Consider the following 72,089-nt stretch of genomic DNA (forward strand, 5'->3'; position numbering starts at 1 on the left):
ACTGTGATTTCATCTGTGATGCCTTTAGGGGCTGTAATTGCAACGCATTCTAATGTCCAACAAATGTGAGGAGTACTGTCATTCTAAAGTGATGCTTAAACATGTGTTCTTGCTGCTGCGCTTAGGTGAAGAACCCAGACTGGTAGCCCTCAAGATGTAGAGGTTTATACTTCATAGTCAGTAGGAAAATCTCTATCAGGGTTGTGTGTCTCCAGGGCAGGTATACCTATTTTAAATACTTGTTGAGGTAACTGGGTGTATCACCCCTGGGATGATACTAGTGATCAGGGCCCTCGCTCCAGGTTAGGTTCAACTAACTGCATTTGGGGGAAAGATAATGTGCATACATGGGAGTGGTAGTACTAGACCCCAACCCCCTGTGGGGGGGTGGAGACGCTATGCCATGTCACAAAGTAATTCCAACAGCTTATGTATATTTGTAAATTGGTGCATAGTATTGAGTAGTGTGTGTGTTTAATAAATGTACTCTTACTTTTATAAAGCAAAGTGCAGACTGGAAATCAATTATTGAGTGTTATTGCTACGCACCTGTAATGGCGATTACTAGCCCACACCAACTCCCTTGAGTAAGTCTCTGATTGCTCTGCAACGCTACCCTCTGAGAGTCGATTGGGTGTTTGGTTCCCCGTGAAGGACAAATATAGTCATGTTATTTGTGCAGGGCTCACAGATACTGCCTCATTTTCCAACACATAGAAATACCCATGACAAAATACTGGCACTAGCATACTTAGGCAATTCTGACAGAGAAATGTGATAAAATACTATCACTTACATATTGGAGGCAATCCTTGGAAAAAAGGCAGATAACCTGACATATTGGAGGAAGGCAATCATGACAGAATGCTGGCCCTGACACACTGAGGTAGTTTTTGACGTTAGAATCCCTAATGGCATATGGACCACATAATTGTAAAATTTTGGAACTAACATCATTTATGTAACTTTTGGTGTAAGAGAGTTGCATATAGGGCCAGACGTGATAACATGCTGGCCCTGGAAGAGTGGAGGTATTTTTTTTACATAAATGGCAACAATAGCACATTTTGTTTTAAATTGGGTCAACCCTGGGGAGCCTCAGGTTTCATTGGCTTAGAACACCATAAAGGGGTTTGAATATTTAATGAAAGCCCTTTCAGCCAATGGCTGTTTAGCAAAGTTGTTGGAACATTTTGCTTTAAAATGCACAGTTTGACCCCATAAATTTCAGGTTTTTCTCAAGTGGAGACAAACCCCTTGGAAAACATCTACTCACTTGCTTCACTAGCTACAGCATCCATTTTAGGACATCCTCATTCCTTACTCCTCATCTCTACTTCTCATTCCTACTTTTCACCCATCATCCCTACTTCTTATCCATCATCTCTACTTCTCACCCTCATCCCTGCTCCTCATCCCTGCTCCTCATCCCTGCTTCTCATTCCCACTCCTCATCCATCATCCCAAGTCCTCGTCCATCATCCTTACTCCGAATCCATCATCCGTCATCCCTACTCCTCATACCTTATCCATCATCCATACTCCTCATTCCTCAGCCCTCAGTCATACCAACAGATTTCATTTTTAGTACTATGAAACACACATTCACACTAATTGGTTGGCAACAGTCAATCAGAGTTAAGAGAGAGGACTGGATTCTATTGGTCTAGCTATTGAAAAACAGCCTTCTCATTGCATGTGCTGGATGAAGACGGAGGAGGAGAGCAAATGCAAGTGCGTGTTTGTTTCCAGTGGATTCAAGGCTGAACAGCATTTCATTTTATTAAAGTAAGTGCTTTTGTGGTTACACAGGCATTTTCAGAAAGCTTTGGTGGTTTGGAGAAAAGGGTTATACAGTTCACCCGAAAACCTTTCTTGTTTCAGTTTCATATGTAGGAAATTAAATGTTTAAAATCAACAATGGAGACAGTGCAATCCAATTAATCAGATACCTTTTCTGGTTTCCTTTTTATTTGTGACAAATAAAATGTTTTAGTCTGGGTTCCCTTTAGCTCTGAGAGCTGTTTTTTTCTTCTCTTGCAGTTTGCAGATGTCAAGCCTGGCTGAGCTTCAGTGTGTAGGAAAGCAGGAAGAGCAAGGCTTGAACAGAGAAAAGGTAAATGCAGATTTAATAAAAAATAAAAGATAGCTTGCCTTTTAAAATGTTTCAATTACAACCCCTTAATGTCAGCAGCATGCCCTGTGGGCTAAACAACTCTGATTTGCTCATAAATAACATATATTTATTTGTTTTTTTAAAGTAAAAATTGGGGTCAGGGAGAATGTTAGCCAATTAGGAAAACTCTCACCATTTTGTTTTTCTTTTACATGTTAACACACTGCATCTGAATGGTGTTTTGATTTCTTCTTCCCTAATTGCCACTTTTGTTTGCTTTTTAAGTTTAACCTGTTGAGAGACTATTTGTAATGACATGCATCATATCATTAGCAGGCATCACACATGCAAAGGATAGTAATTTTTTAAAACCTTAAATCTCCAGATTATGATATTTCCTGAGCAGATTTCAACTTTTTGCACCATACAGTTGTATGAATACTTTTAGTTGCCTGTCTATGGTTTTGTTGAAATCAGAGTTTCACATCACAGAAAGATTTGCATTTTCATTTTTTTGGTGGTATTTGTGGGATTACAACAATAGTTTTGAGCCAGCAATATTTAAATGTGTTGGTGTGTAATGGTGTCTGAGGTATATTATATATGATCTGTATTGAAACATTGGGGTGCAGCACTTGCAAATGTGCTTGCAACATATTTAAATCCTTTAATTAAAATGTTTCCAGCACACATCTGTTTACATTATCCTGACAATAAAAACAAATCCAATACTTGTCACTCAGAAGTTCAATCAATCAATCAATCAATGCATTTCTAAAGCATGCTACATACCCGTGAGGGTCTCAAAGCGCTGGGAGGGGGGCTGCTACTGATTGAAGAGCCAGGTCTTGAGGAGTCTTCTGAAGGCCAGCAGGTCCTGAGTCTGTCGTAGGCTGGTGGGGAGAGCTTTCCAGGTCTTGGCGGCGAGGTAGGAGAAGGATCTGCCGCCGGCAGTGGTCTTTCGGATACGGGGAACTGTGGCGAGGGCGAGGTTGGCTGAGCGGAGGCTTCGGGTGGGGGTGTGGAAGCTGAGTCGGTTGTTGAGGTATGTAGGTCCGGTGTTGTGTAGTGCCTTGTGCGCGTGGATGAGGAGCTTGAAGGTGATCCTCTTGTTGACGGGGAGCCAGTGCAGGCTTCTCAGGTGGGGTGTGATGTGGCTGCATCGGGGACGTCGAGGATCAGTCGTGCCCAGGCGTTCTGGATTCGTTGCAGTTGTTTCAGGAGCTTGGTTGTTGTTCCTGAGTAGAGGGCGTTCCCGTAGTCGAGCCTGCTGGTGACGAGGGCCTGGGTGACGGTTTTTCTCGTGTCGGGAGGGATCCATTTGAAGTACCCCTGCGGAGCATTCGGAAGGTGTTGAAGCAGGACGCGGAGACAGCGTTGACTTGCCTGGTCATGGAGAGGGTGAAGTTGAGGATGACCCCCAGGTTGCGTGCGTGGTCTGTGGGTTCCGGGGTTGTGCCTAGCGATGTGGGCCACCAGGAGTCGTCCCAGGCTGATGGGGTGGGTCCGAGGACGAGGACCTCCGTCTTGTCTGAATTCAGCTTCAGTCTGCTGTCCTTCATCCAGTCGGCTATGGCCTTCATTCCTATGTGGAGGTTGGCTTTGGCGCTGTCGGGGTCTTCGGTGAGGGATATGATCAGCCGGCGTAGAGATGACGTTGAGGTTGTGTTGTCGTGCGACGTGGGCGAGCGGTGCCATGTAGATGTGGAACAGTGTCGGGCTGAGGGAGGATCCCTTTGGGATGCCGCAGATGATCTCTGTGGTTTTCGAGCGGAAGGGTGGGAGGCAGAAGCTCTGGGTTCTGCTGGAGAGGAAGGATGTGGTCCAGGCCAGGGCCTTCTCTTGGATTCCGGATTCGTGGAGGCGTGCTGATAGGGTGCGGGGGCAGACTGTGTCAAAGGCTGCTGATAGGTCCAGGAGGATGAGGGCGGCTGTTTCTCCTTTGCCCATCAGGATCCTGATGTCGTCAGTGGCGGCGATGAGGACGGTCTCGGTGCTGTGGTTGGGATTGGGAAGGGTCCAAGATGTTGTTGTCTGCGAGGTAGCGGGTTAGCTGTTTGTTGACAATCTTCTCTGTCACTTTTGCCGGGAACGGGAGCAGGGAGATGGGCCGGAAGTTCTTGAGGTGCTTGGGGTCCGCCTTGGGCTTCTTCAGAAGAGCGTTGATCTCGGCGTGCCTCCAGCTTTCCGGGAAGGTTGCCGTCTCGAAGGAACTGTTGATTGTATTCCGGAGGTGGGGCGCGATGTTTGTGCTGGCTTTGTTGAAGACACGGTGAGGGCAGGGGTCGGATGGGGATCTGTAGTGGATGGAGTTCATGGTTTTGATGGTGTCTTCGTCGCTGACGTTGGACCAGGCGGTCATGCGACTGGTGCGGGTGGTGGTCGCAGGGGTGGTGGACTCGGTGGTGGGTGCGGGGTTGTCGGAGTTGAAGCTGTCGTGGATGTCGGTGATCTTGCTGTGAAAGAAGGTGGCCAGGGAGTCGCACAGGTCCTGTGATGGTGGGTTGTCGTTGGTGTTGGATCTGGGGTTGGAGAGTTCTTTCACGATGCTGAAGAGCTCTTTGGTGTTGTGTGCGTTGTTGTCTAGGCGGTCCTTTTGGCGGTCCTGACGAGTTGGTGGTGTCTGCGGGTGGCGCTCTTGTGGGCTGTGTGGCTGTCTGGTGTTCGGTCGTGGAGCCATTTCTTTTCCAGCTTCCGACAGGTGCTCTTGGAGATCTGGAGGTCTTCGGTGAACCAGGCGGCTTTCTTGTTGGTGTGGTTGGTTGTGGAGGTCCTGAGAGGGGCGAGGGTGTTGGCGCAGTCGTTGATCCACTGTTTGAGGTTGGTTGCGGCAGTGTCGGGGTCGGTGGGGTCGGCGGGTGGTCTCAGAGCGAGGGTGGTAGTCAGTTGGTCCTTGGTGACCTTGCCCCAGCAGCGGTGTGGCAACTGTGGGGTGCGGTGGTGTGTGGTGGTTTTCCTGAAGGTGAAGTGGACGCATCTGTGGTCGGTCCAGTGGGGTTCAGTGGTGTGGTTGAAGGAGACGTGGGGGATTGTGGAGAAGATGGGGTCCAGCGTGTGTCCAGCGGCGTGGGTGGGTGTCGTCACGAGCTGTTTGAGTCCGAGGTTGACGATCAGGGCGGTGGAGTTTGCGTCGTTGTTGTTCTCGAAGTGGAAGTTCAGGTCCCCGAGGAGGATGTAGTCCGTGGAGGCGAGAGCGTGGGTGCGGACGAGGTCGGCGATGATGTTGCCAAACTGTGGTCGTGGTCCGGGTGGTCTGTAGATGAGTGTTCCTCTGAGGGTGGTGTTGGGGTCAGTGTGGATCTGGAAGTGCATGTGCTCGGCGGTCGTGAGGGTGTTGTCAGTGTTGGTCGTGACTAAGGGTGGGCGTAGTTCGCCTAGTAGCGCTACGCGAAGCTACGCGAAGTGCACTTCGCACTACGCGAACTTCACGTAGCACTACGCGAGCTGCGTAGTAGCATGTTCGCACTGTGCAAGATGCGTTTTCAATGATTGCACAGTGCGGACAAGCATCCGGCACTGTGCAATCATTGAAAACGGCATCTTGCACAGTGCGAGCTGTAGTTTTCTGCTGCTCGAGTAGATTATTACTCGAGCTGCAGCTTTCTCAACGCGAACTGGTAGTTTCTCATTGAGAGCGGTCGCGAGCATGCACAACCACTCATAATGAGAAACCTTACCTCCCTGCGTTGAGAATCTCGCCGGGATGTAATTTTGCTTGCTCGCGGTCGCGAACATGACGTTCAGGACCGCGAACAAGCAAAAAAAGAGCGCTGCACTACGCTACGCTGCACTACGCATGTTCGCACTGTGCTACGTGCAGCTCGCGTAGTGCGAAGTTGCGCAAACTTCGCAAACTCCGCGAGCGTAGCGTAGTGCTTCGCCCAGGCCTAGTCGTGACTCTGAGGGTGTCCTTGTGGATGATGGCAATTCCCCCTCCAACTCCGTTGGTGCGGTCTCTGCAGGAGATCTTGTAGCCCTGTGGGATGGCTATGGCGATGTCTGGTGCTAAGGTGGCGTTCAGCCAGGTGTCTGTCAGGAAGGCGACGTCGGGGCGGTAGAGTCTAGGAGGTCCCAGAGTTCGATGCGTGCTTGCGAGTGGAGCGGGTGTTGAGGAGGATGCAGCGGAGGTGCTTGGGTTCTCTGGTTGGTGGTTTGGTTGGCTGGATGCTGGTGAATCTGCAGTTCTGGCAGATGAAGGGCCCTGGGGGGCGCTTTGGGGTGGCCCGTTAGCAGGGGCGGTCTTGTCCGGTGTTGAGTGCATGGAGGGTGCTGGAGTTGTAGAGCAGTCTGGCGTTGCGGGTGGCGAGGGGTCCAGGGGTTCTGGCGCTGGGCGCGGTCCAGGCGCGGACGGGCGCAGACAGGCTTGCCATTGGCGCGCCTTCGACGCGTCAGCCGCACACCCGCTGCGCGGCCTCCATATGAGGGGAAGAGGGAGGGCGGAGCAGCTGGGAGGCAGGAGCAGGGCGGCGAATGGGAGCAGCGGGGGTGGGGTAGCAGGGACGCAGCAGCGAGGAGTGGCCCGGGGGCAATGCGGGGCACAGGGGGCACGGAAGGCGAAAAAGGACACAATCAAGGTACAGAATAAAATAAGGCACGGAAGGCAAAAAATGACACAATCAAGGCACAGAATAAAATAAGGCAAGGACACAAATCACAGATGAGAGCAAGGACACAAACCAAGGCAGGAAACAGGAGGCACATGCCGCACCAGGTAGCAGCAGGGGCAAGGCGACAACGGGGGCACAGGAGCCTGAGAACAGGGTCAAAGAAGTTGTTGTCATGATGATCTCCAGTGCTTATTATCACTCAGTGAAGCATTGGCAATGCCCTCAAGTAGTGTAATGAAGAACCACCTTTTACTTTAGGACTGTGAACTCCTCTCATCATCAGTGAACCCCAATGCTGCAGTGCACCACATCCTTTTGTTTCTTTACTGTGAACCACACACTGTTGTGCCAATTCAATATGCTCATGGTGTATATTATCTGTTGTTATTCTAGTACTGGGTCCAAGGACTGCAATCTTGCGCCTTCTTTGATAAACTATAGGGCCCCTAGAATTAGGCATGATGCTCTGAACACACATTATCTTGTTTTCTTCTGTAGTACTAATGACTACAGTTCAAGACACAGTGCTTAATTATAGACATATAATATACCGCAGCTCTGTCTGACAGTCTAAATAATCTAAGGAGTAAAATGCCCAGACACAATTTACACTACACATCCACTCACTCAGCTCTGTTTATATAGTTCTAACAGCAGTAAAAAACTATACTTCTGATTGCCCATAATGGTTTGATATATATGCAGCAGCCCTCAACTATTTCAGCAAACACAATTGTTCTACACAGAAATAAAAATACTCTTTCTCTGACAGCAATAACTAGACAGATCTTAAACTGTCATAGGCACACCAGAGCCATCAGGACATCCAGGTCCTGATTTGATTTTAAGATTAAAGTCCTGATTACGATGTGAGTCGGAAAGCTTCTGACCGCAGGTTGGAGGCTTTCTGACTCATGTCATTCCGGCTGGATTCTGACATGCCCAAGGCATCAACCAGTCGGAGGCCCCACCGTAATCCCTGAGGACAGTGTTTCCGGCGTCTGGAATGCAATGTCGATTTCTGATAGGATTTCAATGTTGGGCTTTCAGACATGGAAAGCCTTCAAAAAGTGATTTTGGGGGCCCTTAGTATGGCCCCCTTCTCTCCATGATCGTCAGTTGGGGGCCATGGGGGCACCTATGATGCCCCCTTGTTAATCCCTGCAGCGTGTGCCATGCGGTGCAGTGATTAACAGAGTCTCCCATTTCTCTATGTCGACTTACGGCCGCAGAACAAGCTCCCATAGAGAAATGGGAGTATGCGACCGCACCATGTGCGGATGCATTTTAATTCTGCAGGCCGGACCGCCGATTGTAAGTTGATAGGTCCGGAATCCGCGATGATGCCGGTCGGACGCAACTTGGACCAACATCATAATCAGGGCTAAAGTATGATATAACTCAACCCGAATATAATTGGCCTGGTGCTTCTGCACAAGTATTTTTAAGGTCCAGATTCATGGGACCTAATATTATCAGCCCAAAAATTGCTTTGAGGTTACGCTGCATTAGTAACCTGGCCCTGTCCTTGGCGACTGCCTAACCTCTTTTTGTCAAAACGCAAAAGATGATAGACGGAATGTTGCACAATGGCAAAACATTCACCCCCAGTCACAGATCTGGGTTTAATCGCTTGTTATTTTGCACACCAAGCCACCCCAATTCATACATGGCCATATGCAAATCAGTCTTGACCCTGTGCCTCATGGGAACAGTCCAGTCCGAACTGTCAAGCCATGTCTTCCCTGGACCGGAATCAAGCAACCTAGGACCGGTTTCTGGCTATCAGAGTTCATCTGACAGGATAGCTCGACTCCAGTGGCTTAGTGAGCACGGGACCCACGTCTGGGCATATTCTTCCCACATAGGGTGTGAGGTTCCGTGAATTCTGAACCCGTTTCATAAAGCTTGTGGTTTCGTTACGAATTTAATAGTAGCGAACCGTAACTAGTGAGTGCGGCAAGTACGAGTGTTTTCGTCATGTTAGATCAATGGATTCACTGTGTATTTAGGGATTTTGTTCCGAACCCTCGGGTTCCATTTTGTGTATGGCAGCCATTTTGTGGTTGCCCTCACATAGGCCGATGATTACGGCCGAACGAGTCTTTAGGACACGTACACGTTAGCTTGAGTTTGTGCTGACTCCTAGATGACCTGAGTGAACTGACCTCGTTGCCTGAAGCTGACCTTGCTAAGCCAGTTCCTTGTCCGGTAGCTGATCAAGATTAAGGATCAGAGCACAGGAGATTGTAAAGTTTGGTATGCACGCACACACCCCTTATCCTACTTCTCATCTGTTTCTGTTCCTTCTTTTATGGCTTCTTTATGATATGGGTTGTGGTCTTTTATTATGGGTTTGTCTGGCCTGTTCGAGAAAGAATGTTGGGCTTTCCCATGTAATTGATGGTGGGCTGGACGACTGAAAAGTGGGTTTGTCGTCATGTGATACCTCTTGTAATGATGCTTATGATTGGACAAATTGTAACTAGTGGGAGTTTGTCCGGAATGTGATTTTTTAGCATAAAAGACGATGTCTCGCAATATGAAAATTGAGCAGTCTCTGACGAACCTACTCGTGTCGTACTTCGTAGACTTCTGTTCCTGGTTCCAGCCAATAAATTTGATCTTTGACGTCACCGAGAAGTATCCTGTGTCTCTGTATTCTAAGACAGGTGAACCCGAAGACTTTGGGCGTGCCCCTGGCGCCGCTGGGTTCTAAAACCCGGTTCTTCAGTTGGCGCCCAACATTGGGCGACTTCAGTGGTACCGGTCCAAGCCAGAAGATCGTGAGGAGCTTCGTGAGGAAATTCTGGAAGACGGCCCCCACTCCATCGACCCCGGCATGTCGAATGTAGACTGAAGGTTTTTGCTGCGAGGCTTCCCGCTTTCCGATGGCTACGAAGGACTGCTGCCCTGACTGTCGCCCTGTCTTGGACCCCCCTTGTGACGATTTGTAGAGCGAGATGATAGACGGGTCTTCTGGTGACATGATTGATACCTCAGTCAAGTATAAGTGGGTCGCTCCCAGTCCTTAGTTTTTGGTTTCCCTTAGTTTTGATTTGGTACTTGCAAGCGCCAAAGCCGAGGGACTGGTATATTTGCGAGACTATCGTTTTTGGTAATCCCTTGAAGTTTGAAGCAAGATTAGTGAGCGAAGATGCCTGGTCTTAGCAAAAGTAGAAAGATATTTAGTTGTAGTTGTAATAGGGATTCCCGATTGGAGGACTCGTGTCCGATATCTCCGGTTGGAACTCCGACTTATGAGCTCAATTCTAAACATGGCGTCGGCCCCATTACGTATAATGAACTGTGGGTTCGTTATACTAGGAAAGATGGTGTCTTACGATGACCCCAACATGGTAGCTATGCCACTGAAATTTTAGATAATTTGGAAACTGTACTATTTAGGAAGAAAGCCCGGCCGGCTATGTTTGACTCTTTCCGCCTCTGGCGTAAGGAAGCCAAACAGAGAGAAATTAAACAAGCGAAAAGAGATAGGAGAGAAAAGGGTATGTCAATAATGTGAGCTGCTAGGCAGTTTAAAGATAATGAAGAAGATCAAGCGATTGAGAAGTTGCATAGGCAACATAATATGGCTATCGATAAATGTTATCCGGCTTTACCACCTCCTCTACAAGGTGCAACAAAGGACCCTGAAAAGTATCCTTTGATGTCCCATATGTTGAGATTGCCACCCCCTTATGTGCAGAGTGCTAGGGCACTTCCGCAACCTCCTCAACCTCCAGCTGTTCAGCTCCTCTTCAGCTGGTTACTTCTCCTACGGCGCAGCCTCCTCAGGGGCCGCCGACTTTGCTATCAGCTCCGCCTCAAACTCCTTTGTCTCTTCCTGCTGTACTTGTAACTCCTTCTGCTACTGCTTCTCCGTTTGCTTCCTCTCATAATGCTTTATCTCCTGTCCTTATGACAGCTTCTCCTTCTGTTCGACAGAGAATGACTGATACTGTTAATGGTTTTTTGTCTCCTTTCTTTGAGTCATTGAGTGTGACCCCTGTATTTACGCGTAAACAGTTACGTAGCCAGCTTCCTAGCTCTGAAGAACGGACGGTGTTAGATCTTTTGGCTCGTAAATGGGTTTCGAATGTTTCGGGATATGATTTAGAGACAGTTATGGATGTTTTCCTACAGTGGGAACCACTGAAGCAAAGGTATGTTTTTGATGCTATGTGTGTTTTCCTCCGTGAGGAATTGGAAGATAGTGAGTTGGGTCAGATCCCACCGGAATTACTTAATGTACAGTCCGAGTTCGCGAAAGGGACGATAGTGGGTCCCGGTGTTGAAAAAGCAGTTGCGACGATACTTGCGCTTAGAAGCGAGTTTCCTTCTCAGCCACTGTTTGAGCCTGATCCTTCGGTTCCGAGAAAGGCGAGACAGTATCCAATGAGAGAAGTTCCTCCGGTATGGAAGGAGGCAGTTCAGGCTGATGCCGTTAATGGTATTCAAGCTGCACAGGCTCATTTTCAGCATGTATGGGTACATGTTCCGTGGAAGAGATCTGAAGTTCTGGCCCTTGAGCAGACTCTACCTGATCCTCGTAAAAATCCTGCAGGGTACTACAAAGAGTTATCTCATACAGCTGACGCATGCATCATGAATTTAGCCGATATAGACATGTTGTTTGGTAATGTGGTTCCTCAGCCTTTGTGGGCGAAGATTCACCATGAGGATCATGCGCAAGAGTTAGGTGATACATGGGCTAATATTACTGCTGCGGATGGTCAACAGGGTGGTGGAGCTAAACCTGAGGCTTTAGTTGTGGAACTTCCTGGTAGGATTATTAATTTCATGAAGACTTTGATGCCCGCTATGCGAGTGAATTGGGATAAGTTAGCAGCGTGTAAGCAGAAGAAAGATGAAAGTGTGTCTGCTTTCTTCACTAGGTTCGAAGAGACTTTCATCGATCATAGTGGTCAGGATAGGAGTACAGAAGGTCGCCAAAAGTTGTTCGTAGACAAGTTTGTTCATAATTCACTTCCCGAGTTTTGTAATAAGTTGAATGATTCTGAGAGCTCATGGGCTGTTTCTTCGTCGGCCCAGATATTGGCTACTGCACAGTACTACGAGAATAGGGATAATGATGAGAAAGATAAAGCAGAGAGAAAGACTAAAGATTTAAAGACGAAAGTTCTTTTGCAACAGGCGTATCCGCCTCGTTATAATCAGCGTGAATCTCAGCAGCCTCAGCAGTTTCAGAGGGTAGCACAGAAGCCCGAGTCTTTTCAGCAACGAATTCCCGTTTGGCCCTAATCAGTGTGCGTATTGTAGAGAAGAAGGGCATTTTAAGTATAGTTGTCCGATTCTGTTGCAGCCTACGAATGGTGCTTCTGGTGTGAGAGGTCGAGGTGTTCAGCAAGCACCTAGAGGTAGGGGACGTGGTGTGTTCCCCCAGAATGGAGGTTCTTTTCCTCCACAGAATACTATGAATTGCTTTGATCAACAGAATGTTGCATCTGGTAGGTCAACTCAGTATTATGCTGACGACTACTATGTTGAGGGTGAGAATGCTAAAGGTAATGACTGTTAGGACAGCCATGGACAAAGAGAGGGAGTGGTGTCAGTTCCAGTAGACCAGAGTGTACCTTATGTTGCAATAGTTACATCGGGTGTGATAGAGCCTTTTCTTTTGGATACTGGTGCAGCGAAGAGATCTATCATGCACTCTAAACTCCCTGGCGCACATTTGTCTGGCTTAACGAATGTTTCAGTAGGATTCTCTGGCGCCCCAGTTCGTAATCCGGTTTCTAGTCCTTTGTCTCTTTCCATAGGGCCTTGTGAATTGGAAGCACCCCTCATCCTAACGACAGGTTGTGGTGAGAATTTGTTGGGTTAGGATTTGTTGAAAAGATTGTATGCAACATTGCATTGTTCTCCTTCGGGAGTACAACTTACATTGGGTAAGAAAGTGATCTCTCCGATGTATCTGTCTAAAGATCGGCTTCCACTGGAATTGGGTTCTCTCCCTGATACTCTTTGGGCTACTGGTCCTAATGATGTGGGTCTTTTGGAGATTCCACCTTATGTTGTGACGCTTAAAGCACATGCTAGATTGCCACGTATTCCCCAATATAGGATTTCTAGCGATGGTGAAAGAGCGCTTTTAGCGATCATTTATGATCTGATTGAGAAAGGTGTGATAGAAGAAACGCGAGGTAATGTGTGTAATAGTCCTGTTTTGCCTGTTCTGAAGCGTTTTGATTCTTCTCAGCCACCTGTGTATAGGTTTGTGATCGATCTTCAAGAAGTGAACAAGATTGTTGTGCCACAGTTTCCTGTTGTTCCGGATATTACTGCTTTATTGACTATGATTCCTGCTTCAGCTACTTGGTTTTCGGTGATAGATCTGAAGAATGCTTTCTTCAGTATCCTGATTGCAGAGGAGAGCAGAGATATTTTTGGCTTCTCTTTAGGAGCCTGCAGCTTCCGGTTTAAGCGCGCTCCTCAAGGGTATTGTGAAAGTCCCTCCATCTATAGTCAAGCTTTGAAAATACAGCTTGATGCGATTGTCTTGCCGGATGGTGCCGCTCTTATTCAGTATGTGGATGATTTGTTAGTTGCTGCTGATGATGAGGAGATTTGTCAAAATGCTACTCTTTCTTTGTTGCGACATTTGTCTGACCTTCATAATAAAGTGTTACTTTCGAAGTTGCAGTTCTGCTGCCAAGAAGTGACCTACTTTGGTCATCTCTTGTCAAAGGAGGGAAGAAGGTTGACCCCACAACGAATTCAGGTGATTGCGCAAATGAGTGTGCCAACCACTCAGAGAGAAGCTCGAGCCTTCTTGGGTATTACTTCGTACTGTAGACAATGGATTCTGAACTTCTCGTTACTTGCGAAACCTCTGTTGGCACTTACTCTTAAGGATACTCTGAATCCTCTCCCTTGGTCTGACGAATGCCAGAAAAGTTTTTCTGAATTACATAATGCATTGTGTTCGGCTCCTGTGTTGGGTACTCCCGACTACAGTAAGCCTCTTACACTCTATGTTCATGAGAGAGAGGGTTGTGCATTGTCAGTTTTGACTCAGCAATTAGGCGGCAAGCAGCGTCCGTGTGCGTATTTCTCGTCGACTTTAGATCCGGTAGCTAGAGCGTTGCCGAGTTGTTTGAGAGCTACAGCAGCAGCAGCTGTCTCTATCGGACAGTCTGCTGGTCTGGTGATGGATAATACGTTAATTGTGATGGTTCCACATGCAGTGGATACTTTATTAAACAGAACGAAAACCCAGCACTTGGCTAGTGCTCGATTGTCCGGTTACGAGTTGACGCTTTTGGCGAGTCATGTGCATATAAAGCGATGCAACACGTTGAATCCAGCTACGTTGTTGCCAATTTCTGTAGAGACAGATGTTCAAGAACAGCATGATTGCTTTCTCAGGACAGAGGAAGAAACGAAGGGTAGAATTGATCTGAAAGATACTCCTCTTGCGAAGTCTTATGGTACCTTATGGGTGGATGGTTCATGTTTTAAGCTTCCGAATGGCGATACGACTTCAGCATATGCCGTTACGACTTTGCATACGATTGTTGAAACTGCGCATGTACCACAGAATTCAGCTCAAGCAGCAGAGTTGATTGCACTGATGAGAGCGTGTGTGTTGTCAAAGGGAAAGAGAGTGACTGTGTATACCGATAGCCAGTATGCGTTTGGTGTGGCCCATAGTTTTGGGCGTTTTGTGGAAGGAACGTGGGTTCCTTACGTCTCATGGTACAAAGATTCAGCATGGACAGTTGGTGAATGAACTTCTTGAGTCACTTACGTTGCCGACGCAAGTTGCGATCGTGAAATGCAGTGCACATAAGAAGGTTACCGATGATGTTGGTCGTGGTAATGCGTTTGCGGATGAAGTTGTGAAAAAGACAGCTAAAGATGTGATGAGTCGAATGTATGTTGCAGGTTCAGCGAGATGGGTTCCGGATAAAGGAATGTGCAAGGATACGATAGAAAGTGTGAAGTCAATTCAGGCAGAAGCTACTGAGAAAGAATTGAGTGTATGGAGAGAGAGTATGGGAATGTTGGATGCGACTGGTTGTTGGATTGAGTTGTCAGAGCATCGCCGATGGCAGAATGCTGGAATTCCTAAATGTGCAGGGAATCTGGTTAAGAATTGCATGGTTTGTCTGATGTATAATCCTGGCAAGGGATCCCCAACTCCAGCTGGTCATTTTGCGCCTCCAACATATCCGTTCGAGGTGTTGCAACTGGATTTTATCCATATGGAAAGATGTAACAACTTAAAGTATGTCCTTGTAGTTGTTTGTGCCTTTTCGAGATGGGTAAAAGCTTACCCCCTTAAAGATAATACTGCCTTGTCCACAGCCAAAGCCCTACTCAAGGAATTTTTCCCTTTATTCGGATTGCCAAGGATGGTGTGGAGTGATAACGGGAGTGAATTTGTGGGTCAAGTCATGAAGAGAGTGTGTGAAGGTTTGGGGATTAGGTAGAAATTTCATGCTGCAAATCACCCCCAATCAGCTGGCCTAGTCGAATGCTATAATGGCACTCTGAAACTGAAGTTAGCCAAGATTCAGGCGAGTTCTGGTCTCCAATGGCCCGATGCTTTTCTGTTGGCACTTTTGTCAACTAGAACTAAAGTACATTCTCGTGTGGGCCTTAGCCCTTACGAGATTGTGTTCAGTCGCCCGGCAAATGTGTGGGGACTACCGAGGCCGACAAAATTTAGCAAGATCGAATATCCTATGCTGATTGACTATTTGTATGATTTGACGGCTAAATTGCGTGTCTTACACCAACGGGTTCACTATACACTTCCACAAGCAGCCATTGACCCTGGTTCGTGGGTGTTGGTACAAAACTTTCAGCGGACAAAGAATGATCAGCCCCGCTGGACTAGACCCCACCAAGTTCTTCTGTCGATGCGTACTGCAGTGAGAGTCCACGGCAAGAAGAACTGGATCCACGGCGTACATTGTAAAAGGGTTTCTTTACCTCTGCCGTATGACCAGTGGGTCCAGGAAGGTGTTGGAGACTCAGAAACAGAGACTGTGCCAAGATTCGTCCGATTCAGTGACGCACGTTTGGTCGGGACAAGCTCTGAGCGGGAGGACGACGATATTTTGCAAGCAGCTGTTCCTCCTTCTTCAAGACTAGACACTACTGAGCCTGAGTTGTTGTTTCGTGATCAGACATTGCCTGGTAAAGGCCGCTATAATCTACGTCCGAGAAACCATGGACTAAAAAATTAATTCCTTTTTTTGCTTTTAGAAAGCTACGCTCTCTCTTCCAAAAAGCTGTTTTGACCTATTTTTTTTTTTCGAACCGCCATCCGGGTTCAGCTGTAGGGTCGCGGTATCAAGCCTTGGAGTGTCAGGCCGTGTAGACACAAAGTCAACGGTTCTGGCTTGTTCTAGGGCGTTCCCTGGGACATTCAGGCATACACCCGAGCGAAGAGAACCAACTGCCGCGAACAGCACGGTTAGAGGATGGAGTTTTTTGAGATCAAGAGAGCTGTTGTAGAAATGAACTTTAAGACGAGACTGTGTAAATTAATGCGTAGAATTTTTTTTTTGATAATGTGTCTTTTAATGCTACTTAGCATGATGATGTTTTTGGTGGGATGTGTTGTATTTTCTTTCCAAGTGACGTTTACACCCCCCACACAAACTATGTCTGTTCTTACTACTACTTCTTTGCATTCTTTTCATCCTTTGCCTGAACATGAATCTATTAGAAGATCAGAATTCGTTAATAATTCCTTTGTGCAACTCCTGCATCAGCATCAGTTGGTACTGAACACCACTAATTGTTGGGTGTGTGGGCTTATGCCTCATACTATGGATAAAGGTATCCCTTATTTGGTTCTGCCATTCAGCTATAATGGGCCAGTATGGGCATATAGGACGATGTTTATTTATGCCCATGAAGTTTATCCCCTGCGTTCTATGGAAGATAATCCGAGTAATAGTGCTCTAGTGAAGGGAGTAGTGGATATGATTAGAGGTATTAATTCCTATGAGACTATTCCCAAAGATGAGACACTAGCTTATATTGGATGGAACGTGACTGGATATGGTGTTAGTCTGGGTGAAAAGCAGCGAAGGAAAAGGTCATCTCCGATTTGGATTGTACCCCATCGTGGTCATTTTTGTCTGCATGGTAATGGCAAGAATCCGAGAGCTCAGTTAGGGAAGAGTGTTTGTACTGAGACGTATGTTTTTGCGTCCAAGACTTCCCCACCGTTTTTAGCAGCTAAGGGTACGTATTTTGTTTGCTATGATAGAGCATATACATGGTTGCCCCCTGATTTTTTGAGAACATGTTATGTTTCGTATCTGTTGCCCCCTACGTATACTGCAGCCGCAGATTACCACAGAACGAGAGTAGTTAGAGGTGTCTTCAGTAAGGAAGATACTGCAGGACAAGAAGTGGGAGACTTTCTCAAGGGTTCCTACCGTTTTGGGGACATATGGTCAACAGTAAGAACATACAGCAATTGACGAGGGTGGTTGAGTCCACCATAGTTGAGACTGCCGGTGCCCTTAGTAATTTGACTGCTGAGCTCCAATCGGATCGTCTTATGACGTTGCAGAATCGAGTTGCGTTAGACGTCATACTTGCAGATAGAGGAGGGGTATGCAAATTGATTCAATCGAGCTGCTGCATTTTCATTCCAGACAATGCTCCTACAGTGTACCAGGCCATTTCCAAGCCACATAAGATCTCCGAGTCTGTACATGTGGACGAAGGAGATTGGTCGTTGATGGGATGGTTTTGGGGATTGTTATCCACCTGGGGATGGAAGATTCTGATGATCATTGGGATGGCTCTAGCGATTCTTTTCCTGTTCTGTCTTTGTGTACAGTGTGCTCCTGCTTTATGTGACCTTTGTGCTACAACGTGTGCAAGGAGACCTGTCTCGAGAGAAATACTGGGTAATAGGATGATGCTCTAGATGATCTGATGAATATAGACCTGGGTTCAGATTGACGTGAGTTTAGGTTATTGTCTATGTAAGGGCAAAAGGAGGGTCTGAGGTTCCGTGAATTCTGAACCCGTTTCATAAAGGTCGTGGTTTCATTACGAATTTAATAGTAGCAAACTGTAACTAGTGAGTGCGGCAAGTACAAGTGTTTTCGTCATGTTAGATCGATGGATTCACTTAGGGCCCGATTTACAGAACTAACTTAAGACAAAATCCCAAACGTACTACTTTTGGTATTCACAGAAGTTAGGATATTGTCTTAAGTTTGTCTTAAGACAGACTTAAGACAAAATTCTAACTTAAGTCTGTCTTAAGTCTGTCTTAAGACACACTTAAGACAAAATCCTAACTTCTGTGAATACCAAAAGTAGTACGTTTAGGATTTTGTCTTAAGTTAGTTCTGTGAATCGGGCCCTATGTATTTAGGGATTTTGTTCCGAACCCTCGGGTTCCATTTTGTGTATGGCAGCCATTTTGTGGTTGCCCTCACATAGGCCGATGACTACGGCCGAACGAGTCTTTAGGACACGTACACGTTAGCTTGAGTTTGAGCTGACTTCTAGATGACCTGAGTGAACTGACCTCGTTGCCTGAAGCTGACCTTGCTAAGCCAGTTCCTTGTCCGGTAGCTAATCAAGATTAAGGATCAGAGCACAGGAGATTGTAAAGTTTGGTATGCACGCACACACCCCTTATCCTACTTCTCATCTGTTTCTGTTCCTTTTTTTATGGCTTCTTTATGATATGGGTTGTGGTCTTTTATTATGGGTTTGTCCGGCCTGTTCGAGAAAGAATGTTGGGCTTTCCCATGTAATTGATGGTGGGCTGGACGAATGAAAAGTGGGTTTGTCGTCATGGGATACCTCTTGTAATGATGCTCATGATTGGACAAATTGTAACTAGTGGGAGTTTGTCCGGAATGTGATTTTTAGCATAAAAGACGATGTCTCGCAATATGAAAATTGAGCAGTCTCTGAAGAACCTACTCGTGTCGTACTTCGTAGACTTCTGTTCCTGGTTGAAGCCAATAAATTTGATGTTTGACGTCACCGAGAAGTATCTCGTGTCTCTGTATTCTAAGACAGGTGAACCCGAAGACTTTGGGAGTGCCCCTGGCGCCGCTGGGTTCTAAAACCCGGTTCTTCAGGTGAACAGCAAAACACACAAGATGAGGGACGGAATGTCGCACAATGGCAAAACATTCACCCTCAGTCACAGATCTGGGATTAATCCATTGTTATTTTGCTCACCAAGCCACTCCAGTTCAGACATGGCCATATGCAAATCAGTCTTGACCCTGTGCCTCATGGGAACAGTATAGCCCAAACTGCCAAGCCAAGTCTTCCCTGGTCCGGAATCAAGCATCCTTGGACCGGTTTCTGGCTATCAGTCATCATCAGCCAGGATAGCTTGACTCCAGTGGCTTAGTGAGCACAGGACCCACGTCTGGGCATACCCTTCCCACATAGGGTGAACAGCAAAACACACAAGATGATGGACGGAATGTTGCACAATGGCAAAACATTCACCCCCAGTCACAGACTGGGTTTAATCCATCGTTATTTTCCTCACCAAGCCACCCCAGTTCAGACATGACCATATGCAAATCTGTCTTGACCCTATGCCTCGTGGGAACAGTCCAGCCCGAACTGCCAAGCCATGTCTTCCCTGGACCAAAATCAAGCATCCTAGGACCGGTTTCTGGCTATCAGCCGTCATCAGCCACGATAGTTTGACTCCAGTGGCTTAGTGAGCACGGGACCCACGTCTGGGCATACCTTCCCACATAGGGTGAACAGCAAAACACACAAGATGATGGACGGAATGTCGCACAATGGCAAAACATTCACCCCCTGTCACAGATCTGGGTTTAATCCATTGTTATTTTGCTCACCAAGCCACCCCAGTTCAGACTTGGCCATATGCAAATCAGTCTTGACCCTGTGCCTCATGGGAACAGTCCAGCCCGACCTGCCAAGCCATGTCTTCCCTGGACCGGAATCAAGCATCCTAGGACCAGTTTCTGGCTATCAACTGTCATCATGAACTCCCCTCCAGCCTCTGATTTCTTCTCCTAAGAAATTTTTCGTGATATATTCTGCGCCAGCCAGAGACGCAGCACAGCAGGCCCTGCTACATCAACGTGTCCCGGACTTGTTACTGACTTCCCGCTGCCGCAGCGTGTTCGTGATCGAGGTATCGATGTGTCCGAAGACAGCCAGGAACCCCAGGCGAATGTGGGCAGATGGAGGTATTTTACTTCAACAGGACGCGGTGTCTCCATTTGACCATCCTTCCCCATGTTTGACCCTGGGAGGAGCGGCGGTAGCAGTACAAGGGGACTAAGGGAGAAAGCCACGGACTGTGATGTGATCCAGGGGGTTCTGTCACCACTCGCCTGCAGCTTGCATGGACCTATCATCCCTACTTGCCCCCCCACGCCACCATCTCAGCAGACCAATCCAGTGCATGCTGGGATATTGAGTTCGATGGACTGAATACGAACTTCACACAGGTGTGCCAATTGCATTAGGGTGAGGAGATATGAATGCAAGCACGTACTTTACCCAGGATGGGGATTAGAGGTGAAGGACTTACCATCGTGTTGGGCGCTGAAGAAGGCTTTCACGCCGAAATGCATTCGCCGCAACTATGATTTCATCATTAAAGTATGCTGTTTACACTGAACTCCCCTCCGGCCTCTGATTTCTTCTCCTAAGAAATTTTTCGTGATATATTCTGCGCCAGCCAGAGACGCAGCACAGCAGGCCCTGCTACATCAAAGTGTCCCGGACTTGTTACTGGCTTCCCGCTGCCGCAGCGTGTTCATGATCGAGGTATCGATGTGTCCGAAGACAGCCAGGAACCCCAGGCGAATGTGGGCAGACGGGGGTATTTTACTTCAACAGGACACGGTGTCTCCATTTGACAGTTCTTCCCCATGTTTAACCCTGGGAGGAGCGGCGGTAGCAGTTCGAGGGGACTAAGGGAGACAGCCACGGACTGTGATGTGATCCAGGGGGTTCTGTCACCACTCGCCTGCAGCTTCCATGGACCTATCGTCCCCCCACGCCACCATCTCAGCAGACCAATCGAGTGCATGCTGGGAAATTGAGTTCGATGGACTGAATACGAACTTCACACAGGTGTGCCAATTGCATTAGGGGGAGGAGATATGAATGCAAGCACGTACTTTACACAGGATGGGGATTAGAGGTGAAGGACTTACCATAGTGTTGGGCGCTGAAGAAGGCTTTCACGCCGAAATGCATTCGCCGCAACTATGATTTCATCATTAAAGTATGCTGTTTACACTTTCTCCTAAGAAAATTTTCGTTTTATATATATATTTATATATCTGTGAACAAGGGCGGACGCCCGAAACGCGTAAGATCGGGTGGCCTTGAGCGCTTAATAAATCGTTTTCAAGCCCATAACGAACGTTGGAGTGGCGTGGCTTTCTTTTCCATCATTGCTGTGGCGGCTGCTGTGCTGGTTTTAAAATATATTTTTTTTTTTTCGTTTTGCGCGGGGGAAGCGCCCGGTACGCGCACCAGGTAGCACACCGGGGAGCGTAAAATGAGGGAAAAAGATGACAGAGTTTTTAAAAAATGAAGTTTTGATTTAGAAATTGGAGGTAGTTCTAAAAAGAACTTTTTTTTTTCTTCTTTTTGTTGTTTTATATTTTTTTTGTGTTTTTTGAACTTTTTGAACTTTTTTTGGCTTTTCAAAACAGTTTTATATTTTTTTTGTATTTTTTTAGGGGGAGAAACAAAAAAAGGGAATTGAAACTGGCTCAACTGGAGCAAAAAAACAAAAAACCCAAAAAATTACTTCTTTTTGGGGCATTTGTGATTATCACCTGCAAGGACGATGAGCTTAACGCTTTTTTCGCCATAGGCGATAAGCTTGCCACATGCAGAACAAGTGATTTTAAAATCAGCAAATCTCGGCTGAATGCAAGGCATCACCTCGGATGTTTCTGGTTCTGATGAGGTGGGTTGGTTTCTTTGGGAGGGGGTCCTTGATGACTGGGGGAGGTTACTGGCCAGTTCCCTGAACTCTGCACGAGAGTAGTTGTTTGGGTGCTTTCTGGTCATGTGCCGAATCATGGTATAGTTACCAAAAGAATATTTTTTGTTTGGGTTGCCCCGTGAAAGTTCATCATTGCAGATGAGGCAAGTCACCTTGGGCGCATTCACCTTTTTTTTCCCCTCTGGGATTGAAAAAAACTGCCATACAATGTGTGGTTTGGGTTTGTAAGGTGTATTTTCTTCTGGCAGCCATCTTCTTCTCCCCTCCTCCTCTTCCTCTTCCTCCTCCTCCTGTTCTTGACCACCAATATAATTTGGAGCTGGTCCTCTTGGTGGTTGTGGTGGTGGTGGTGGGGCAGATGCACCAGCTGATGCTACTACTGAAGCCATTATTTGGAGCAAAAAAGTAGAGAGAGCAACAAACAGGTCTTCCTCAGTCAAAGGACAAAGTCAGAATAAGGAAAAAAGGTGGGGTCTTTCATCATTTAGAAAAAAAAACTGTCCTGAACCAATGAGAAGTGTTATTTTCAGGTCACAAGACCAGGGGCTTCATCATTATGAAACTAAAACTGTTATGAACCAATGAAAAGTGTTATTTTCTGCTCACATGACCCGACGCGCTTACGCTACGCGCCCGGGGCGCGCCCGGGGGCGCGCAGCGTAAGCGCGTCGGAAGTTTACGTTGTGCGATCGTATTCGCTCGAGTACTTCCGGGTGCGCTTACGCCGTGCGTATCACGCGATCGCGGCTACGCGATACGTCACGATCATGTTTTCGTTTGCGATATTGGCGCTCACGGGACGCTCCCCGGAGCGCGCAAGGGGGCGCTTTTCAGAAATACGCTTTTCGGGGCGCACTCCGGGGCGCGCTCCGGGAGCGCTCCCCCCAAAAATAAAAAATAAAAAAATGGGATAATTGTAGGGACAGGTAGTCCTATTCTGAAGTGGTTTGTAAAAAAATTAACTTTATAAAAATATGTATTGTGCTACATTGGGCTTAATATATGTTAGAGCCAAAATGTAGCCCAAATGTAGCCCAAAGTAGCCCAATGTAGCCCAAAGATGGCCACCAGAGACCAAAAATTGTAAATGTAGCCCAAATTTCAACTAGATGTAGCCCAACTGTAGCCCAATGACAGAATGTACCAGAGTGTTAAAAAGAACAACTAGAGTGCTAACAGTCTTATTTATAAAGTGAAACTTATAGTTAGGAATTAGCATTAACAAAACCTATGAAATTCACTGAAAAAACCATAGGTTTCACACCAGTTATAGTTAGGAATTAGCATTTAAAAAACCTATGAAATTCACTGAAAAAACCATAGGTTTCACACCGGTTATAGTTAGGAATTAGCATTTAAAAAACCTATTAAATTCACTGAAAAAACCATAGGTTTCACACCAGTTATAGTTAGCTGGAAATTTTACTGATATAAAACCATTGAAATTCCCACGTTATAGTTAGTCGGACTCACTATAACTTGCGCGTGCAATGCACTGCTGATGACATCACATATTACATCACTCATGACATGGTGAGTGACATCACTCATGACATCACTGATGACACCATCCTTGTGACACAGTGACAGACCTCCTCTCAGTGTAAAGTAACCCTTGAGACACATATTCAAAAATAGAAACTGAAATTTTTAAAAAATGGACATACCTATATCAGTTACAACAAGCAATTCTGTACTTCCACTATCTATATACACATCCACTCATTCACCAACAGTTCTATATAGTCACTCATACATATACTCACTCATCATATGAAGAGATACACCTATACATCCTGTTACACACCGACATTCATCCAAAAGTTACTCACACACATATTCACACGTGCAAATAAACTATTGAACACCCATTTATTTGAATATAGAGTTATACACACACTTCCACCTTACTTCTATTGAAAATTACACATATTTATTCTCTTAAACAATCACTTATAGAAACACATACTTATTTAAACAGGAACTCTTACAATCTCTTACTCTCACATATACTCACTTATATACATCAATATTCATATATACTAGATTAAAACATATGTAGTTACTGATAAAGACACTAGTGAGACAGTCATTCACTCACTAACAAACACATATAGACACTCATCCACCCATACAGTCCTGTACATATGCTGTCTTCAAAACACATACAAACAAAGAGTCAGTCACTCATGCATCTATGTGCTAAGTAATACCCCCACCAAACCATATAGACACTCAAACTGATACTAATAAAAATATCAAATAACCCATATACATACGCATGTAGCTACTTATCAACACATGTAGCCACTTATACACAAAGTGAAACACTAATATATGTATTTAAATATTTAAACATAACTCACTAATATTTATTTTTCAGAAAGACACATATTCACTGGATGGTGTCATCAGTGATGTCATGAGTGATGTCACTCACCATGTCATGAGTGATGTAATATGTGATGTCATCAGCAGTGCATTGCACGCGCAAGTTATAGTGAGTCCGACTAACTATAACGTGGGAATTTCAATGGTTTTATATCAGTAAAATTTCCAGCTAACTATAACTGGTGTGAAACCTATGGTTTTTTCAGTGAATTTAATAGGTTTTTTAAATGCTAATTCCTAACTATAACCGGTGTGAAACCTATGGTTTTTTCAGTGAATATATATATATATATATATATATATATATATACATTTTTATTTTTACACCATTTCCAGAAACCCAGAACGAAGGATCACACTCACCAAAGGCGGTCGGTTTCAATTTTTTATTTTCAGTTTTTCATAGTTACTTCATTACTGGACAGCAGCACGACGGCGGAAGCGGTCAGGGGACTCGAGGGAGCACCTTTTGCGGACACTTCAAGGACTTACACATGGGCCCACAAAAACGCAAATCCCATTTTCGGCCCACCCCAGATGGTTTGAAATCCTATCACCACCCGCCTGGAATTGAAACACGGCATTCTGGGCATTGTAGTTCAAAGCAACACGAGGAACTACAATCAGGTGATGTAACAACTACATAGGGGGCGGAGCCAACCCTTTTCGAACATTAAGAGGGCGGCAGGATGTAACATGGTGCGAACTTGTGAGGTGGTGTGATTACCTTTGGGCGCTGACGAAGGCACTACAAGCCGAAATGCATACGCCAATGGAAGGTCAATAAACCTACCTCCTTGCTGTTTCCCCTAACGTGGCCTCTGCTCTCTTCTTTTTGGGGAAAAGGGTTTTTCCTGTCATGTATATATATATATATATATATATATATATATATATATATATATATATTACCTACTGGCGGTCGCCAGTAGGTATATATAGTTAGGATTTTTTCCCTATGGGATTTCTGAAAATTCTATGTCTAATAACTTTGGCGTTTGTGGACGGAATTGGCTGAAATTTTCTGGAAAATGGCACATTTTGTTTCTGAGCAGCTCCTGGAAATTTGGGGGGTGTTCGGCAAGGGGGGGCTGAGATAAAAGGGGGGTCCCAAAACGCGTTTTTCCCATGTTAATTTCCATAGGGCGGTTGGACTCACTTTTAGCTCGAACGGCTGAATGGATTTACACGAAACTTGGCAAAATTGTAGGGACTGTTAGCCCGATGTGCCTTTGCTAGGTCTCAATATATGTGCTTCAGTGGATTTTGAGAAATTAACGTTCAAAGTAAGATATATATCTGTAACAGCGCTCCGGGCAGCGCTCCAGTTCGCGTACTTATCGCGTATCGGAACTTTGCGATGCGAAGCTGATTGGTTCTCCGGTGTCTGTCAACATTCTAAACAGTCCGGAGCGGCCGCCATCTTGTCTCTCGGTAGGATCGAGAGACAAGAGGAGGCCAAAACAAAGGGGGAAATTACCATAAGGGGGCATAGTAGATCCTCGTTGACCCCCTAGGTTTTATGTGGAGGTTTTAAAAGGGGCCAGCAGGTTTTTTTTTTTTTGCGCGATGAGCGCCTAGTACGCGAACCGGAAAGCGTTCTAGGCAGCGTACTATAAGGATAATAGAATGATACACTTTTCAAAGACTGTATGTTAATTGTTTGTTGTTTTTGTTGTTTTTTTTTTGTTTTCTTTATTTTTAAAGTTTTTTTTTATTTTTATTGTTTTTCATAATTTATTAAACTTTCTAACATTTCAGTGTCTGAAATGTCATTATTTTCTTGAAATATTGTTTGCAATCTGTGAGGTTGTAAAATGTCCTCATTTTCAAGGAGGGCATCTACTGCTTGGACACATTGCAGCAGTTCATTATCCAAGCTTTCATCCATAAATTCCATGTCAATTTGTTCAATCAATTCTTGGCTGCTCTCTTGCAGGTCCATTTCAAAAGAAACTTGGTTTTCGCCTTCCATTTTGCCTGAAATTTGGATTAAAAAAATATATATTAGTAGAGATAGGGAACTGTTAGGATTAATTTTAGATAGGCAGTTTTTATCAGTGAATTTATCTTTTGGCAGTGTATAGTATCAGAGTGGAAATAGGACTATTAAAAAGTGTATGTGATTTAACCAAGACAAGCCTAACTCCATTCATAACTATAACAGAGAAGTCTATCTAAATACATTACTACTACAGAGGGATAGTGTATATCTAGCAGAAAAAGTCTACTATATTAAGTTATAGTGCACAATATATTTCATTTTTAAAAATTATAACTTACCTTCACAAAGAAGTTGAAGTTTTTGGAAGCTATTGAAATGTGATGTACAACAAGAAGTAGTAGTCAAAATGGCTGTGTTTTCTTCTCTTCCTTTATATATATTCAGGTATATAACCAATCAAATGTCAGGTAATAAAAGTAGAAAATGAAAGTAACATTTTCATTGGTTGTCAATTCCAACACTTCAGATGTGTTTTGTGAAGTAATTTACCTCACGGTACTTGGAGAGGTCTACAGGCTAAATGGCTAAATGAAATTTCAATCAAATTTGTGAGAATGAAAGGGATTGTTATGTAGTATGAGCTAATTTATATTTGGTGAGAGTGTCTCTAGTCGTTTTTCTGTAAATTACTTTCCCACCTTTTTTTTGGACCGCTTCCCGGGGAGCGGTCCGGTCCGCGAACTAGGAGCGTAACGGGAGTCCACCATTTTGTGTTTCGGTCGAATCAAGGTATAAAATGGAGGGTAAATAATGTTCTGAATGGGTAGAAGGGGGCATGGTACAAGTATTTTGCCCCCCTACGTTTTCTGAGGGTGGCTGAGGAGGACTATATGTGCGAAGAAAAAACTTTTTTTTTGAAATTTTGCGCGGTTAGCTTCCAGTTCGCGTACCGGATAGCGCTCTTTGAGCGTAGTTTGTTGAAAATTACAGAAAAAAGTTAGAAAAAAAATAATAAAAGTGTGTGATCAGATGAAGGGTAGCTCTGAGAAGAGCTTTTGGGTTTATGGTACATTTAGGTACTTATAAGTAGGTACCAATGCACAGTCTTAAATTCAGAATGAAAATTCTGTTGCCCTCATCTGAGAAGTGAACTCCATCTCCTCTGTAGATATCTTGCATGTAGTAACGCAAGTTATTGTTGTACAGAGAGCCCATTCCATGGTCTCTCATGAAAGCTGAAACAGATTTGTTTACATGCTTCCTCGCTTTCTCAATTTGTGGAGAAAATTGGTTGGACCACCTCCATTTCTGTCTTTGGCATATATTGGAATATACCAAGGCAGTTTGAGGAAAAAGTGCCATTAATTGCTCAAAGGTGTCCTTTAAAAGCATTTCCAGACCTACCCCTGTCAAAGTGCCCAAATCATTACCTCCACAGTGCACTATTAACAGGTCAGGTTTTGGCAAATGCATAAAGGTTTTCACCAATGGTATCAATTGGTGACATTTTAATCCTCTTTGGCCCAACCACTTAATTTCCACATCCTGTAAATTGAGGTTAGGTAAATTTCTGTTCTCAGCATACCTTTGAGCCCAGTGGATGTAACTATGTCCAACAATCCAGACCTTAAACATGGTGGGAGAAGGTTGTTCTGCAGTCAGATGAAGTGTGGTAATGAAAGGGCAGTTGAAACAGTAGGAGTTTGTAAAGAAAAAAAACTGTGGTTTTCAATGCTAATGAATCATTAGCAGTGATTGGTGCATTTCCATTTCTGAAAACAGAAAGTTAGGGTGCATGGATGTGTTCTTTGAAAGATGTAATTTGAATGGTCAAGGAAGAAACATTTAATGAAAGATTGCACTGGATACGCAGGTGCACTGAGAGTTCAGAGTTCAATTGAAACATTGTTGTGTGAATTTGCAAACATGGGAGGTCTTCCAGGAGGTGGTTGCTATGGAAAAAAGGCAGAGAGGGCAGAGGGGGGAAGGGTTTTGATTTGAAAAAAGTGAGGGAAGAGTTATGATTGGCTAATATGAGAGATATGTGAAATGAATATCTGTATTTCTGTGCTTTCAATAGCTGCAGCCTCTGGAGTGCATCCTTTTTCTTCTGCTGAAGACAATTTGGTGTATTTCTGAGACTGTTTTCAAAACTCAAAAAATATTTGCTAAGGTGAGAAAAGATTTATTTAATTTAGATAGAGAATAGTATGATTTAAGGAGAAAATGATGAAGAAAGCTGTGTTTTTAAAATGTGGTTTTGTCTCTAGTGATATACAAATAGAATTATTTTCTTTGAGAAATTGTAATTGCATATTCGGTGTAGCATTCTGGCATGCAGTAACACAAGGTATTGTGGTACATGGAGCCCATTCCATGGTCTCTTATGTAAGCTGAAACAGATATGTTGTTTTTAAAAACGATTTTAGAAATCAATTACATTTCTGGATATGTACTGCTAGAGCTTCATAGGTTGCTTTGGGCCATATTTATAAGGCATTTGAGTGTCTTTGATGTTATGTTTTCCTTTTTAAATGAAAAGTGTTCCTCATGGGGCAAGTGTCTTGTAAATACGCTCCCACTTGTGCTTTGCAAATTTAGATTTTGATTATGGGAGTTACATAGCCATGTTAATAATGTCCAAACAATGGTGCTAGGGCATTCCAGAAAATGCTTTCATGTGTCTCAAGGACATTTTCAGTCATTTCCTCTTGAATGCAGGTATACAATTGATTTATATGCTGTGTTTAAACACGATTTTTTGAAATCAATTACATTTCTGAATATGTACTACTAGAGCTTCATAGGTTGTTTGGGGTCATATTTATAAGGTATTTGAGTGTCTTTGATGTTATTTTTCCCTTTTTAAATGGAAAGTGTTCCTCATGGGGCAAGTGTCTTGTAAACAAAACAGGTGATGGACCGAATGTGACCCAGGGTGGTGTGGAGTGGAAAATAACGATGGATTTAGGGCCAGATCCTTGGACTGGGGTGAGTGTGTGACATTGATCCACATTCTGTCCATCACTTGTTGTGTTTGCAAGTGTCTTGTAAATACGCTCCCACTTGCGCTTGGCAAATTTAGATTTTGATTATGGGAGTTATATAGCCATGTTAATAATGTCCAAACAATGGTGCTAGGGCATTCCAGAAAACACTTTCATGTGTCTCAAGGACATTTTCAGTCATTTCTTCATGAATGCAGGTATACAATTGATTTATATGCTGTGTTTAAAAACGAATTTTGAAATCAATTAAATTTCTGAATATGTACTACTAGAGCTTCATAGGTTGTTTGGGGTCATACACCATTTTTGGGAAATTATTAACATGCCTATGTAACTCCCATAATCAAAATCTAAATTTGCCAACCGCAGGTGGGAGCGTATTTACAAGAAATTTGCACCATGAAGAACGTAAAATAGCATAATAGACACTCAAATGCCTTATAAATATGACCCAAAACAACCTATAAAGCACTAGCAGTACATATCCAGAAATGTAATGGTTTTCAAATAATGACTTACTTCATTGGTAGGCCTTCACATGTATTTTCTCCTTGGTTTTTTTCAGTGAAAATCTTATCGGCAACCATGTGTTGGCCTCACCTCAAATAAACAAAACAGGTGATGGACCGAATGTGGATCAATGACACACATTCACCCCAGTCCAAAGATCTGGGCCTAAACAAACCTTTAGATAGGCCACATCTTATCGTCATCCTGAATTAATCATTTAAAATATTAGGGAGTGATTTATGATTGTTCTATGCCTGTTTTGTACCATTGAGTGTCATTTTTGTGATGCAGTGCTGGTGCAAAAGATTTGCTATGTTAAATAATAAGTAGGGCATTAAGTTTTAGATGACTGTTATTCATTTACTGTTTGGTAATAGTGGTTAATAACATTTTTTATTATATTTTTCCACAGATTCAACTGCAGATCTTTTTTTTAATTTGTAAAATGCCAACGAAAAATCGTATTAGAAAGGCTAGAAAACGTCAAAGACAGCAGGATGATGTTTTATTGCAGCAGTCCTCTTCCCCAAATACTTTTCAAAACACCAAGAAAGGTCCGGGTAAGAGCACGAAATCATTCTTAAGAAATATTTGTAGTAAAAAAAGTATTTCTCCAAAAAATGTTTCAGTCCACAAAAAGAAAAGCAATTTAAATGGAAAGGAGAGACCCATCAAAAATGTTACTGGTAGAGGAAGAGATAACTCTGTGCATGATAGTAGAAGGAAACAACAGTTTAGGGACATTCGAAATCGAATGTTCCGTAACAGGATAATAGTTAATTTATTGAAAAATATTTAAAAAAAAGGCCAACAGAAAGCGGCATTTTATAAGAAGAAGAAAAATGTAGAGAAAATTATTGATCATGCTTTTGAAATTAAGCGAAAGTTGTTTATTTTGGTAATCAATAGAATTAGGAAATTAAGCAAGGTAATTTCTGATTTCAAAACAAAAAGTAGATGGAAGAGAGTAGTAAATCGTACTAACTTTTGTGAAGTTTTTTCTGGAGAATGGATGCATAGTTCAAGTTGTGAGGCATTTTTTAATGAGGAGAGTTATTTTCAGGATAATGATTTGGTGTTTGCAGTTGACACCAGTGGTCGAGCTTATGAAGTGAAGGATGGTTGTCCAGTTGAAAAAGAACAACTTGTGACAACAGAGACAGAAGAGGCGCTAAGTGATGAGGTTTTAGGAAGACGTCCTAAGGGTCCTGTGTACATTTGGAAGTGTAGTTCTATTTGCAGTGTGCGACAGGTTTCCATCAATTTGCTTTGTGATTTTATACGGACATTTAATAAGAAAAGTTTGAAGCAGAAAATAAAGTTGTTGCAAGATTTAGATCCTTGCAGAGTGAGACAAATGACAGGTTTGCGTGGTCATTCACTGGCTTGTCTTTCCAGGAGAGTATGCCAGAGTGTTTTTCATCATTTCAGGATGCTAGCAGTGCATCATAATAAAGTGAGAAAATTAGTGAGAATGTTGTATTATGCTAAGAGTCCAGCAATTATGCTTAAACAATTATGTGCTGCTCTTTTGCATGGTTCTGAAATAGATGTGAAGAATATTTGTGAAGAAATTGAGTTTTGTTACTTTGGTAGTAGAGATGAGAATGTTCAAATTGACCCAGAAGTAGAGGGTTATATTGAAGATAATATACAGGTTTCTAGTTCAGATCATTTTCAGAAGGAAATTGCCACGTTTCAGATGAAATCAAGTGAGAGGCCTAATTTCACTTGTGTATGTTGTCGACGCACTTATTATAAGAATCAGACTAAGTTAGTGGATTTATATGCAAAAACTGAAAGGGAAAATAATAGTGAATGGAAGGATTTTACCACATACTTGATGGTAGAATATTGTTTTGATTTGGGAGTGGACCAACGTGTGTGTACTTATTGTTGTAATAAATTAAATCAAAACCAGATGCCTGCTAGGGCAGTTCATAATAATCTGGAATTGGTTGAGATTCCTTCAGAATTGAAGGATTTAAATACTTATGAATCTATTTTGATTCAAAGTATCCATCCCTTTCAGGCTATTGTAAGAATGGAGCCAAAGACAGGGAAGTTGCCTCCAACAGATTTACAGAGAGGATTAAAGGGAAGAGTTGTTTATTTGCCTCTAGATTTGAACAAAAACATTAACACAATTGGAGTTGAGAAAGTGGAAGAGGAACCTCTGGTTATCTTGGTTAATGGGGTTCCGACAAAGAATAAGAAAATATGGCAAGATTTAGTGGATGTTAGGAAAGTGAAAAATGCAACTTTATATTTGAAGAAAAATAATAAGTACTATAAGAATGTATATGTTGCAGAAGAGGAAGTAAATGATGAAGGGGATAGCGTTTTGTGTGCTGGCCAAATTGAGAAAGTAGAGGTGTCTAATAGTGAAGAAATATATGAACATTATAGTGTTCATCCTTTGCATTCCAAGGAAGTCATGGGGAATGCTATTGAGTTGTTTCAAATGAAACAAGCCAAAGGGAGTCCCATTAGTGTTTGGGAGGAAAGTTTGGAAGCTCGGTGTTTCCCACAGCTATTTCCCACAGGTCAAGGAGGAAGATATGATGAGCGACCTCATCAAATTCCTGCGTCTGAATACCGGACTTTACGATTGTATGCAGAAGATCCTAGGTTTCGTCAATGCATTCCCTATTTGTTTCATCTCCTGTTTGAAAGCGATCTGTCAGGACTGTCATATGCAGTGAACCACATTTTAAAAAGTGGTATACAGATGCGAAACATCTCGGCAAGTGATTTTATGCATAAAATCAATGTCCAAGACAGTATTTTGGATTCTCACTTAATTAATCTCATGGCGTGTCAGCGTGGTACTAATGAGTACTGGTACCATCGTCATGGTGATTTAAAATGTATGCTGAGGAACTTAGGAACTCCGACATGGTTCCTCACTCTGAGCTGTGCCGAGTATGGCTGGGAAGACTTACTTGAATTTCTACGAGAGGCAAATGGAAATATTGAAAACATTGAATTCAAGACACCTGGAGAACTGTGTTCTTTGGATCCAGTGAATGTATGCAGGTACTTCAATCATAGATTTGAAGCTATGATGTCTTTCATCACAAATAAGAAGAATCCACCTCTTGGAGAGGTGTTGGATTTCTTCTGGAGAAAGGAGTACCAAGCAAGAGGTGCCCCTCATATACATATGTTGTTGTGGATCAAGGATGCACCTAAATTTGGAACAGATCCGGATGACTTAGTGATGAATTTCATAGAACAGTATTCTACGTGTGCTGTTCCAAACGCAACGGAGAAGAAAAGCCTAAGAGAACAAGTTCTACGTTTCCAAAGCCATCGTTGTGGAAAGTACTGTCGTCGTAAATTCAGAAACAAGGACAAGTTCTACACCAAATGTCGTTTCAACTTTCCATGACCGGTGATTTCTAAAGGAAGAGTGAACAGTTTGATGTCTTCGCTGCGACATAATGTGACGAGGAAATCACCCAAGAATACATACAATTTGAAAAGGAACGAAGAGTCCAAGTACATCAATGACTACAACCCAGTGATTTTGTCCATGTGGAATGCTAACATGGATATACAGTTTGTGGCTGACAACTGTATGGCTGTGGCTCGGTATGTGACATCTTACATCACCAAAAAAGAAAAGACAGAACTGAAGGATATGTGGGAGGACATTTCCCATGAAAAGAGCCTCAGCAAGAAGTTGTACAGTTTCAGTCTGAAGATGTTGTCGCATCGAGAAATCGGAGCTTACGAATGTTCTGATCGATTGTCTTCAGCAAGTCTCTATGCCAAATCCAGGAGTATCGTTTGGGCGAGTCTTGGTCTTGCTGCAACGCGAAATCGAGTTCTAAAACCTGTCCGGGAAATTGAGTATTTGGCAGAAAAGGAACCAAACAGTCCCGACATTTTGAAGACCAACATGTTGGATACATATTATCCAAATCGAAGCAGTCACCTTGAGAATGTTTGTCTATATGAGGTTCTCCAAAATTATATATTCAAGAGGAACATCAAAGAAGATATTGAGAAAGGAGTGTATGCTGTAATTGGAAGTGAGGGATGTCTGGTCAAGCAAAGAAAATGCCAATTAGTAAACCATCGAAAATTGAGTGGTGAATCTCCAGAAAAAAAGGAGTTTTTCTATTTAGCACTTTTGCAACTTTTCAAGCCTTGGCGTGCAGAAGAGGAACTGCTTGGAGATTTCCTCTGTTATGAAGACTCTTTCACTGCTGCTAAGGAGACCATAGAATGTCCTGCTTTTCCTAAATATCAAGAAATGCTAACTTTGGAAATTGAGCAGGAAGCAACGATTGCAGCCGAGATTGCCAGAGACAGTTCTCAGGACAGTCAGAGTTCTGTTTCATTGAGTCAAGATCCACTTGGAGGACCTATTATCGAAAATGAAGCTGCCACTGCTATGAATGAAGTGGAAAGAGCCATGGCACATGCTCAGGAGGATTCAGTTAACTTAGAAGACTTGGAAAAACAACTCAACGTTGAGCAGAGGAAAATATATGATGAAGTTACCAAGGAAATTGAGCACGGATTAAGTCATGAGAAGAAAGAGTGCTCATGTACATCGTTGAAGCCTGTCCGACTGTACGTGAGTGGAGAAGCGGGAACTGGAAAAAGTTTCCTCATTAAAGCAATTTCTTGTTATTTGCAGGAAAGGACTGAGTCATCGCTGTCTTGTGTTGTCACCGCTCCTACTGGACTGGCAGCACATAACATTAAAGGTATTACTTTGCATCGTCTACTGATGCTGCCAGTGGAGCATGACAACAAATTACAATACCACAAGTTATCTGGGGATGCTTGCTGTGAAGTTTCAAGAGTCTTGAGGAAAATGAAACTACTTATCATTGACGAAGTAAGCATGGTTTCCAATGTCATGCTTGCCTTTGTGCATTTGAGAATGCAAGAAGTACTTAAAACTGAATATGATGTGTTATTTGGTGGCAAACACATCATTGTTTTCGGAGATCTTCTGCAGCTGACACCAGTAAAAGGTCAACCTGTGTTCAAAATACTCACGCATGAAGATACCAGGAAGTGCCTAGGGAGCATTGGCAACGTCAATATATGGTTAAACTTCAATTATGCTGAACTGCATGAAAATATGCGTCAGGCAAAGGATGAAGATTACAAGAATATTCTACAAGATATTAGAATTGGAAAAGTGACCGAGCATGGGAAAGAAGCTTTAAATGCACGATTACTGTCAAATTTATATCCCAAACAAGAGATTGTGCCTGAGAATATTTTTCAGAAAATTACTGAGAAGAAATCTGGGATATGTTTGATGCCAACTCTTGTAGAATGTGCCATCTTCAACAACAAAATGTTGAATTTAGAAAAGCAAGAGATTGTGAAACTTGAAGCTATCGACAAAATAGAGCATATGGGATCAACAATTATTTTGTCAGACAATTTGAAATCAAAATTGGATTCATTAGAGAAGACTATATCTAAAACTGCGGGTTTTGAAAAGACTCTGAATGTGTGCTTAAATTGCCGAATCATTTTGAGAAGGAATTTACATGTAGAAAGAGGTCTGGTAAATGGATCAATGGGTAATGTTGTTGATTTTAAAAAATACAGAAATAGAGATGGAATAGAATTTTTGAAAATTAAATTTGATGGCATTGAGGAAGTACAGCTAATTGGTCGTTGTTCTGCTAGGTTTTTGCTTGTTAAAGACTTATATGTTCGCCGTAAACAGTTTCCTGTTTGCTTGGCATATGCGGTGACAATCCATAAATCGCAAGGTTTAAGTGTAGACAGTGCATTGGTGAATATTGGCAGTTCTGTGTTCAAGGAGGGTATGGCATATGTGGCATTGTCACGAGTTAGAACTTTATCGGGATTGTACTTGATTGACTGTGATGTCACAAACATTTGTGCGGATCTAGATTGTGTTAAGGAATACAATAGGTTAAGAAGAGAGTATGCGCCACATTTGCCTCAATATCCTTTGTTTGAGAAACGTGTGGTAGGCCGGAAACGTAGAAATATCAGTAATAGTAGGGAGGTTGTTGCAAAAAGACTAAAAGTCAATGAACCGAAAATTGTTAGCAGAAAGAAAGTGGATTCTGTTGAAGATGTTGTCGGTTTTCAATTTGAAAACAGTTCTGGTGTCAACTGCTATGCAAATGTAGTGGTTAATGTTCTCTTTTCACTAGAGAGTTTAAAAGAACAGATTCTGTTGAATTCAGAACAAATTTTATGCTGTTTGTTGAATTCTGTTTTCGAGAAATGTAGCACTGATCGAACAAAAGTAGAAAGTGTGTCTGAAGTTCGTTATCTGTTAGATGAATGTTCAGGTCAAACAGACTTCTCTGAAAATAATCAGCAAGATTGTCAGGAGTTTTTAATGTATATGCTTGATGTATTGCAAGATGAGGGTGTAGATGTAGATCACCTGTTTGGGCTTTCTTATCAATGGCAGCATGACTGCGAGAACTGTATGGTATCAAGTACTACTAGTGTAGACTCAGAAAGATTTATATATTTAACTTTGCCAGACAGTAAATCAGTGTCCTTTAATAAGCTAGTAAATGCAGCGGATCACAACATGGAGTGTAGCCAATGTAAATGTGATATGATGTCAACATTATTTATACGTAGATATGGCCAGTATGTCATTTTAATGATCCAACGATGTAGGCCTGATGGATCAAAATTGTCAACTTTAATAAAAAAAATTGTGGCTTCTCAGCTGTCAATATCAGGGAGGACTTTTGTAACTGTAGCAATTATCTATCACGATGGTCCTTCAACAACATCAGGACATTATACAGCTTACTTAAAGTCTCGAAACGGCTGGTCATTCTGCAATGATTCTGTTGTAACTTTCAAAAAAAAATTGCCGTTTGACCTTAAAAATTCTTACCTGGTGTTTTTAAAACCAAAATTTTAAAGAAAGAATTTTGGGATTTCCTGTGAGGAATTGGAAATTGTTCATCAAGTAGAGGGAATGTAAGTCTGCAATGCTGTCTAGATTATTGGTCCAAAACTTTTAATTATAATGTCAATTTTAAAATCCAACTATATAAACCTGATGCAAGTAAGTCTGCTTCATAGTAAGCAGTATCAGTGTTATAGGAAAAGGAGAACATGAGTGACAAAGAAGAGTAAGATATTAGTAGTCCAGGATTGTGAAAATAATCTCAAATGTTTTCTTTTTAAAAGATGCGAAAATAGAAAATGACGGGATTTGATTGGAAGAATTACAAGAGTTGCGAATCGCTGCAACATGATTTGGCCTAGTGGAAACATGTGATAGAATGTGAGAAGTTTTTTCTTGTATGTAACATATTTTTCGAAATGATGGAGGTTTTCTTTCAGAAAGTGGCGGGCTGAAAATATTTATAGCACAACAGAGTGGATGCTGTTCATAGGAGTTTCTTCGACGTTATTGAAAGTAAGTTAATTTTAAGGAGTTTTGAATTCAGATTTCTTAGGTTGTATGGGTTTTTTAAACACAATCATTTTGATTGTGTTTTTTTTTCCCCGCTGTTACATGATGAATACCTTCAAGTCACTGATTTAAGTGAAATTTGATACATTCTGAGAACAGCAAAAATAAACCATTTAACATGTATAATTAATGTTCTGCTTTTTGTACTTATGATATACATTTAGAAATGTGAGGTAGATATGGAGAAACTGAGTCTTCTGTAAGTGTCAATTTTAATGCTTACAGTGCTGTACTTCTGGGTACTGTTTTTTTTTAAAAAAAAGAAATAGGCCTCACCTCAAAGAAAGCTCTTGAAAGCACACATCTTATTTGCATCCTGAAACAATCATTTAAAATGTTAGACACAATTTTATGATGGCTTTACATCTCTTTTGCGCTGCTATTGCATCACTATTGTGAGACATAAGCAATGCAAAAGAAGCATCATGTATCAAAATAGGCGTCATTTCATCAGCATGAAGATACTGTTTGTTTAAAATAAATATCTTTAGGATTGTGTACGGGTCGTAGAGAAGTAGAGGTTTCTGTAAGTGTCAAAGTTGTTTAAAAACTGTTTCTTCTTGAACCTTTTCCCTTCTTTTTTCTAATTTTTAAATACATGTTTTAATATTTTTGGAAATGTTTGTTCTCTCTTTTACAGATTGAATGTATGAAAAATTTTCTTTAAAAGTTAACAAGAATTATAAGGTAAATGTTTTCTACTTTTTTAACCCGCATTCCACTGCTGATGATGTCACTGACTATGTTATGAATGATGTAATAAGTGGGCATGTTTTACTACAATGGTAGGTCTTCACATCTATTATCTCCTCTGTATTCTTCAACAAGCATAAATTTGATATGCAACCCAGAGTACGGTTCACCTTAAACAAACTTTTAGAGAGGACACACCTTATCGTCACCCTCAATCAATCATTTAATCTATCACATTTAACATCTATTAGTTCTACTGCTTCATTTCTTTAATCTTTACTTTCCTGTGTTTGCTACTTCTCTCATTCCTTTCTCTATTACTTAATTTTTCTACTCCTTCCAGTATTTTTCTCACTCCCTCTCTTCTCATACTTCTTCATTATTATTCACTAATTCTGTCTCTATTAATGTTACTGTTTCTGAATGATCTCCAAAAATTTTTAAAACAAGAACAGTAAGTATAAGGATAGGAAAAGACATTTATGTTACATGAAAGACAGCTATAGGAAGTAAACAAAAAAAGCTGTTACTCGCAATCCACTGCTGATGATGTCACTGACCATGTCAAAAATTATGTAATATATGACATGATCAGAAGTGAATTGCGGGTAACAGTATCTTTTCTTTACTCCCTATAGCTGTCTTTTTTGTAACATAACTGTCTGTTTCCTTTCCTTATACTTACTGTTCTTTTTTTAAAAAATTTTTTTTGGTTCGCTCAAAGTTCGCGTACCGGAGTGCGAACTGGGAGCGAACTAATAGAAATAGAGCTTGGCAGAGTTCAAAGAATTCTACCAATTTTTTTTAATAATGGGGAGGTAGTTCTGAAAAGAACTTTTTTTTTGTTTTTGTTGTTTTAAATTTTTTTTATTAGTTTTCTGAACATTTTTTATATTTTTTTGTTTTTTTCTGAACATTTTGTATTTTTTTTTATTTTTTGGGGGGAGGGGGGAAACAAAAATGATTCATCGAAGAGGGCTCAACAGGAGCAACAAAAAAAAGAAGAATTTATTTTTGGGGGCGTTTTGGACATACATGATTTTTGATTGCTCTTATTATAAGAGTTATGCTACTTTCGCGGTAGCATAATATTTGATTGCACCTCACACAAACTTGTTTCACTTCCCCCATGTCCATTTGAATATTCGGGATCAACTCCCTTGCTTCTGGTCCCGAAACTTCTGGCACGACCGATCTTCTGGCTATTGCTGGGGAATTCTGTTGTTCGTCCCGAAGCTGAGCAGCACTATAGTTATTTGGGTGCCACCTGCTCATGTGCCTGTGCATAGTAAAATTCCCATAACTATATTTTTTGTCCGTCCCTCTTGAAAGACGTTCGTCACAGATACGGCAAAAGACATACCTGGCGTTTACTTTCTTTTGCCCTGGTGGAAATTTAAAAAATTGCCAAATGAAATTTTCCTTCCTGTTGTACCTCCTGGGCTCCTCTGGCAAATATTCAGGCTCTTCCTCCTCTTCCTGATCTTCCTCTTCTTGAAAGATTGGTTGAGTAGGTGGTCCTTTCTTTCCATGAGGAGGTGGAGGTGGTGGTGGGGGAACACTACCAGAAGCAACAACAGAAGCCATTTCTCTGGATTGTACAAAGGTCTTTCTCTCACCAAGATGAAAGTCAGAGTGAGGAAAGAAGGAGGGGTTTTCATCATTTGGGAAAAGCCAAAGTTCTAAACCAATGAAAAGTGTTAATTTTAGATCACATGACCTAGTATTACATCATTAGGAAACCAAAAGTGAAATGAACCAATGAAAAGTGTTATTACCGAGTCACATGACCTGCTGTGTTTACGTTTCGCGCTTTGCGCCGCTTTCCGGTCCGCTTCCGGGTCCGCTAACTTGGCGCGTCCGATGACGTATTACGCGGCAACGCAAAACGTCATTCTAACGTAACAGTTACGCTGAAAGAACGTTTACCGGTTCGCGGACTAGGAGCGGCTTTAAAATGAGCTAACGGAAAGCTGACCGGTTCGCGAACTGGGAGCGGAACAAAAAAATATTTTTTTAAAAAATGTATTAAAAACATGTAAAATATATTTAAAGATTTAAAAAAGAATAGATTTTACAGCTACAGATATTAGCTTTCAAAAAACCATTGAAATTCAATAAAAAAAACATAGGTTATAGAGAATATATAGTTAGGAATTAGCATTTACAAAACCATAAAAATTCACTGAAAAAACCATAGGTTATAAACCATATATAGTTAGGGAATAGCATTTTCAAAACCTTATTTTACTCGCATAAAACCATTGAAATTCCATATATAGTTAGATGCGCTAACTATATATCGCGCACCCGCAATCCACTGCTGATGATGTCACATATTACATCATTCATGACATGGTCAGTGACATCACTGATGACATCACTGATAACAACTCAAATGACATCACTGATGACATCTCAAATGACATCAGTGATGACATCACTGATGACAACTCAAATGACATCACTGACAACATCACAGATGACATCATTTATGTGTTAATACGATGAACCTCTACAGACTCTGATATATCCTTAGATACACTCAGTGAAAACAGACACTCACAGATTGTCACTCATCCATGGAGTTACTCATACACCTAGACAGTCATGCAAAGAATCAATCACACCTCCAATTCCTCAACTATACAGTTATACACACCTTACTTATTGAAACATATTCTAACACATATTTACTCTCTTATACAATCACTGATACAAGTTTTCAATGATCCATGCAGCCACTCACACATTCACTGGCTCTTAAACACAGTAATTTATATATATCAACTCTCGCATGTACTGTGTTTTACATATGTACTTACTTTGACATGTAGCATTGAGATATCCAATCACTCACCAATACACTCATGCACACAGTCAACCACCCATACAGCTGTTTCCACATGCAGTTTTGAACCCATACATCTAGTGAATCAGCTGTTCACACATCTATGCACAGAGTCACACACCTCCTAGCCACTCACACACATACTCAGTCTCCCATACAAATACTTGGGCAACCAATCAATAATCCATATAGTTACTCATATATCTACTGATCAACACATGCAGCAGTTTACAGAACAACAGACATAATGATGCACAAATTAGGACAGTTTAGTCACTAACCCATGCTCTCAGTGAGACACATTTAATCACTCTCTCATACAGTCAGTCATACACCTACTAAATCCTTCATCCAGACACTTATACATCCACTCATTCTTCAATATGTAAGACATATTTTAACTTTACAGAAACATACAGTCACTGGATGATGTCATCAGTGATGTCATCAGTGATGTCACTGACCATGTCATGAATGATGTAATATGTGACATCATCAGCAGTGGATTGCGGGTGCGCGATATATAGTTAGCGCATCTAACTATATATGGAATTTCAATGGTTTTATGCGAGTAAAATAAGGTTTTGAAAATGCTATTCCCTAACTATATATGGTTTATAACCTATGGTTTTTTCAGTGAATATATATATATATACATATAGATAGATAGATAGATAGATAGATAGATAGATAGATAGATAGATAGATAGATAGATATCCATATATATATGTTTGTTTATTAATTGATTTTACATTAAAATATACATTGAAATTAGTTTAATATATATATTCATATATGTGTGTGTATTGATTTTTTGAATAAGTATAATGGTTACATTTATTCTCAAAAATAAATATATCTAATTTGTATTATGTTAGTGTTACTTTCTAACATAGTTAATGTTTAATATTTATATGTATATACTTAAAAAGGATATTTTGTACAACAATATTAATGATAATGATATTTTTAAATACATATTTTTGTCATTTACCTTACAAAGATAGCATGACAACATTTTTGACAACGATATTTATGTGACAATATTTTGGTATGCCCATATTTCCAGGGGCAATATTTTGTCAGTCAACCCAAAAGATCATTGTCAGACCCCACACAGGTCTGCATTTTTGCATTTACCGCCTCAGTGGGTATGCATATAGAACATTAATATGTTGCATAAATCTCCTTATACCCTAAGAACATTCATCTTCCTCTGTTCCTTCATAAGCATAGTGTTTTAAGTCTATATTGTTAATTGCTCCATGGTTACGGGAACCCCTCTTATCATTTATTCTTATCTGCGACAATGACTGCCATGTCTGCTGTGAAGGGAGCAGCCATGATGTAGGCATCTTTATAGCAGTGTGGTCTCTACCTGGCAGGCAATATTAACCCTATCAGTGCTGCTGTCGGCCACTGAACGTTCGGAGCACTACCTGGCTGGTGCTGCAAACGTTCAATGGCCGACGCGGCCCGCCCACTCTCTAGAACGCCTGCACTGCGCTGAAATAACGGCCGCAGTAAATGGGTTAATAGTCATGGAGATGGGGAAGTCTAAACATAGCTGGCGGTAAACTGCCATGGTGGCAGGTGTACTACCCTCCAACAACCTGGCAGAGTGGTAGGATAACATTACTCGGGTGAGAATGAGGCACTTAAAAACTTCATGGAATGGTTTTTAAAACTGGCAGCTTCATGAATTGAAAAACAGGTACTTTTTTTTTTAATGAAAGGGGTAAGAAAAGCAGAACCTCCACAACAGCAGGAGACATTCCTGTGGCCTGAGGCTTCAGTAAAATATTCACATAACACAAAATGTATGCCCTAAGCCTTCATGTTGCTAAAACAAAGCTCCAGTTTTCCTGCAACTGGAAATCTGACTCTTGAGAGACAGGCCTTTTGGTGGCGGGAATACCAATTGAGCATCTTTGGAGCAGAATTTTTGTTAACCTCATAAGAATTAATTGAATTTTCAGAACTTAATTGTGAATCCCAAATAGAGATGACAAAGCAATATGGGAGACAACTGTGATGTAAGGAGGACTGTCAATGAATGTCAATAAAGGTGACCAGTGACAACATCTTCTATCCCTAATTTATCCCTTGCGAACCCTGGCACTTTCCTTGTATCTCCTGAGATGTTAGTGCCAGGACCAAAAATAAAATGGGGTGATAATGAGCTCTGCTTTACTTTCTTCTGCCCCACCTAAACTGGAACATTTTATTTTATTAGACTGTGCAACAAACTTCTAAAATTATTCAGCCTCAGCTTCTGGCTGGATACGGAGTTGTCTTTTAAAACCCAGGCAAGAAAGACAGTGGCCACCTGCTTTGGCCTGATGAAGACAATTCGTAAAATCCTCCCTCAGCTACCTGAAGCAGCCAAGAAAACCATAGTCCAGTCCCTTATTCTATCTAGGCTGGACTATGGAAATGCGCTCTACCTAGGAGCCCCCACTTCGGTTACTCTGCAACTCCAGACTGCCCAGAACTCCGCAGCGAGGTTACTTACGGGTATCAGCCACCGTACATCAGCCGCACCCTCGCTGAGCACCTTGCATTGGCTTCCAATAAGGGAGCGGGTTCACTTCAAAACCCTTTGTCTGGTCCATAAAACTCTTTATGGGAAGGGGAAGGGCCCTCCTATCCTAAATGACATGATCAGGCCATATAAACCACCCAGGAATCTTCGTTCAAACCAGCAAAACCTTCTAATAATTCCCAGGATCAATAGGGCCCGCACAGGGGGCCGCCTCTTTTCGCGAAATGCGGCTAAGTTATGGAATGCTCTTCCCTCACTTCTCCGTCAAGAGCCTAACTTACTCGCATTTCGCAAAAAGCTAAAAACTGTACTGTTCCCCAAGATCTAGATGAGTTGGGCCTCTGTACCTTCTGATATCTATTTCCCTCTGGTTAGTACGAAGCGCTGGGATGCTTCCGAGTAGCCATGCGCTATAGAAGAACTTTTACAATTACAATTACAATTACAATTCAGTTTGCAAAATGGATATCTGAAACACAATACACAAACTGCTGAATTAAAATGAGGTTTTCATGCAGAGGTGTAACACACATCTCCACCTCTGCTCAGAGCTGCTAGTCATCACTGTTTAGTGTTGCCCTTTTGATGCAAAAGCAAAGGACACTTTCAAAAGTAGGCGGCATGGAGGGTTGGATAGATAACCATGCTTCGCATAGCCCTCCTAGGATGGTATCGTCATTCTGAGGTGTAGCCAATACCCTACCCACATGGACAGTGCTTTTTCACTTTCTCTGCTGCCTAGAGGTCAAAGAAATCCCTCTAAGACAAATCTCTGAGGACCTCATTTAAAGGCCCACAGTAATCCTTATGAGCCCAGTAACAGCATTTACCAGCCTAATTGAGGTTACAAGATCCATGGGAACTCCACGGAGCCGGTGCATTTGGCCCAGAAACCTCGGCCACTGATAATAGCTGAAATGACTGGGTGAAACCTCATATAGAAACAGGGAATTACCAGGGGAATAGGGTGCATACTTATTGATTTCCTGCGTAATTCATCATTTCTGAAGGTACCATCAGTCTACACATTGTTAGGCCCTGTAATTACACCTAACCCACGGAGTTAGCCATGCCTCTGGAATTCTGAGATGCCAGAAGCCATTGGCATAATGCTCTGAGTCTATGACTTGCCTTTGATGTGTATTGGGGTGCATTGAGTGCAACAAAGCTGAGATGAAAACTAGGAATGGTGGAGGCGAGGGGAGTTACTGCCTAACAGAGGAACACGGAATCTCGAAGATTGATGGCAGTGAACGTTTGAGGAACGTGAGGCAGTGGGGGAGATATAGCAGATGATTAGAGAGAGGGTGAACGAAGAAATAGCTACATTTAGTCGTCAAAGATGAGGGTTAGGATTGTAAGGGTGCAAGCTGAGAGAACTCAAGACCTGCTGGCCTCACAGAAATGAGGATGGTGGTGATAATGAGAGAGGTGGAATTGAGGAGGTAACTGGAAAAGATTTGTGTGAACGCAGTGGCAGCTGCTCCCTTTAGACAGTGGAGGGCACATAAATTACTTTCAAACTTGTTTGCTGGATAAAAGCATTGAGCCAATCCAAGCACTGCTCTTTTGCTGCTTACAACGCTAAACAGAATAGGAGTAGTGCTAGGAATGGCTGGAGCAGGCAATCACAGCGCTCCATTGAAGACCGACTGGGCTGTACCTTTGTTTCTCAGCTTCCTTTCAGCTGTTGAAGCAAAAGCCTGAACTGCACATGCAGGCTGGCCACGGGGATATCACCAGCCAATCCGACATGTCCAGCTCAGTTAATACAGTCAGAACTGCTGCTATCACGTTGGGAGCGAGAGCTCACTCATTGCACTATGACCTAAGAAGGTAAGAGTGGAAAGCGTGTGAGGGGACATGTGTACTGTGTGTGTGTGTGTGTGTGTGTGTGTGGGTGTGTGTGTGGGTGTGTGTGTGTGTGTGTGTGTGTGTGTGTGTGTGTGTGTGTGTGTGTGTGTGTGTGTGTGTGTGTGTGTGTGTGGTTGTGTGTGTGTGTGTGTGTGGGTGTGTGTGTGTGGGTGTGTGTGTGTGTGTGTGTGTGTGTGTGTGTGTAGTGGGTTGCAGTGGTGAAATCAGGGGGTCAACATCCCCATGCTCCAATCCATGAACTGCCCCTGGGTGAATGTGAGATAAGGAGAGAGAAATGTGAGCAAATTAGAGTGATGAATTTGGAAGTCAGAGACACATTCTGGACCCAAATGAAAGCAAAGGGCAAGCATAGAAAGGTAAAAGAAGAGAGAGAACTTGTCTGATAGAGATGAGAGAATGAGAGGGAGCTATGATGGGAAATATGGGAGCAATAGTAATGAGAAATTAGTGAACTGTGAGACTAAGAGAGAAAGTTGGTCATAACAAAGTTGTGGTTAGAGGTGTACTGGAAGAGGAGAACGCATCAGAGGGTGATGAATTAAATTGTTCACCACTTGCACGAGGGGCTAATTCCCCTGCGGTGCGGGTGGGAGAAGCCGCGCGCAGTGCCGCAGTGCTCGTGACGAGCTCAGCTCGTCATGCTAGACAGTGGAGCTGTACTCATGCCGAGCTGAGCTCGTCACGACTCCGCCCACTCCCATGGAACGCCCGCAGAGGCAGGGAATTAGCCCTGCGTGGGCCGTCCGCGGCCGTAATGACAAGCCGAGCTTGTCATGAGCACAGCGCCACTGTGCCTCATGACGAGCTGAGCTCGTCATAAACACGCAAGGGGTTAAAGTGAAGAGTAGGACATGAGAAGTTGGAGGATATAGGAATATGGGGAAGCAAGGCGATAAAAAGATAGCAGCTATGTAGCTGGAAGGGATCGCGAGAACAAGCTGTGAGAGGTAGAGATAGTTAAGGAAAGGGACATGGGATGATATGATAAAATATATCTCTATTTTGCACTAATTATAGAGATTATACCTTTAGTGATGTACTTCCTGTGACATCACAAGGGTCAAATATCACATGGCATCACTGCTGAGAAGACATCAAAGGCCATGTGATGTCACTTCCTGTAATGTCAGCGGGGTCAAAGGGCAGTTGATGTCACTTCTGCTACCACTGGCATACTGGTGAATTGATGTCCATGTCAGTTACACAGAAATGCCGCAAAGGGGCAGCTTTAAATATAGCAATAAATAGTTCCGAAAGCATAAGTTTAACTAATAATTGAATTGAATTGAGTTCAGAAATGGGTCGCCCCTCTCAGCTAGCAGTAGCCACTACTAGTTTATGTAACGCTCTGTACACAGAGGACATTTAGCCTGTTGTAATCTTTGTGTGGTCTAGCTGTATCTGGCATGTCGCATTCTTAAAAAATATTACTTTTTCGCACTGCCTTACAAATAAAGACTGGTCTGTTGTCCATTGTTATATTGTGCTAACTGTAAACATTTGCTTGTTTCTTGATGTGTTTCTGTGAGAAATGTTTCATATGTCATTATTATGTTATATAGAGCTGCCATTAAGCTCTACAAACAGGAGATAAAGGTGGCACAAGCTTCTTTTTACGGTGGCAAAATTAACGCAGCCGCTAATGCCCCAAGGGAAATTTTTAAAATTGTCAAATCCCTTATTTCACCCCCTGCTGAGTGTCCCTCTGCCGAGGGCGCCCAAAATCGGTGTAACGATTTGGCCGTTTTCTTTTCCCAAAAAATCCAGGCCATATACTCCTCTTTCAGGGACGCTAACAATGATACGGAACCCCTCGTATCTACAACTTCCGATTCCTCTGTCCTTTGTACGCTTGATACAATCCCACTTTTGGACATTCCTGCCTTGGATAAACTCATCCCCAAAATTACCTCTGGTTCCCCCAACGATCCAGCACCCCCTCAGACCCTCACTAAGGTCACGGACATTATGCTCCCGGTCATATTGGACGTTCTCAACACATCCATCACCTCTAAATGCGTACCACCTTCATGGAAGTGCGCGATGGTGAGGGCTCTGTTGAAGAAGCCCAACCCCGACCAGAACAACTTGGCGAACTACCGTCCTATCTCCTTACTCCCCTGGCTGAGCAAACTGCTAGAGAGGCACGTAAATAACACCTTGATGAACTATTTGGAGTCTAATAGTCTTCTGCATGCCTCTCAGACAGGGTTCCGTCCTCTGCATGGGACTGAAACCGCTCTCTTAGCGGTGACGGAAGAGGCAAGAGCTGTGTTGGACCGGGGTGGAAAAGTCGCCATCCTCCTTTTAGATCTCAGCGCCGCGTTCGACACGGTGAACCATGTCACGCTATTACAACGACTGGCGGACATGGGCGTGTCGGGCGCGGCCCTGGAATGGCTGACATCCTTCCTGGCTGACCGTTTCTTCCAGGTCTTTGAGGGCGAGGCGGTGTCTCCTAAACACCCACTCAGGTGTGGGGTTCCTCAGGGCTCCTCCCTGAGCCCTACCCTGTTTAATGCCTACATGGAACCCCTAGACAGGATAGTCCATCCCTTCGGTGTGCGTATCGTCACCTACGCGGACGATACCCAACTGGTGGTCTCTCTAGACCACTCTGAGGGATCGTCCCACACCTTAGGCCCCTGTCTGGAGGCTGTTGCCAGATGGATGCAATCTTCCTGCCTAAAACTTAACGGGGAGAAGACAGACGTCATCCTATTGGGCAATCCTTCTCCCTCTGTTCTTGCATCCATCTGGCCACCATGTTTGGGCCTGCCCCCCGTCCCCAAGTCCCAAATAAAAAGCCTCGGGATCTGGTTCGATAAAGTTTTGGACTTTTCAGTCCAAGCCACAAAGACCGCCGCCACCTGCTTTGGGCTTATGAGGATGTTGCGGAAGGTGCTCCCTCTGCTCCCATTCCAGGCAAGGAGGATCCTGGTCCAGGCCCTCATACTCTCCCGCCTGGATTACGGGAATGCCCTCTACATGGGAGCTCCGACCTTTGCCACCCAGAAGCTCCAAGTCACACAAAATAGTGCGGCCCGCCTACTCTATAACCTCCCTCGCTGGCAGTCAGCGAGGAATGCCCTAAGGGAGCTTCACTGGCTCCCTATAGTGGCAAGAGTACAATTTAAGGCTATGTGTATCCTACACAAAGCCTTTCACCGCACAGGTCCCGCCAATCTGCATCCCTTGGCTACTCCCTACGTCCCGTCCCGTTCCCTCCGCTCCTGCACCCTCCGGCTGGCCACTTCTGCCAGAGTCAGGAAAGCTCGATGGGGAGGCCGCTCTTTCTCCCATACTGCGCCCAAACTCTGTAACACCCTCCCTCTATCCCTCCGTGACAAAAAACTCTAACCACCTGTCCTTCAGGAAAGCCTTGAAAAGACACTTGTATGCCAAATTCTGCTGACCTGCCCTGAGCCTGCGTTAAGCAAATTCAGTCACAAGCGCTACGAGGCCTCCGGGTAGTTTAGCGCTATACAAGTGCAATTTTCATTTCATATCATTCATTTCATTTCATTTCATTCATTTTATTCATTTCATTTCATTTTAGTTTTGACTTGTATTGTGTAATATCTTTCTCTATGACATGAATCAAATGTAGACCATGTTTGTACTTGAATAAAATAAGAAAAGGTGGAATAAAAGCACCATAACCACTTAATGATTTAAGGTGGTTATTTTCGAAGGTATCATTAAGTAATGCATGTCCAAAACACTCTTCACTTCAGTGCGTCGTCCGGCCGTCTGAAGTCACCGTGGGCATGTGCAGAGGCTGGCAGGGGGCCGGGGCCGTCGGAACCACCCCACCCTTTATTTCACCCGCACCACGGCGAAATTCACACTGCGGTCAACGAGTTAAAATCCATCTTCACAATAAGTTGTGGTTTTAAATTGGGATTTCACTGGCACCAAACCTGAATCCATTTTATCTTCCTATTTGGAAATTTAGCTTATAATATGTAGTAAGGTAATCCCAATGTTATCTTACAGGAGATATAGGCCTTGCAGTAGTGAAAAACTAATTTAAGAGCGGTAAAACTTAAAATACATCTCCTACTTTTTAATACACTGCACCCTGTCCTTTTGCTGTCCATGGCATACCTTAGGGGTGACTTATAGGTATTTAAAATGAAAGGTTTGGGCCTGACAAGAGGTTTGACTTGCCAGGTCAACATGGAAGTTGAAAGCTGCACACACAGGCTCTGCAATGGCAGGCCTGAGGCATGTTTAAAGGGCTACCTAAGTGGGTGGCACAACCAGTGCTGCAGGCCCACTAGTAGCTTTTAACTTACAGGCCCTCAGCACATGTAGTGCACTTTACTAAGGACTTATCAATAAATTAAATAGGTCAATTGTGGATAAGCCAATAATACCTCATTTTAGGGAAGGAACACAAGAACTTTAGCACTGGCCAGTAGTGGTAAAGTGTACATAATCCTAAGGCTAGCAAAACGAAGTCAGCAAAAACAGGAGCACTGAAGGCAAAAAGTCAGGGGAAACCAACACCAAGGAGGCCAGGTCTAACATTAAAATAAAATTTGTATGAAGAGATATTGATATATACTTGTGTATAATACAATGTCTATGGCTTGTTGTAGCTTGATGGGTCTTCTATTTTTTTTAAAGCTTAGATGTTAATACCCCAAATGTTTCTGTTTTGTGTAGGCTGGAAAGAAGGCATGGATCTAGTTCAAATTGAGCAGGCAAATCCCCCTCATGCAAATAGTAAATAACCAGTTACAATCAATCGAACTGGATCCAGTTGCTGGCAAATTAGTTTTGTGACATGCTACACTAGCCACAGCTGATCCATTGAATCTAGATTTGCCTACTGGGTTCATAGATCTTTTTCCCTCTAGAGGCTCACACATCCATGGTCGGAGCTGCTTCGAGAAACAAACATGTTGCTGAAGGTCTGCTATGCCATTCTGGCACGGTGTACCTGTCATAACATTAATATTTCAGACGTCACACATTCATTTGGAGGTTTGAAAAGAAGAGGCTCCTTCGGAGATGATCTTTTAATATCTTTATTGTAAGATGTAAGTATTATCCGCCCGTCAGCTCCAGGGTCTTTGGGCAACTGTCAACCCAAAGGTGTTCTACATTCCACATCTATCATGACATACTTTGGTCACACCACTGACTTCCATCTTATGTCAGGTGCCACACATCTCCCTTCTTTAAAACAAAAGAAACAATCATAATATTTTGAACCAACATTCTCTCATAAACTTCCCACTGGCAAACTACATGAACAACAAATTTACAAGACCTCATATAGAAAAAGTTGTAATAATACAAAATCCATACAATGAACGAATGTGCATTTTACCTTAAAGAATACTTAAACATACCTAGGTTACATGACCTTGAAATCATTTCCCACAGTGCAATCACACAAAATCCTTCTTTACCCTCATAGAGCACCTTATCCCAACCCTTTCCTCTTTCTCAAATGCAGTTTTTTCTCCTTTTGCTACATTTTCACCAAGGGGCCTTCCATTTCCTTCCCGCCCTCTTAAAGAAGTACACTGTTGACCATCTCTCAGAATCATCACCCTATTCAAATTCCAAATGCATCCATCAATTACATTTACCGCATTATTAAATGTTGTGATCACCCTCATTGGTTGTCCAAACCTTCTTCCTTGTTTCATGCCTACTGGTAATCTTATCCTGACCCAATCACCCACTTTCACATAGTCATCTTAACTGCCTGTCTCTTGTCGTAGTGCTCTTTTCTTTGCAGCAATTTTCCCTGCTGCCTCTCAATCTATTCATCATTCCCCTTCGAAACCCTCTCACCAAACCAAACAATCCACAGAGGACACACCAGGGAGTATGGCCTTCTTCCCCTGAATAATTCAAACAGCACTTTACCTGTAACCAAATGTGGGTTAAGACGATATATCTCCACCTGTGCTTTAATCACCTTCCTCCAATATTTTGCCTCCTGGTTTGCTATCTGGATGGCTTCCTTGAGAATACTATTGAACATCTTCACAACATCATTGTATTCTGGGTGGTAAAGAGTGCACCTCTTATGTTTAATTCCCCTCTGTGACAGAAACTCCTCCATCTCACGTGAGACTAATTTCACCCCATTATCCATTATTAATTAATTGAGTATGCCTCCCCTAGAAAAAACCTCACTCAAAACTGTTACTAAATGTTTAGTCTCTATACCCTGAGTAACCCTTATCTCTGGCCATCTAGAAATAAGTTCAACCATCACCAGTACATAATACTGCCCAAGCTTTTTAGTTACAGGACCCTTTTTATATACAGTGCCACTTGTTCCCTGTACCCTCTGGTTGTTTCACCATCACCATGGGTTGAGTTCGCATCACACTCTCCTTATCGCTATTCTTGCACTCCATCTGATGTGAAACCAGTTTCAATACTTAATCAAAACCCAGATCTTCATTTCACTCTTGCTCCGATATACCTAATTCTGTTACCTCACACACTTTATAGTTATCCAGATCCCACTGATCTTCTTCCGTCAATAATCATCATCCTGATGATCTTTCACCTGCACCAACCAGGACAAGCAGTCTTCCACCCGATTCTCTACTTCTTTAATGTACCTCACTCTAACATAAAAACCCTACAATGACACCAGCCATTTACCAATTCAGCTTGATCCTGCATTAAGTCCTTTTTTTCCAAAAGTTCCTTTAGGGGCTTATGATCTGATAACACCTCAAATTGACAACCCCACAAAATGTCATCAATTTTTTGACTGCCCAAAAAATACAAAGTGCTTCCCTCTTTATCACTGAATATCGTTACTCTGAACCCTTGAGTCTTCTTGAGATAAACGTTATTGTTCTTTCTTACCATCTTTTTCCTGTTTGGAAACCGCCCCCTATCCCTTCAGACTTGCATCTGTTATAAGGTATGTCTTATTAAGCATGTTAAAACTTTCCAATGAGGGCGCCTTGGCTAGAACCTCCTTCAAATCACAGTACTCTTTTCCACATAACTCTAACCACAAGACTTTTACCCCCCTTTTCAACAAACCCCTCATGTTATGGGCTCTGCTTGAAAAGTGTGGAATGAACTTATGATAATATTCTGTCATTACAAAGAACTTCAGTAAATCTTTATTTTCTGGGATGGGAAGGTTTTTAATGGAGTCCACTAATTCTTTAATTGGTTCCTCTCCAGCTCCAGACAATCTATGTCCGAAATACACTATCTCCTTACACCCAAACCTACATTTGATCTCCTTCAGAGTTAAACCTCTCTCCTTAAAACATTTAAAAACCTTCCTCAGCCTATTGTCATGATCTTCCCTTGATGCACCAAACACCAGCATATCAGTAGTAGTAATAGCTTTATTCGATAAAAACATATCATAAAAGCATTTACACATCTTTAAAAAAAACATTTTTAACAACAATCATAAGCATAAAAACATTTCATATCCAAAACAGCTTATTGGATGGGTGGGCTCGATCACTGGATTAACAGTTTTCGTGCAGTTCTTAGGCGCCAAGCCCAACCCAAAAATTTCGCCATGCAAGTGGAAAAGAAGGGTCTAGCATCTGTACGTAAAATACGCAGGGCTTCCAAGTGAGAGCGAGTTCCCAGACTTCTGCAAAGGGGCTTCAACCACCTACGTCTCGGGGCTACATAGACACTACATTCGAACAACATGTGGGACATAGACTCTACCCTTAGATCACAAAAAGGGCAATAGGGTACAGTTTGGGCGGGCGGTTTCCAAGTGGACGTGAACTCACATAATGGAAGCACCCCCAACCTGAACTTGATATACAGTGCTCTGTCCCTTGAGCTCTGAATGGTGTCTAGATAAGGTTCCCTTAACGGTAACTCTTTAGCTGACAAAAACAGGGCTACGGATCTACAATGGTTTGTGCTTCGGGCCCTCTCGCTGTCTACCCATGCCCAATAAACCTTCTTTAACTGATGTTTCGTGGGTGCAGATTTGTTGGACCAAGCTTCTCCTAGGCCTAATTTGTAGAGCAACCTTTTAACCTCCCTAAGCCAGATGATTTTATGAGAACCCGGTAATGACAAAATATCGTTCAAGGCATCTGCATAACTACTTAGTTCCTGCACATTCCAGATTCTGGACCATAGCAGGAGTGGGCGTAGTTTCGCTTGGTCACAGATTGCCCGAGTACCTGCATCTAACAGTAGTGGGATTGTTGGCGTGCTGTGGGGCAAACCCATTAGGTCTTTATGAAAGTTGTTCTCAAGATGGGCCAGAGTGTCAACTTTTTGGGTGCCCCACAGCTCAGCACCATAAAGTGCCGCGCTTACAACCCTAGCCCTATAGATATCTAAGGGAGCCCCAATAGGTTTTAATGATGACGCTCGTTGCTCCTTGAGCAGCGCACCTGCCACCCTTTTGTGTGTAAGAAAAGCTTTTTGATGGTGTGCCTTCCAGCTCATGGTGTCACTGATGCGTATACCCAGGTAGTCGAATTCTTTCACGCGATCAAGTGGGACAGAATCTAGGACCGGGGGATAAACAGGTTTTTTTGGCGGGTTGAGGACTAAAAACTTGGTTTTGCCTATATTTATGGCCAAACCCCTTTCATTACAAAAGGTTTGAAAGCTGGAAAGCAGTGATTGGATACCCATCGGCGATTTTGAAATTAGAAGGGTATCGTCCGCGAACAGAAGCGTTGGGATCTTCCTTCCAGCCAGGGTGGGTGCATCTGATGGTTGTTGTAAAAGATGCTCCACCACTCCGTTAATATAAAGAGAAAACAGAGTGGGGGCAAGCACACACCCCTGGCGGACGCCTCTGTCCACGGGGATACGAGGTGTTTTCTCTCCCTGTGTACCCCATCTAATTTGGGCAAAATTCCTTTCATGGAATTTTACAAGCAGCGACAGTAAATAGGGGGGGAGGCCTAACCCATCGAGGACGTTCCATAGAAGCGCGCGTGGTACCAGGTCCAAGGCAGTCCGCAGGTCAATGAAGACTAAATACAGACTGCCCCCTCCCAGCACCACCATCTTCCAATAGATCATTAAAAGGCGGAACGTCTGCTCGATTGTGCCTGTTCCTGTCCTGAAGCCTGCTTGGAGATCTGACAGTATGTGATTTTCATCTGCCCACTCCATGATCCTGCCCAATACCACCTTCCCTGCTACCTTTTGAGAAGAGTCTAATAAACTTATTGGACGGTAGTTCGCTGGGTCGTCCCTGGAGCCTTTTTTAAAAATAGGTACGACCTCAGCGCCCCTCCATGAGTCAGGAAAGACTCCACCCAACATCACTTCATTCAAAAGCGAGGCAATTAATCTACTCCAAGGAGATGGATATTTCTTGATTAGGTCTCCTGGGATTCCATCAGGGCCCGCTGCTTTGTTCGAGACAATGCATTGGATTGCTCTTTCTACTTCTAAGTTGGTAAATAGGCCATCATAGCACGGGAAATTGGTTGTAAGACCCATAGGCGGGCAAGCTACCTGGACTGGGCCTGAGGGAGCAGAGTACAGTTGTGAAAAGTGGTCGAACCATGCACCCCCTATAATGTTACAAGTTAGCTGCTGGTCAATGGGCTTTTCCCTGGATCTTAATAGGTCCCAAAACCTCTTAGCATCCTTCCTAGTACTGGCCTCTACTAGATCTCCCCAAAAATTAAAATCGTGAATCTGCTTAGCTTCAATTATCGTTTTTTTGTAGAATTTTCTGGCAGCCCTAATAGCAACTGCATCTTTGGATTTTAATGCCGCAACAAGTTCCTTCTTAGCCTCACGACATTTTGGAGTATACCACTTGTCTGACTGTTTGGGCAATGATTTCGAAAGACCCCTTCGAGTGGTTTGGGGAACAATAAATAAGTCACTCAATGCCAGTACAGTCTCAATGAATAGAGGTAGGATCTTGTTATTGGTTTCGCTTAAGGTGGTCATCCGGGGCTCCACCTCTTCCAAAATTGTCCCAGCTTGGGCCATCCTAGTATCATCGGCTAGCACTTTTGCCCACTTTAAGCGCCTGCTACAATTTGTAGGGACTAATTCATGGGAGGATTTCCACTTATGGCTGGTTAGGCCTTGCATTCCAGCCTGCCAAGGAGATGAAATAGATAGCGATAAGGGGTTGTGGTCGCTATCGCCCGATACTATAACCTCCATATCTAGGTGGTGCTGCCAAAGGTTGTAATTGAGCATGATATAATCAATCCTAGACGTATGGTCTTGTCTATTGTAGGTGTGAGCGCCCATGTGGTCAGATTTAGATCGGCCATTTGTCGGTCGCAAATTATGCTCCATGCATAAGGCATTGATCTCTATTGCATTTTGCGACCATTTGGGAATCGGGTCAAGATTCAGAATGGGAATACCTCTCCTGGTGTCCTCCTCAAAAGTGTCCAAGATATCTTCACTGGCCAAGGGCTCAAAACAGCAGTTGAAGTCCCCTACAAGCATTATATGGGAGTCTGCATCGCAGGCAGCTAGGTTGTGGTTTAGACCTGTAGATGGTAAGTGAGATGCACCGCCTTTGGCACCCCTCAGGTAGATGTTAAAGACTTCCATACTTCTTCCCCCTTATTGTGTTATCGTTAGCCACTGGAGATCCGAAGATTGGGTGTTTCTTTCTTTTACCCTGAGGCCCAGAGCAATACTAATCCATATAATAAGGCCGCCTGACGGGCGTCCTTTGGACCCTTGTTCCTGGACTGCGGGGATAAAAAAGGTGGAAAATCCCACTCGGTGTCTTGGCTCCAAGCACCAAGTTTCCTGAAACAGGCAGATGTGAAAGGGTTCCACGAAGTCGTTCCATTCGGGGATGTCAAAGTTACGACCAAGACCAGCCACATTCCAAGATAACATTTTTAAGACAAAGTCAGCTGATGGAAAGACCTTGGTGGGGTCAATAGGCTTAGGCGTAGAAGGAACAATCGCACCCACAGGTTTTGTAGACCTCACAAGTGGCTCGATTTGCTGGAGACTCGAGATCACATAAGGAGCAAGGCAAACAGGATCCGACTGTTCAAAAGAAATAGGTGCAAGGGGGGTTACACAGAGAGGGTTTGGCCAATCTTCCCTGTCACTATTTGCTATTATATCCGAAGATGTAGCCACCCCATCAATCCTTGCGTTGTTGGTTCGTCCTACATGGCTTGATACAGATTCAGAAGCAGGACAATCAATGGAATGATGCCTTTGGAAAGTTAAAAATTCTCTTCGGGGTTGCTTGGCTACTTGCACAGGGAGTCAATCCACCTCCTCTAAACCACCAAATCTATTATAGGTAGAGAGCCCATTCCAATGTAGCAGGGTCTCCCTGTGGCCCCAGGACTTATTTGGCCGTTGATGGTGCTGGACCAATGTCCAATTGTCCCCCTGGTTACAGCTTGGTCGGGGAGGATAGAAAAAGGATAGTAGCTTGGGTTTGACTAAAGAGTCATCATTACTGGGCCAACTACAAATGTGGTGCGCCGTGTGTGGATCTTCGAAGGTCACTACTATGCAGTCCCCTGGACTAGATTTCAGCGTTGGCCCTACCCAGGGGGTTCTGCGAACCATCAATACCCTACTTCTTCTGCCATTGGGGATGGGTCTGTTGACATTCAACCAGTGCATTATTTTATTTTTAAGTGACCAGTGATTTTCAGATTGGCCATTACCTAACGTTGGAACTCCCGTCAAGACAACGACATAGTCGTTTGCCTCTGGGGGAAGGTCAATGTAGCCACCTCTAAAGTTGTCTTTGACTGGAGGGACCTGGGTTTCACTAGGAGTCGGTCTAATTGATGTTTCGTGTTTAGGATGTTGCGAGGTACGTGTGGAGCCTCGTGGAGAAGCCTTTGGTTTAAGGCGAGCTTGCTCCACCGTGACTGTCCTAGGTTTGGGAACAGGTTTTATTATAGATGGTACTGAAGCTAGATTGATTTGAGGTGCGGTAGGTTGTGGCATTGGGTCAGCTGCAATAATGCCCTGGTTTTCCAGACTTTTTAACCCAAGAGTGGCCAGCGCGATAATGCTCTTCTCCATTTCTAACAAGTTATTTTCTATCCTTGATAGTCTTAGGTCCAGAGGTGACAAAAGTTTTTTAAGTGTGTCCCAAACCACCTCAATAAATTCTTTATTGGTATTAGTTAGCCCACCTACTTCAAGGTCCTCGCCTGCTGTGGTATTAAGGAGGGGAATGGATGGATTTTTTCCCTGACCCTCACTACATAACTGGGTATTAGGGGCAAACTCAGCTCCCGCATTAGATGCTGTGATGTTATTCGTGGGCAGATCTTTTGGAACAGCAATTTTCGCTTTCTTACGGAAATAAGCTGAGCGAGAATTGCGTTTCCTCTTTGGTTGTTTGCCCCTAGAGATATTCTGAGACAGATTCGGGAGGGATACAATGGGAGCAGGGATGTGTGCACTAAGAGGTGTCAATAAAGTCTCCTCATCCTTGCTTCCTAAGGCAGGTTGGAGAATAGCCGGGGTCGGTGAGTGGTGGACATCTACCTGGGCGACTATGCAATGTGGGCGAGCTAAGCGCTCAGGGGTAACAGAAGTGGCTATATGGCCTAGGGAGGATTTCTTGGAAAGTGCAATTACTTGGGACAGTCTTCTAGCGGCATCTAATTCAAGCGAGACCCGGGCTTGGAGCTTAGTTATTTCGTCGTCTATGGCTATGTTAGTGCGGGTTATGAAATCATCCATGGGGCCACAAATTTGTGACCCGCGTTTAGAGGACTTGCTACGGGTTACCCTTGGATCCATAGCACTGTAGCACTATGACAAAGATGGGTCTAATTCCCCTCAATTGATATTTAAGCTACCAAAAAATATTGAGCCAAGAGGGGTGGGCCAGTCCAGTCCTCTCAGTCCTCGAACGGCCTCAAACGGCCCGCTCTTTGCCCGGTCTTAGCCCCGGGCGCTCCCGCGCGCTCCCGCGCAGCGTCTCTCACTGATATTTATGGGCCAAGACCAATGGGGCGTGTTGTTAGAAGGTGGGGGCGGGGCGTTCAGGGAGAGCGGGGCCAGGTGACTCAGCCTCACGCTCGCAGCCCTGAAGCCTCACACGCCCCCACAGAGCAGCCAGGCAGGAGAACACGAACAGCCGGTGAGCGGTGAGTTAATTCCGCAGCGGGACCCGTGAAGCGGGTTCCGCAAGACGTGGGTGTATGGCAGCCCTTAGCAGCAAGCAGCAGCTCCAGCCAGGTCCAACAGGAAAGCAGCGTCCCCAGCATATCGTCCTGATAAATTCCCTCGACCCCCTCCAATACACACTCCATCACTCTCTGGAAGGCTAAGACAGGGGATATCAAGCCAAACGTCATCCAATTAAACTTGTACACCCCAAAAGGGCGTTACAAAAACTGTAAGAGATTTAGCATTCCACTCCAACTCTATTTGAATATATGCACTGCGCAGGTCTAGAGTGGAAAATACACACACCTTCCAGTTGAGTCAGCATTTCGGTGTTGTTAAGCAATGGGTACCGGTCAACAATGACCACTTTATTCAGGCCCTTCAGGTGCACGCAAAACCTAATCTCCCCTGAGGGTTTTTTCACCAAAACTACCAGCAAAATCCATTCTGTTGCTTCCACCTCCTTGATAATGTCTTCCCCCTTAAATATGTGTATTTCCTCCTTCGTGGCTTGTTTTATAGATGGAGGAGCTTCCCTCACCTTGCACACCACTGGTTTAGAATTATCCTTTAACTCAGTCTTTTGCACATACCCAGTGAGACAGCCCAAGGCATCATTTCAAACTTCTGGGAATGCCTCTGTCCATCCATGTGATTTGGCCCTTTCTAAAATACCCTGCACAACCCCAACCTGACCTAAGCACTACTTTGCAATGCATCCTTCCTCCTTTGTAATACAATAGGTGGATCACTATTGGGATCTAGCATAACTCCAGGATCCTCTGGGTGACCCCAACTAATTATTATGTCCCCATTACATATAACTTTGATAGCATTCCCCTCCATGAGGAACTCCCCTTATTGCACTGTTTGTTGGTCCTGAAATGGGAATTCAATAAGATTGTCAATTACTCTTGAACTTAGAGTCTTCGTTTATCAATCTTTAAATTTATTGATGAAATCAATTGTGATGCTGATAATCTTTGTTAGTGTAAGATCATAGATGACAAATCAAGCTGGTTGTTCTATTCACAAGTGACAACTATCCCATCCCAATGTATTTCGGGCTGAAGTTGCCTTTCATCAAGGGATACAGAATCTGTGGAAAAAATGTGTCGAGTGTCAGAGACGAATGTCTTCCAAACAAACTGCATTAAAGCAAATACTTAATTTTCCCATTATCTCAGTGTCAAAACAGGTCTTGGGGTATAGTGAGTAGCACCACAAGGGTAGGACAAACTCTAATAATGGTGAAAAAATTAAAAGTACAATGAAATCATGCAACTAATACTGGTTGAGTGTGCTCGGATGCAACCCCATGCTGGACTGCAAACCGAACCGTTAGTGCAGTATCGTCGTGACAAAAAAGTGCCTGTTATACCACCACGCGAGGTGTGATATTTAAAAAGTATAATCGCTCATAGATGTATAAACCAAACTCTCAGTTTCAATTCCCAGTGCAGACCCATAATGTTCGAGCGAAAATGGTGGGGTTAAAGGTGTCATAATAACTCAGAAACTTGGTAACACAGAATACCACTGTTACCAAGTTTTAAAAAGATGAACTAATAAAGTAACACTAATATGAAATGTGGCACATTATATTGCGTTACTTGCTTTTTCTTGCTGCATACGTTACTCAACCATCCCACGTCATTTGTTCCTTTCTTGCCACATCATTCCAGTGGCCCTGACCATGACTGATGTCCACCCTGTCCCTAGAGCTGATGAACTCATTGATTGTTTGTGGGCTGCCAAGATCCTGAGTATGATTGACTTCACGTCAGGTTAGTAGACGACTGCACTGACTGAGGGAGGCAAGGAGAGGTAGCATTCTTGACTCCAAAGGACTGCTTTCAGTTCAAAGTGATGTCCTTTGGATTACAGAATGTTCCTGCCACCTTCCAGAGGTTAAATAACTGGTTACTGGCTCGACTACAAAATTTCAGTGCTGCCCACTTTGATGATTACTGTTTTTAGCGCCTTTACTATTGCAGGAAGCGCTTGAGGCATTTCAACAGGCAAGCCTGACTATCAAGGCCAGTAAATGCCACATAAGGAAGGGACCAATGGTGTGCTTGGGCCACTTAGTTGGTGGAGGCCAGGTTAAGCCTCTGCAGCCCAAGAGACAGACCATTTTGGCTTTAAAGCCACCTAAGAACCAGAAGGAGGTAATAGCCTTCTTCAGCCTCATTTATGGAGGTACATGGCACAATTGTTACCCCCTTAACTGAGCCGACTTCCAAGAACAAGCCCAAAAAGGTGATCTGGGTAGAGGTACGCCAGAAAGCATTTGATACCCTGAAATAGGCCATGTGCAGCACACCTACAAAGAGTAATATGCCTCCAAGAATAATGTTTGTGCAGTAAAGTATCCATTCAGTACAATACTTTTCAGACAATGACAAAGGCACCATTGCATTGTGGTGCAAAGGTGCCTGTGTTGGTGCTCTGCTGCCCCAGGTGCACCAGCACAAGGAGAAAGCAGAAGTACACCATATTATAGTAAATATGACAAACTTTGCTTTCTCTCTTTCACATAACACATCACAGAAAGATCCCGTGGTGCCTGAAAGTTTAATATATCTGGGCCATGGTTCATCGTGTGACACCGTCATGATGAGTGGAATAATTAGCACTGCATAATCATTTCACCAACCTGCAAATTTTCATGTGCCATAGATGTAGTTCAGGGTTGCGAAAGGGAGAATGTTGGAGGCTGGTGACCATGAAAAATGAAATGTGACTTATAGTTTATAGGTATTTGAAAATATTTTGCATGGCCATTTCGACTGCAAAAGTACTGATAGTAACTCTCCAAATTATTTGAAGTAGCTGTGTTTTCAGACTGGGATTTGGAAGAGAATACCAGTATCATTGTGGTGTGGGTAAATGGTTCCCTATACAAGAAAAAATATGTGAAGAAAAAAGAAAATACTTTACGTGGGCAAAGGAATGCTTGAGATTCACAAGAATGTTTGTATGTGTAAGTGGAATGTACTTACACAAAAACTGATCTGCAGATAAGCTTGACATTTCCATCTGTACAGCAGAATTACTCCTGTTAAAAATCTGCTAGTTCTATGGATTTGCAGATGGACTTTACCTTTGAGCAAGGGCAGGATGGTGTTGCACTGACAAGTTGTAAATTTGTGGGTATTTTTAATGGTTTTGAAGCTCTATTTCTGCCCTGGAAAGTTTCTGTTGAGTTGTTCTTGAGAAGAATGGGTGTAAATTCCCTTTTCATGGTGGTAGATGGAAAGGGGTTTCTTACTGTGTCTTCCTTATAAAGAATCCATTGTAGTGTGGATGGTGCACAATGAGTAATGGCCTAAAGTCAACATTTTGAATTGCTTTTTATTGTATACTCATAGCAAATCAGTGAAAAAATATGAATGCATGTAAATCATAGGCATAAACCTAAGATGCACAGATTTATGAATTTACTATGCATTTATGCATAATGGCTCTTAGGTGGATGGTCCACCAAGGGAACGATCCTCCTTTCAAAGTTGACTGATGTAGATTTTCCGGAGTACTTCCTGGTTTATTGTGATCCCATGAAAGTTAGGGATGAACTCCAAATTTACAGGCCTAGATTTACACGTTTTTCACAATATTTTGCGTGTTTTATTTAAAGTTTTTTCCTTAAATGTTCATGCAGATTGAGTTGGATGGAAAGATTGTATGTTTGGCAAGAATATCATCAGTCTTCTAGTTACTGGTCAATTACGTTTGTGTTTAGTCTTTCCAAAATCTGCACTTAGGTAAGAGAAAAGTCATGGTCATCATTTAGGGGTCGCATGGAGTCCTAGTTGTGACCCCTAGCTTGCTTTCTGCAGTCACTGACGCTGCCTTTACGACACATGGCCTCAGGGGTGGCAAAATCAGTGCCAAGACCACGTGGGGTGTCCACTTCCATTATTTTCTGTTTTTCATTATACTAATAATGAATAATATTCTTTAATAGAAAACAGAGCACACTTAGCACCTACAGTGGGAACTAAAAATATGTTTCAATATATGTTGCGTGCTTGTGGGTAAGAGCATGTTTAAGCGAGAAAGAGCATGTGTATGTGTGAGAAGATGTTTCTGTATGTGTAAGCATGTGTGTGAAAATGAATGAAAGTCAAGTTACAGGTAGTGAGAGAGAGTATGTGAGATTGAGACCCATATTTACTATTCTATGATGCAAGGCAACCCTGCATCAAAGTTGCTGAACTACCTTGCAAAATGCACTACACCTAATGAAATATGGCATATTTTTCTCTCCTAGTGCGCTGGTGCACTTTTGGTAGCCACGCCTCAACGCACATACTCTTGTGCCCGAGTGCAAGGTGTGTATATTCTCTGAAGTATAGGTTTTTGTACTGGAAGGGTTTCCTTCCAGTACAAAGCTATGCTGTAATGATTTTTCCAGTTTGCATTTGTGCTGTACAATGGAGCACAAATGCAAAGGTGGAAAACTGAAAACAATTTCCTTGGTACACCTGCCTCTAGGAGGAACAACGTTTTGGTGCAAATTCCTTTCTATCAATGTTTGTAGATAGAGATTTTCTTTGAATCCCATGAGTAGTTGCACGGGAACTTTCATTCACCGTCCATGGAATGCCCCCTTGATGCAAAATAATGCAAAGCAATGCATAACACAACCATGAATTACTTTGTGATCCTATCCAATGCAAATCCACCGTTGTGATGTTGGGTCGTCTAACTTGCCTTTCTCGAAAAATTCGGGTTCAGGGGTCACATGATGTCACTTCCTGTGATGCCAGGGCCACTTCCACTACCACTGGCATTTTGGTGAATCAACTCCTATGTTGTTATGGAACTTCAGCAATGTCAATTATTGTGATGCAATCAGGATTAAGGTCATGTAACATGACTTTCTGGAAAAATGAAGGTTCAAGGGTCACATGATTTCATTTCTTGTGATGTCATTAACATCAAAGAGTATGTCATTTCACTTCCTCTGCCCCTGGCATTTTGGTGAATCAGCGTCCATGTTCGATACTGATGAAATGTCTGTCCATATTCTCAGCCAATGAAATGTAATTGATGGTTAAGCCAAGGAATTGTTTCTTTGGCCCCATTTGCAGTGAAGGAATCACTCACTGGTATTATCTTTAGCTCATGAAAATGTCAACACATGTCCACCCATCTCCCTCCTCTGGCATTCATTGATGTTCATTTAGAAGAGCCGTGCAAGTTGAAATATTTTCATAAATTCGTGCTGTCACTTTTCTTGCACTTTCGTCATCTTTTAATGGTTTTGGTTAAATTAAATAAATAAATAAATCTGCTGATGACCTCATCACCTCCACATTCGTCAACCTTCTACCTCTTGCGGGTAACCGTATACTCGTTCTGGTCCAAATAGGAATTTGTACTCGAACTAAAGTTGTGCAGTAAAAACTCCACCCTTTGGGTTCTGCCGCTGCACAATTTCACAAGGTAAAACCTGGAGCATTTGGTGTTGGAAAAAATGCAATATTCTGAGCTTTGCACCTTAGAATTCGGAAAGGATACAGAATTACCACGGTATCACGCGCCACTGAATCAGACCAGTGACGTAGAAATCTTTATTACAGATGGATAATTACATCCGACATCTTTCGGGCAGTTGAGCAATATGTGTCCTTTGGGTTGGCAATGTCTCCAATTAGAATAATGTAAATATTGCTTAACACTCCAGACGAGATCGGACGTGGTTGTGTTTGTAAAAAAATGTTTAGAATGGGCAAAATATTACGATGGAATTTAATAACCCTGGGAGTTTTTGAGATGTCTCAGCTATCAGGATTGTAGTTTGATTCAGCTGAAACTGCCCACGCAGGAGTTATTTTATTAGATTGTGATAACGGATTTTATTTTGCCAACACGCACCGAAAAAATGCAGCAGGGCTGTTTTATTAGAAACCACAGCTGAAAAAAGAACGCAAGGTGGGCCATAGCCGGGGGAAGTCAAGGCTTGGATGCGTTTCTCATACTGGCCGCGGTAATCCTCTAATGTGAAGAAAACTATATCATCCGGAAAAAAAGATGAGATTTTTGTAGTTCTATTTAAAGATGTTGTTATCTGTCCTTCTGGTTTCTGTGTCATTCTCATCTGACCCTACACACCGCATACATATCTTAATCTAAAAGTTACTGCGTTCTTTGAAGTTCATCACACAGCGTGGGTTGGTGATTCAAAAGGCATTTAATAGTGGTAAAGTTAGGATTCCTAACTTTACCACTACTAAATGCCGTTTGTGAATACCGCAAGTCGTAAAGTTAGGATTTTTCTGGGTTTAGTAGTAGTAAAGTTAGGAATCCTAACTTTACTACTACTAAATGCCTTTTGTGAATACCGCAAGTCGTAAAGTTAGGATTTTGTCACAGATTACTTTGGTGAATCGGGCCCTCTGTTTTTAGAATATTACAGGCAGGCAGGGGCAGGAGTAAATCTTGAGACAGCAGCAGGGAGGCTGTTGTGTTCTTTAAACTGAGAATAAGTCAAGCAACCACAGTGAGTGTCATTATCTAGCTTTTGTAAATGTCACATTAGGGAAGCACCAGCCGCGGTGAGGCTGATGAGACCTGCCAGATGTGTCTTAGAGAATGAATAGCGGAGAGCTTTTTGGAGAGTCAGGAAAACGATATGCTCATTGGTCCTAAGCTGCATGAAGTGTGCATTTTTTTCAGGGCTTCGCTGATCATTAGGACTTGGACATGCCTAATACACACCTCCCAGCGCACATGTCTCATATTCTGCTTCGTCGTCACTGTGGTCCACTTGTATTCTTGATTATAAATAACAACTCTACAACATTCATTTGGTTTATATTTTATCTATTTTCCCAAGTCTGTGAGTGAACTTATTTTATATTATTTATGTCTCTTTTTAACTAACTTAGTCTTACTTTAGCGGTCTTAGGGCCTGACTTAGCTTTTGATTGACAAAGTAGTGACCTTCGGGATGGTGGATGACATTATATTGGTTTTCACGATGGAACTCTACCTGCAAAATGTAGAGATGACCACCAGCCCAGCCATCATCTCTGTACAATGAAGGGAACTGCTGCTACCACAATTTATTTCAATCTAATAAAAAAATAAACAACATTTTAACTTTATTGTATGGATATGTAGTATCCTGGTTTGTTATGGTTCATGATATGCCAGTGGAATTCTGTCTGAATGATGCAAGATGGAATGTTGGGAGTGGGAACTTACAGTTGAAGAAGGGCTGAGCGCCTGGCTGGCTGCTCCTGGTGGGGTTGAATACTACTGTGCTACTTATCTGTAACCAACTTAAATAAATCATCTTGAAACTTTACAATCAGCCTACACTTGATTACACATGTTATGGTGTATATGGTGTATATGTTTATGGTGGGTATACACAGTGCGCATACGCACCAACAGAGGATAGAAACAACGTAGCAGTGCTGAAGGTTCCAAGATCGTGAAAGGGAGACTTCAGCTAAGAATCATCAGGCAGAAGGTAAATGTGCACACGCGCATATATTCAAAATATCCAAAAGCAGTTTAACTGCCACTGCTGCCACAAAGTTCAAATACTAAAGAAAACAACTTTTCTAATCAATGTTGAAGCATGGAAACAAACTAGATCATCTCATGACTGAAACATATGTGAAGCAAGGGCTTCCAAGTGCGAAAGTGCCCAAGCATGAACTGCTGCCTAATGTCACTCTAAAATAGGCACAAAGTGACTACAGTGCCCCACAAAAAAACGTAGACACACCTCTTAAAGAATGAAGGTGAATGAGGATCGATATGTCCAAACAATGTACACTGTGTACTCACACTGTGCTGAAACAAGAATAGAGGCTGTCTCAATTACCTCGGCTGAAGAAGCCACACAAGCACAGACTAACACAGAGACACAGTAAGAACTGGTTTGTGATGTTCGTGAAGGAGACGCTGTAGGGACAATTACAGCAGGCAGACTTGAACATAGTAGAGACTTGAACAGTATAAGGAACAGGCACTTTGGCATAGAAAGAGTCTTGTAAATCCTTGTTCCTTGCATGTAAGGACGCTGTGGAGGCACACTAACTAGCTTATGAGACGCTTGAGGTGCTGCTTGCGCTGGATATTCTTTTTCACACTCGAAGTGCAAGGATACTTGAAGTGGCTTAAGCATGAGAAAACACACTTCTTCACCAGACGGTGTGTATGCGTGATGATGACAGACTCACCAAACAAGACGCAGTAGTTGGCAGGCTTACTCTCACTGAAGAAACTGGAACTGGCACATGAGCGTTGAGGGCGACCGGTGGGAGGTCACTGGTGGGGCTGTGGTGTGCCAGTGGGATAATTAAGCGAAGCTGTAGACAGAGGAGATGCTTTAGCTTGAGAGTAGGTGCTGGAGACTTGAAGTGGAAGGCCTCATAAGTAGAAAACGCAGATTCTATGATTCACCTAGTCGCCATAAAATGTGTAATCAAGTCCAGGCTGATTGTAAAGTTTCAAGATGATTTATTTAAGTTGGTTACAGATAAGTAGTACAGTAATATTCAGCCCCACCAGGAGCAGCCAGCCAGGCGCTCAGCCCTCCTCCAACTGTAAGTTCCCACTCCCAACATTCATCTTGCATCATTCAACCAGCATTTCACTGGCATATCATAAACCATAACAAACAAGGATACTACATATTACTTCAAATCCTTTACAAAAGCAGGACAATTAAAATGCAAGTTAGAAAAGGTAAAAATAAAATAGATAATATCTAAAAAGGGGGATTAAAATACAGATATGTTATAATGCACCTGTACATAAGTAACTTTGTGCAATGAAAGGTCCATTTAGAATTAAAACACATTAAGAATTTGACATGCAGGGGGTATACAAAACTACGTCGCAATCTATTAAATATCCTGTTACTGGTAAAAGTTAGTGTAGGCAGCAATATTATTAAAAGTGCAATGCTGAGCAATTGTGAGTGCTGGTGATCTGTGAAACATAATTTATTTAACTGTCAGTTCTCGGGTCGATCGTAAAGACATTCCGGCAGAAGCATAAAACTTCCCAATCCGTGCCAGCTCCATCAGGACTAAAGTGGTGTAAATGTGCCTTTAGGCCTCCTTGCATGTTCTTATGCCATATTGAATGAACATGGTTCTTGAGTACAAATGCCTTGGGGACAGCACAGCTAGGCAACAGCATATGACATGTTCCGCGGATTCTATGTGGTATTGGCACAAACAACATCCAGACCCACTTATCAACCAGTTTTTCCAGTGAGCTCTATAGTCTTGTATTGGCAAAGTTAAGAGCCTCAGCCTCATGACATTTTGTAAGGCTTGCCTTCCGAGTCCTGTTTTTAAATAGGGCTGGCATGCAGTAGTTTCATTTAAGTTAATAAGACCTTCTGCACCCTTAACAGGTCTGCTCCGTTCAAGGTCTTGTTGCCTCAAGATGTTCTTGCCACACTTTTTTAGCAGGTTCTTTAGACTAAACTTTGTTAATGGTATGTCTGTTAAGAGATCAACTGATAGTCCCAGTGTTTTTTGGGCCATCATGAAATACCTCGCCCAGTGACTGGTATTATCTGTAAAGACCACCTGATTGTGCCCGGACATGCATTAATCACATTGTATTTAAATGTGACTATATCTTTTTTGCATTCAATATCCATTGCTGTGATGTTGAACTCTAGTCGGATCAGTGAATGCCTGGTCGAATATGGTAGCTTGAAAACTTTTCTATAAGCCATTATGTATAGGCCTTCCAATTTTTTGGTCAGTAAACAAGGGAAGGCAAGGTGGCCATAGCTGAGTGTAGACATTAGCTTGACTTGCATTACTCGTCGGATCCCCTCCTTTGAGTGGCTTACAAGCTTGTGGTGTAATTTGCACAAGCCATATGTTAGCTTGGCTGCTTTTGCCTACAGTGCTTTAGCCTGCAGTACTGGTCTGCAAGTATCTGCAAATTGTACGCCCAAGTAGGTTTACTTGTTGGTCGTGGCAATCCTTAGAGGGCCCAGCTGCCATACCAATGATAGTTTGTTTAACTTGTGGCTGAAGATCAACACTTTTATCTTTGATGCATTAGCTATAAGTTTATTTTGCATGTTGTCGTTATGTAGCCTTTCTAATGCCCTTTTCATACCTATTCTTGTATGGTCCAATAAAACAAGATCATCCGCATACTTAATTGGCAGTCTGAGGTGGCCCCATTTTGGAGGAAAGATGTTAGTTTTTAAAAGTGCTTCTCCCAGGTCTGCAGTGTATAAGTTGAACAGGGTGCGGGTGATCACACAGCCCTGTTTTAGCCCCCTGTTCATGAAGATCTTGGCAGTTGCACATGTGCTAGTGAGCTTAACTCGCACCCAGGTGCCAGTGTAGAGTGATAAAATGGCCGCAAGGAGTTTCCTCGGTATGCCCCACTTAGCCAATTTTGCCCACAGTATGTTTCAATCAAACCCATAATAGGCGGAATTGTAGTCCACAAAACATGCATATAATGAGGGGTAGTGGCCCCAGTTGCCTTGGTTGCCAGATATGAAAGTGCAATGGCGTTGTCCATGGTCAACGAGTTCGGCCAAAAGCAAGTCTGGTATTGCGGTAATATATGATTTTTTGTAATCCATGACTCTAGCTCTTTCAAGAGCACTTTAGCGAATGGCTTTCCTTCCACGTCCAGTAATGCAATCAATCTATAATTCCCGTGTCGGAGGCATGCCCTTTTTTATGTATTGGCTGTAGGATGGAGCCTTTCCTTGACTCAGGTACTGCAGAAATGGTATTGCAATGATTGAATAAGCCCTGAATGTGTGGTGCCCAGTATTCACGATCTTCCCTAAAAATGTACCCATGCAGCCCATTAAGCCCTGCCGCCCTGTCCTTCCTGATTCCCTGAAGGATAGTTTGTATTTTCCTTTCTGTTTGGTAAGGATCCGCCACGTAGCTCTTCAATCTAATAAAGATTTGGTGGATGGCCGCCGTAGGTTTTGATGGCCATTCACCAAACGTTTGACATATTTTAGTTGTAGAAACAAACTCCTAAAGTGACAGTTTATTTCTTAAGAACAAAAAAAAAGCTAATGACCCCCCACAACCTAGGAGGGTATGGAGGTCATTGTTGTTGTTTTCCTTTTCCTCACCACCAGATTTTCCTTAGCGGTGATGGACAGGTAATAATGGCCATTACACCATCCACCTTAAATAGTACTACTATAATTAATATGAATACTCTGGCCCAAGTAGGGACTACCAACCTCACTGTTTCCAACTTGACAGTTACACCTTGTGTCCGGTCTGACCATTTCCGAATTATTAAATTCAATCTTTTTGACCTGGCTATTCCTAAACTCCAGGCCAGCTCTGGGATAGTAGCTAGGAGTTGGACTCATGTCAACAGCAATGCCTTTCATAACTCACTGGCCTCACCTCTTCCTATGAAACAGATTAATATCAATTATGTAGAGGAAAATATCCCAGCCTAGCGAGTACATGTCAACAACTTACACACCCCTCTCCGGAAAGCCAGGCTTGCCAGCATCACAATGCCTACGATGGCAAACTGGCCAAATTAGCCCTTCACCGGACCGAACGCAACTGGCGAAGAAATGAGTGAGTACCTGTATGGGTGAGTGGCTGTGTGAGTTTCTATATGGCTAATTAAGGGGATGTGTGTCTGTATGTCTGGATGTGTGAGTGGCTGTATTGATGAGCGAGTGATGTATTAGTGGCTGAATGGGTGTGTTAGTGAGTATGTGAGTGACAGTATGAGTGAGTGGTTGTGTGAGTGGTGCTATGGTTAAGTGACTGGTTGTGTGAGTACAGGTATGAGTCTGTGAGTTGGTATGTGAGGGGCTGTGTTAGAGTGGGAGTGGGTGTATGAGAGCTTCTATGGGGTGTGAGTGGGTGTTTGTGTAGTTCTGTTAATGATGTCATCAGTGATTTCAATTGATATGCCATCAGTGATGTCACTAGCCGTGTCATAGGTGATCTAATATGTGAGGTCATAAGCAGTATAGTGTGGGGGTGTAAGTTATAGTTAGCTCAGGTAACTATAACTGCTGAATTTCCCTGGCTTTGTATGAGTGAAATCTGAGCCTAACTATAATGTCCCTGTAACCTTTGTTTTTTTCAGTAAATTTCTATGTTTTTTTTAATTCTTTCTCCTAACTGTAATATCCCTGTGACCTTTGTTTTTTAAGTGAATTTCTAAATGTTATTACCTAACTGTAACGTCCCTGTCACCTTTGGTTTTTTAAGTGAATTTCTATGGGTTTTTATTTTAACTAGTAGTCACGTTTGAAGAATGGTGGAGAAAGGGGGTTGGGCCTCCAACCAGCTCTCAGGAATCCTGCTGTGTCAGACTTACTAGGGGTAATGTTATGTTGAAGCTTCTGGGCCCCCAAGAACCCTCAACATCCAAAAAAACATTGCATCTCCCAACTAGCAGTGCGTCAGGAGCAGGCCTGGATGGAGTACACAGAGTTCAGCTATGTGGAACTCCGCGAAGTGACAAGAAAACTCTACAGAGTTCTGCAAGCAGCGGGGTGTGGTGCAAACTGCTGTTCATGCTGATCTACCTGTCGCTCCGGTAGAAATTCGATGAGGGAATTTTTTTTATTCATTTAACTTTTTCTCTCCATCATCTGTTGAGTCCTCCACACCCTGCCCCACCACTCTTACCTGCACTGGCTGCTCTTGGCTAACTGGATGGCTTGTTGGCCCCCAAGGTCACTTTAGAGTCAAGGGGATTTCATCCCCCAACCAGCAGTGAACCATAAAGTGAGTTTGCACAATAATGGAGAAAGGGGGCATGGCCTCCAAATATCCTCTCTTCAATCCTGATCTGTGGGACTTACTGGAGGTAACCGGAAGACTTGTTGGCTCTGGGGCCAACTTTGGCACTTGTGACCCAATCCCCCAGGGCCCGGCCTCTTTTGTTATTACAAAATAATAACAATAATAATGGGACTGGGCAGTGTGGCCCCCATCCCGAGCCGATTTTGACCATGGGGCCTCCACCCTCCCCGGGCTTGGCCTCTATGCGGGTGCCCTGGTCCCTCCCATGGCACCCACTTGTCACTGATGCGAACCACGGGGGGAGCCTCAAAGCCCCTGCGGTCCATGCCAGCTCCTCGTGTCCTGCTGGAGCCATCATTGCTTTTGGACAGAGGGAGCTGCTGAACAAGCAGCTCCCTTGGTCGAAAAGTAATTCTGCTCTACTTTGAGCAAGCAAGAGAATTTTCAATGCTTTTGCTTTCTGAAAGCAGAGCAGTGTTTGCTATGGCTTGGTGGAAGCCTTAATGCTACCACCAAGTCATAGTAAAGTGCAATGTCACAGGGGTGGGCTTCCCAGGGCATTGCAGGAGCCGGCCCTGGAGACTGGTGGTTCCCAGGGCCATGCATGGCTCCAGGAGGGAGGCTACACTGCCCTCTTCTTTGTTTTATTTTGAACTTGCCCCAGGGGGGAAGGCAGTCCCCGAGGCCGAGACAAGCCCTGGAGGGGGGTCAGGTGCCCTCATCTCCATTATTTTAAAGTCAGGTTGGCCCTGGGAGATGGTGTCTCTGCACCCCCCAACACATATTGATTTTGGCACTGGGGAGGTGGTGGTCCCTGGGACACGGGGGTCATAGAGTCCGCCCAATTTGCAATTTGCATATGGCCTCAGGGAGGTGGTGGTCCCTGGGGCCGGGGAGGTCTGAGAGGCACCCAGCCTTAAAATGAGTGAGCCCTGGTGAGGTGATGGTCCCTGGGATATATTAAGCACCAGGATGGGGGGGAGCCCATATGCTCCCCCTCCTTTGTTTGGGACATGCCCCTGGACCTGGCCCCCTCAGGCCTATAATTAATGAACCGCAGGAGACAGCTCTTTGTTTTTTTTTACATTTTCAGCAGAATTTGCAGATCCAGTACGACTTCCACCAAAATCATTAAAAAAAAAATTTGGGGGCCTCCTCTTCTTATTTTTTAAATGTTTTTTCCTGTGATTCGGCACAACCAAGTCACAAGATGGTT

Source organism: Lissotriton vulgaris, chromosome 5, assembly GCF_964263255.1.
Source record: "Lissotriton vulgaris chromosome 5, aLisVul1.2, whole genome shotgun sequence".
Lineage (NCBI taxonomy): Eukaryota > Metazoa > Chordata > Amphibia > Caudata > Salamandridae > Lissotriton > Lissotriton vulgaris.